Here is a 72089-nt window from a genome sequence, read left to right on the forward strand (position 1 = left end):
GCTGGAGGTTGTTTCCTGTTATGGAGTTTTTCCTTCCCACTGTAGCCAAAGCTCATGACGGGTTGTTCTCTCTTTTCTTTGCAACATAAAGTGCCATGAGGCAACTGTTGTTGTGATTTGGTGCCATATAAATAAAATTAAATTGAACTGAACAAATACTTTAAAAAAAAAGCTGAAGATCTAAAATCACACTTTCAGGTTACTGTTTATTGAAATGACAGGACTTTCTGCAGAAACACATGAATACTGAAACCTGATATATACACAGTTTAAATGTGTCCATCGGCAGCTACTTGGGTCAGTTTCTAGGACTAGAAGCCATCCACCAGGTGTTCATGTGAGCTGTTTACGGACACACTTGTTGAGTTTTAAGGCGTTTTAACGGTGCAGGGATGGAGACTGGTGCCAGTCACAGTCCACGGAGCAGATTTCCCGGCCAGTTGGTCGTCATCACACAGCATTATATTCCATATTTCTGCTTTAGCTCCTCCACCAGGCTGATGTACTCGTTCATGGCGTTCTCATTGCTCTTACCTTACAGACAAATTAAAAATGTGTTATGGAGGGAAAAAAAGACAGACAGACTAAATGAACAAGCTAGTCCTGCTTTTACTTTCAGAGACTCTTTTTCATAGTTTGTTGACATGAGGACTCAAAGCCCTGCTTGACAAACTCAACACTACAACAACTCATGCAGTCCTGAAAGGGGGCTGCATGCAGCCGAGTACAATATGCAATAATCCAATTTACTACAAAGGATGAGGAACGCACCAGCCCAACTTTTTTTTAATCAAATGAGCTGCACTCCTAACTCTGAGGAAATCATCCTCAACATCAACTTATTCAGCCTTTATGCAATAAAATGTACTGAAATTGTACTTTTAGTAAAATAATAAAGGACAACAAGAAAACAAAAAATTAACAAATTTGTAATTCATTTTTAATTAATGAATATAAATAAACTTAACATTTATTTTAGGTTTATTTATATTAGGTCATGTTTTTAGAATTACAGCTGGATATATTTCAAGTAAGCGTTCACTTTAAACATCATTTAAACACATCCATTTCCTTCCATTTATCCGGGGCCAGGTCACAGGGACCTGACCCAGACCCCCCTCTCCACAGCCACCACCTCCATTCTTACTCACCCTTCTGCTTCTCCCAGGCATCCCATTTAGCTTTCCCAGTGAAATCAAACATCCCTGGACGAGCTTCAAAGACAAACAAAGCAAATTAAACAATTTAGTGAAATCCTGTGTAATGCAGGTCAAATAAATATAGGACACATTCATTAAGGCCCAGCGTCTTCAGTACAGAGCAAAGGGCTGCATTACATTGCAACACAAAAACATAAGAAACACTACTGATAATTATCTAGAATATTTACATTTATGTGGAAATCTGAAAGTGAAACCACGATACACAGGAGCAGATCTAGCTCCTCAGAGAGTCTGTAGTACAGGTGTACGTCATGCATGTGCCAGTGGTTCTTATAGGGTGCATGTTCAGCGTAGCCAGTGTCAGACTCTTATCAACAGTTTGTGTGACAGCAGTAACAGTGCTGAGCGCAGTATCATTTGAAATTTCTCACCTGTGTTCACATCACCCACGGTGGCCTGCTTGAACAGCGAGTAGATCTGCAACATCTCCTCATCAGTCGGCTTCGCCTTCAGCTGCTTGACCTCTGCTGCTGCTTCATCAAACTTAGTCTGTAGAAGACAGGACGACAACGTTGGGACAGTGCTACGTGCAAAAGGTAGATTTTTTTCTTCCCAGCTGGAAGAGGAAGGACTTCTTAACACAGCTTTTCCACACATCCCTGTTTTACACTGGATGCTTATACTATTTTAATTTGCACACAGAAAGAAAAAACTAAATGTACCAGGGTCAAAATTATTAGACCTCTTGTGCTGAGAGACAAAGCGACTGTCCGGGCCCAGTTTGCTGCTGACTGCTTGAAATCAAATTGTCACGTCCTTCTTTCTTAATGATTCCTTCTGCCTGGAAGAGATTCTACCAGGTCCATCCCCACAGCATAAGACTGCCATCAAAGTGTTTCACTGTGGGAATGGGGTTCTTTGGGGTTGTACACCGCCCTTCTTTCATAAAACATCTCTATGACCAAAAGGGCTCTAGCTTAATCTCAAAGGATGTGTTTCCAGTACGTGCAATCTTACTCCAGATTGCCCATGGCATACTTCAGTCTGGACTGAAGGTGAAGTTTTTAATACTGCGAGTAAATAGAAGATAAAACTCTGTTTTAAAGTGGAAACACTTCATGCATGAAGGCTAATTTACCCCAGAGCCTTCCTCCTCGGCACAGTTTTCATTTATAAAGCTTTACAAAACCAAATATCACGGCTAACAGGTGGATTTTCCTGTGTCAGTGCAGCCAGCCAAACCACAAAGAACCGCTTACTGCTTAAGAGAGAGAGTGGAAGTCGACTGTATATAATTCCCCCTGACGATCAATAAAGTATTCTGATATCCTTAAATTCTGTAGACAAAACTGATTGTTACAGCTTGGGGAAATACAAAAGTGACCCCTTAGTCCCGCTGTTTTCCCTGAGTTATGGTTACACAGTTTCGAGAGCACGTGGTGCTCCATGGTGTAAATTAGCCTTTACACATGATGTGCTTTATGTCCAAGTTAACTTGATTTGAGTATTACAAAGCACATCAGTGAACACCAACGTTCAGTGCTATGGGTTAATAGAAAGGTCCGTTTTTGTGGGCTGACCTGGTCATTTTTTTTCTGAAATAATTTGTTATTGTGTTCAAAAGAAAACTGGGATGTTTATAAATGACATTTAGGAAATGCTTCACTTCCTCTGCATAAAAGTAAAATCAGGATAGAGAATCAGTCTAGTCCAACCAGACAGTGAAACACTGTTTTATAACTCGCAAGTGATCGGTGCAATAAAGAACCGTTTTACTCGAGCTTACATCACATTTGCCTTTACCCAGTTTGCTCACATGGTTGCGACATTGGAGCTGCCCCATTCTTGGCTAAGTGGGCTGAAGGGCAGACTGAAGAAGACGTTATAAATGCCCAGTGGGGTGATTTTTCTGAAGTCGTACTCCAGATCAGTCTGCTTCCTGCACAAACACTACAGACATGAAGAAAAGCTGCATCGGGACAATAGCTCCCCCGCAGCCATTGTTACACACCGACTTTTTCTGCGCCCTCGGGCTGCATGAGCTGCTCTGTAGCTGCTAACAAGTCGTTGAACAAAGACTCCGCACAGCTGTCTGGGATGCTTTCCCTTCAGGACACACGGCCTGCAGCTAAACCGCTACATCAGCTAACGGTCTTCCTTAACAGAAGGCGGCGGAATATAAACCAGTAATTTTATTCTTTTATACAGACCTGGAGCTCAGCCATGCTCGGTTAGTAGACAAACATAAGCCGGGGACTTGACTGTCAAACCATTTCCTCCTTCACGCCCTCCTTCCTATTGGCTAAACCAATAACGTACCTCGGCCGTTCACTGGATGACGTGACCGCAATTGGAACCAATCATGTACTTACAACCAGAGCAGTCGTGTCAGCGGGGTTCAGGATTCACGCTGTCACGTGATACCCGGAGACTTATGCCAAAAAGTGATCGTCCAACAACACGTGATTTCCAATGTTTGTATGATGTCTTTACTCATATTGGTAAATAGACTGCACTCAGCAGGATTTACAAAGGAGTTATATATCCAGTGTATAGCCAGTCCGGTCCTTTTGGCCACTTAAAATATGTTTACTAAACTCTTATTTTATGTGTTATCATTTCTGCTGCCCTCATGGCCAGATCTCACTTAAAAAAATGAAGTTTTAATGTCAACGAGACTTTTTTTTAACTGCTTAAATAAGGGACACTGCCAACAGCTAATTGCGACTTCTACCTTGTAACAGGAATGTTGTTTGTGGCTCAGATGGCTTGATATCATACACGAGGCATACATTACACATATGGTTCAAATATTACAGACTAACAAGTTATTTGTAGCATTTTAAATGCGAGCAATCAATCAGTTTTTGGCAGACGATCACTATTTGGTACAACACTAGCAGTGCTTTCTGGAAAAACTATTAATGCATTGATTTACAATATACAATACCATATACAATTGTGTATGTGGATGCAGCAATATATATGCACTTTAACAGTAAACTATGTGAGGATTTGCCTGAACAGTTACTGTTACAGAATTATTCTCTAATTCTGTAATATTGGATAAAACGCCAGTTATTGTCCTGCTAATGGTAACCGTGAACTGTACAGAACAAGTTCATTTTATCTGGGTGAGTTTTATTTTTAAACCTCTTATTGTCTTCAAGAGCACATCTCAGTCTTGTGTGCTGCTATATCTAGATTATATTGCTAACTTCAAGAACTATTGCAAGGCTACATAAAAACAAGGTCCATTATGGTGACTGGAGACCTGAAACACGAGACATGCATTTATCCCCGCTTGCCAGTACATGATCTCCAACACCCCCAGATGGTAAGACAGGCATTGAGATGCCACCTCAACAGTAAGCTGTAAATATATATGGCCTGCCAGATACCCAGCTGGAACAATAAGCTGGTCACAAAAGGACATAAATGCGACTTGAAAATTCTATAAAATTCATGGACTTCTCCACCCAAGGTCTAGCACCCTAAGACATATGAGCAACAGACAGAGAGAGAGTGAGGATTAGTGCGTGTCAGAGGCATGCATGAATACATCAGGAAGATGAAGCCCTGAGATGAACTGTGCCTCAGGGAGCTGAGGACAGACAGTGATAAGGAGCATGAAGAGGAACTACACTACATTACCAAAAGTATTTGCTCATCTGCCTTGTAATATTTTGGCTCACATTTTGCAGCTATAACGGCTTCAGCTCTTTTAAGAAGCTTTTCCACAACACTAAAAATAACTATTTAAATAAACATAAAGAAATAAGGAATCATTAATTCAATAATGATCCACATGATTAAATTGCTTTATTTTATTTATTTATTTTTACTCTTTATTTTGAGTCAACATAAAAGAAGGGTAACAGTTCTCAACCACTGAAGTGGCATTAAGCCCTTTATATAGTGTCCATTTCCACCAGGTCCGTTCGAAGGCATCCAGTTTGATTCGTCATAGAAACTTCAGTTTATCTCCTCCATTATTTCACTTTCAGCGACTCCTTTTCAGCCAGTTCTTGTGATAACTTTCTTCACAGCCACAGTCATTATTTTAAACATGTAGATGTTCTCTTTTTTAATCGTACCTTCTGGGATCAGACCAAGGTGTAAGACCTGTGGATCCCTGGGAAGTTCACACTGACAAAGTCCGTCTATCAGCTCGGCAACATCTGACCAGCATGGTTGTAGTTTATCACATGACCAAAAGAAGTGTAGGTGATTGGCCTTAATATGACCACATTCTCTCCAACATTGTTTTTTTTTTTTGCTTTAACGTGTTTGCTTTTAATATAAACTGTAATAAACGTACGGAATCCATAATCTTTCCGAGTTGGTCGTTGTCCCCTTTGAGGTCGGACCTCAGGTCTTTCAGAAGGTCACTCGGTGTTACGTCAGTCCAGGGTAGCCTTGGAGTTTCAGGTGGGCTAGAGTTAGCTTGCAGTGCTACTTCACTGGCTTTCGATGCTGATTTTCTTTTGATATTTTTGCATGGTTTATTTGCCTCTTGTGAATCAGTTTCCCCTTTTATACCAATAGCGAATGATGAATCAACTTGTTTACTGGAGTTGAGTCCAACTTAATTTCATTGAGTTGATTCCTACAAATGACAATTTTCCAACAAAAGAACTTAATGCTAATAGAAAGCAATTTATCAAAGTTGAAATCTGTTTCATGATTATTTTAAGTTCATGGTGTGATTAGAGTTATTCTTTGGATTGTTCAACATCAAGTCCAGAGTCTGGTTAACATAAAACTTTAATGGACTTATAACAACTTTCACATAGCTGCCACTCCATCCATCCTCTTCTGATTATCCTTATCAGGGTTGCAGGGGCGTCTGGAGCCTATCCCAGCTGTCATAGAGGCAGGGTACACCCTGGACAGGTCGCCAGTCTAACACATAGAGACAGACAACTATTCATACACACAGGCAATTTAGAATCACCAATAAACCAAACCCCACTAACAATTTAGTCTTCAGTCTTTGGACTGTGGGAGGCAGCCAGAGTACCCAGAGAAAACTTACACACACACATCATGCAAACTCCACACAGGCTTTTCCGTGTGGACAGTTAGTGGATTTGAACTCAGAAACTTCTTGGTGAAAGGAAAGAGTGCTAACCTTTAATGAGGTTTGAAATCTCGCATGATCGTGTGACATGACGAGTCCAGACAACTAACCACTCTTTCTGGATTGTATCACATCATCTCAACAAGAATAAATTTAACAAGTGTTAAGTTGTTGAATTTCATGCAGATTGTATATGATTTAATTATGTTCACCACAGAAACATATAATTATTTTGTTCAAATTCCAAGTTAGACTCTTGTAAACATAATAACCACCCAATTTCACTTTTTGAATGAAGTTTTAGTACTGCGTTTATGGGAACATTTGATCGTTCATCAGTGCATTTATGACGACAGGACATTTGTGAAGCATTGCCTCCTATAACAGTACCACACCGGAAGCTCTTGAGAGCACCCACTGTGGCCATGGAAGTGATTGGATGGGTGAGTGGATACGTTTGGTAATACAGTGTATCCACCGGCATGTTTGTATACTCGTGTCTTCAACCCAGCTGCAATGGCCGCGGCGCAACATACCAAAAAACAAGAGATGCACGTCTGACCGATGCACATAGCACCTGCGACACAAGCAATGTGTGGTCATCATAAAAATGGCCCAAGGAAGCAGACACAGGCTTCTCCTGAGTGGTGGTTTCAAATTCAGCAGGTTCAGACTGATTGGTTTAAATCCAGTCTTTAAGTCTGACGTCATTAGCCGTGTCCGGTCCCAAACTCTGGTGCAGGTCCATAAGTCAAGCGAACACTGCAACATCACTGAGAGTTGAAAAATGGTCTAAATTCTTTCATCTGTAATAAAAAGGTCAGCGTTGCTGCTCTACCAGGTGTAACAATTAAGTTTAACATCCAGGCATCCATGAAAACAGGATTTATGACATTTAACAGAGTTAGAAGTTAGCAGGGAGTTAGCTCGCTAGCTTCCATCTAAATACAATATAGCATGTCCTGACTGAGGGATTTCTGAAACAAAATAAGACGTACAGCTCTGCTATCACTTCTGACATAAATTAAGACAGAAAACTAAACAGCAGTGACGTTTGTAGGGTTACTGAAGTCGGGCTAGCTGATATGTAACGATGTGCTACGTGGTGGCTAGCTACACAGCTACATTAGCATAACATAAACACAGTGAAGCTGGAGGATGAATGCTAATTTTTTACCACTCGATAAAAGTTAACATGAGGGTTCCCGATGGTTAGGGACAAATGCAATCGCATGGCAGGATGCTGTAAACCATAGGTGTCAAACTCTGGCCCGCGGGCCAAATTTGGCCCGCAGCCTAATTACATTTGGCCCGCGAAGCCATACCAAATTACTATTAGAGCTGGCCTACTGGTATTATACAGCTAATATATATATTGTTTAGTATTAAGCTTTGCTTGTTCCATATTGAGTTTTTCAGCTAAACTTGTTTGAGTCCATAAGAAAAGATTCATTCTTATATCTGGAGGAAGATTTTTTTTTTCAATAAATATTAATGTTAGCCCGCGACTTTGTTCCATTTTGAATTTTGGCCCACTGTGTATTTGAGTTTGACATCCCTGCTGTAAACGGACCAAACTCCAGTCGGGAGAACAACAGAGATAATCCATCCACAATACGCCGTTAGTTATTAATATACTGCTGCATGGGCTGGGCTGTAGCTACATCTAAGGTTTTGAAAACTGAACTTTAAAATGATTAGGGTAATAAAAACCTTGAGAGGCAGACAGTGATCACTGACTGTTTTTAGGGGCTTGTTGAGATTAAATACACTCAACAAAAATATAAACGCAACACCTTTGTTACTGCTCCCATTCCCCATGGGATGGACATAGAGACCTAAAATTCATTCCAGATACACAATATAACCATCCCTCCCAAACAGTGGTCACAAATCAGTCCAAATGTGTGGTAGTGGGCACATCTGCTATATTGAGATAATCCATCCCACCTCACAGGTGTGCCACATCAGGATGCTGATCTGACATCATGAGTAGTGCACAGGTGTACCTCAGACTGCCCACAACAAAAGGCCACCCTGGAATGTGCAGTTTTTTGCGCTATTGGGGGTCTGGGGACCCAGAACCGGTCAGTATCTGGTGTGACCACCATTTGCCTCATGCAGTGCAACACATCGTCGCATGGAGTCTATCAGATTGTCAATTGTGGCCTGTGGAATGTTGGTCCACTCCACTTCAATGGCTGTGCGAGGTTGTTGGATATTCGTGGGAACTGGTACACGCTGTCGTATACGCCGGTCAAGCACATCCCGAACATGCTCAATGGGTGACATGTCCGGTGAGTATGCTGGCCATGCAAGAACTGGGACATTCTCAGCTGCCATCTGCCCTGAACAATGTGAACCATGATTCATCCGTGAAGCGCACACCTCTCCAACGTGCCAGACGCCATCGAATGTGAGCATTTGCCCACACAAGTCTGTTACGGCGACGAGCTGGAGTCAGGTCAAGACCCCGATGAGGACGACGGGCATGCAGTTGAGCGTCCATGAGACGGTTTCTGACAGTTTGTGCAGAAATTGTTTGGTTGTGCAAACCAATTGTTCCAGCAGCTGAATGGGTGGCTGGTCTCAGATGATCTTGGAGGTGAACCTGCTGGATGTGGAGGTCCTGGGCTGGTGTGGTTACACGAGGTCTGCGGTTGTGAGGCCGGTTGGATGTGCTGCCATATTCTCTGAAACGCCTGTGGAGACGGCTTATGGTTGAGAAATGAACATTCAATGCACGGGCGACAGATCAGGGGCCTGTTCTTCGTACCGCGCTAAGTGAGTTAGCTGGATGAGATTGTTGACGATTTCGCGTGATCCTGGATCGTTCGGTTCCCCGAAGCCCATCCGGGACTTGCTGTCATAGCAACAGAGCCGTAAGCGTAAACCTGCTGGGGAGCAGGTTTACTTTATGTAAACAGGATTAGATCGCGGCCACGCAGGTATGTCCGCGTCATTCATACGAAAGCAACAGCGATATTCCACCACTGTTTCACCATAAATAAATAACATCAATGTAACTAAAGATAATGCAGCACTTGATCCTTTTATTGATTTCACACAGATACATACAGGTCATTCCCTAAAAAAGGGAAATGTACTATTAACATTCTATTACATGTATGTGATTATTACAGATGTAATTCATATTTCAGAGTAGTAATTGTAAATTACCACGGCTATAAAAGCGAAGGTGGATTTGGGAAGTCTGTCGCAGTCATATCCTGTCCGTATACACGAGCAACCCATTGCGGAAGGTGCAAGATTGATAAGGAGAGTCCTCAGAATTCAGCGTATATTGCGGGACAGACAGGATCCTTTAGCTCAGCGCGACAGTGTGCTCATAGAGAGATATCGATTTTCCCGTGAGGGTATTATTCACTTAACCAACTTGTTGACGAGGGGGTGCAGGACCACCACCTGTCTTTTTTTTTGCTCTGCCCTTTTCTTGGTTGCTGTTATGAACAAACAAACAGAGTATTCCAGGGTCTCTTTCCAAGAGACGACAAGCAATATAAGTGATAAATATTACCATTCTGTAGAATATTCTTATATTTCACTTTTACTTGTTCCCATGTTCTAGTGGGTCCTGTTGTGGCTCTAATGTGAAAGGGGATATAATATAACATATTATAATGTAATATAATATTGGATAATATGGTGTGATATGATAAATCTACCCTACCGCCTACTGGTGTTGGCCAGAGGGGCCGATGGCGCAATGTGGCAGCCTGGCTTCTGTCAGTCTGCCCCAGGGCAGCTGTGGCTACAACCGTAGCTGCCTCCACCAGTGTGTGAATGTGAGAGTGAATGAATAGTGGCATTGTAAAGCGCTTTGGGTGCCTTGAAAAGCGCTATATAAATCCACTCCATTATTATTGTTATTATTGAATTACTTACGAGTTTGATTTGTCAGCAACTTTCTGCCAGCCCTCTCTCCTTGCTTTTGCAGCCTTTGCAGTGTTCCCTTGCGTTTTAATTAAACTCTGAAACTCCTGAAATCCCTCACTCAAGAGTTCTTGCTCTGCTGCCGAAAAATACCGAGCGCGCTCCTTCGACATTTTCGCCGACCAATCAAAGGGTTGCCGATCAATGTTTCTACTATCGATGCGTAGCCCCTGTTGGGCCACCCAGTGATCTCACATTACTTCATCCAGCTGTACTAATCGTCAACAACAGGTGTGTTCGGGGAACCGGAATAGCGAGCTCAGAGTTAGCGCGATGATTTGGTCTTGGATGTTTCATTTGATCTTGGATGTAGTAAGCGACGTACGAAGCACAGGGCCCTGGTTGACATTCCTGCTGTCAGCATGCCAATTGCACGCTCCCTCATTGCTTGTGGCATCTGTGGCATTTTGCTGTGGGCAGTCTGAGGTACACCTGTGCACTACTCATGATGTCAGATCAGCATCCTGATGTGGCACACCTGTGAGGTGGGATGGATTATCTCAATATAGCAGATGTGCCCACTACCACACATTTGGACTGATTTGTGACCACTGTTTGGGAGGGATGGTTATATTGTGTATCTGGAATGAATTTTAGGTCTCTACGTCCATCCCATGGGGAATGGGAGCAAAAACAAAAGTGTTGCGTTTATATTTTTGTTGAGTGTAGAACAAGATACAAAGCACTAAAACATGTTAAAAACACAACAGCCTTATTAAATGCAGAGTCGTTTGGACCCGAAAGCAGGATTCGTCACGTCATCACTTGTGTACTGGATACACACACACACGCAACCCACCTGTGAGAGAACGTGTGTGTTTGTCTGTGTCCATGTTTGTAAACATTGTTATAAATATGAACATGCACCTGTGTGTGTGTTTGTGTCAGAGGGGTGTTTACAAACAATCACAATCAGAAACATCCTGCTTAGAGTTTATAGAGTCACACTGAGCTGACTTCAGATCTGTGTCATTTATTTCAGCACGTCTTTTTTCAGTTTTTGGTACTGTTGCATTTTACACTCACGCTTGACATTTTGGTGATCTTATGCAAGTTCATTCAATAAGTTTAAATTTGAATATTTCAAATATTTTAGCATGTTTTGTGCTAGAGAAAAAATTAAAACTTTTTCCCAAGACCTTGGATTATTAAAATATTACTAGATTGTTTTCTATATTGTTTTATATCTTGTATGGTTTTCAAACAATGACAGTTTAAGTTTTGAAGAATTTGATTTTTCATGAATCACCCCGTCCACTGCATAATCGCCTGCTGTTGAGGTTGACAATCTAAAAAAATGACTTTTCCACGCTCAAACTTTCTGCCCTGCGAGTTTAATTTGAACTCACTTAGTCAGACTGCTTAATTGACATAGAAACACAGAGTCATACACTCTCACAACACTGTGTCACTGCCATGTGTGTCTGTATCTATACTTGTAAATGGTTTTAGGTGGGGATGTGCACGTGTGTGTGTGTGTGTGTGTGTGAGGGGCAGGGGGTTTTACAAAGTGCCACCAATCAGAGGCATGTTTTTGGTTTTATTTAGCACATTTTCAGTTTTTGGGACTCCTACTTCAAATAAAATACATTAACTCTGCTTTGACTATAACGTGATGAGTTAAGAGTGTAAAAAACCTCAGATAATCATTATGTGAAGGCAAACGTTAGAACAGAGTCTCAGACTTAAATGAGCTGTGGCCATTGCTGGCACTGTCATCTCATTGGAGGGCCACAGTTTTTTTGTGCTACTTGAACACTAAACAAACAAGAAAACAACCACAAATATTTCTGGAAACGTGGTGTTTGTTCTTTTAAAATTAAAAAAAATTGTATAAAAAGACAAAACTGCAAACGTGAAGGCAGTTTCCCCCTCACTCTTTACTAATCGAAGCCTTTCATTGAAGCAAATAAACACATTGGTCCTCTCTGCCTGTCCACACACGTGGCAGCACTTCTATCATTTTGCTCGTATTTAACAAAATAAAATTGCAGACATGAGTGTCCACATGAGTGTTTGCCTGTCACTGAACTAACACATTCGGTCATTTGGAGAATTTGTTTTAACATTGCACTCAACAAACAAATCCTCCCTAACAAACGTCACTTCAAGGGCCAAATTGCATTACATTCCATCACATCAATACACGGGCTGCAAGTAGGGGTGACGTGGGCTGCATGCGGGCCCCAGGCCACGAGTTTGAGACCCTTGTATTAGAACAATTGAGGAACTTCCCAAGAACATTATAGAGAATTCTGAGTCTGACAGACTTTATTCCATCCATTGTTGCTTCAAACGTTCCCCCCCCCAACAACAAAAATGGGAGGAGCTTCTCAGTGAAAGTGTGTCTGTGGGTGTAGACCTTTGTGTCGTTTTCAGAGTCATAGAAGGGTACAGGGTCTCTGGTACAGACAGTCATACTGTATGAGTCCTTTAAAATGTGAAACAAACTCCAAAGCTCTACGAGGTTCACTCAGTTTATACGGATGACGAGCTTCAAGAGAATCCTAAAGTTTCATGTAACTTCTTCTATTTCACATTTATTGAAACGAATGTTCCCCTGAGAACAGTCAAAGCATCTTTCTCTCCATCTGTGTTTCAAAGAGGTCTACATCGTGTTCTTGAACCGCACAACATTTTATTAGCAAAAGTATCCACTCACAATTACATTGGCAACAAAGTATGAAAAAATATAAACACTTCTGAAAACATCTCTGAATTACACTGAGAACACAAACATTTTACTCATGATCACAGAGAGCAGAGCGAATGCTGGAGATGTAATATTGTTCCTTAAAACCTTTAAAACTTTCAGCATATCTACAACATCACCAACAACAGAAAGATGTTCATAAAAGTCATATTCACATAAAATAAAAAAAATATTAATATTAAATAAAAAGGCCTGTTAGTCTGCTGGATAATAAGCTTTGACTTTAAAGGAGAAAAAAAAATCCCACAAATGAAAACAGTCCAGTAGCAACATGACAAAACTTGTTCCAGGCAGACCTGTGTATATGAACTGTCCTCTGACGCAGTCACCAGGCAGTTTGGGGGTTTGCTTTATAGAGACTGTAGTCTGCTTTCCTGAAGAAGGCCACTTCTGTCTCATGAGCTAAAGAGGACAAACATGTCAAAGTTAAAACACACCTCAGATTTTTAAACAGGTATGTTCAGAAAGTCTTCCATTTTTATGAAGTTTGAAATGGATCACAGTCAATCACAGCTCTCCTTCATATAAGTCAGAAGACAGTTATTTTTATTCATTATCCTGGCTGCATGCCAAATATCCTTGGGCAAGATACTAACCCCGTGTTTGCCTACTGGTGGTGGTCAGAGGGCCCGGTGGCGCCAGTGTCCGGCAGCCTCGCCTCTGTCAGTGCGCCCCAGGGCAGCTGTGGCTACAATGTAGCTGCCATCGCCAGTGTGTGAATGTGTGTGTGAATGGGTGGATGACTGAATGTAGTGTGAAGCGCTTTGGGGTCCTTAGGGACTAGAAAAGCGCTATACAAATGCAGGCCATTTACCATTTACCATTTATTTTTTTAATGGACAGTTGAGGTGGGATCTGAGATGTGTCTTGACTGAACTGCTACTAAATTCATAAACTGCCCGTCCCACAGCTGGTCGTGTATGTTCGAGAGAAGAACAACAAAATGTTTAAAGATTTGCCTGCTGAGTGTAACATACCCAAACTGGATTAAGGCATAAATCTACTGACAGATTAAAAAACAAGTCTAAACAATGCATCGCAGTCAAAATGATGAAGCTAGGTAAGCAGAAACCTGAGAGTCACTGTCCAGTTCCTTTATAGAGATGGAAGAACCTCACTGAAGGACAACTTTTGCCATTCAATTCTATTTATATCTTTATATTTATTTATTGAAATCATTTGTTTATTATAAGGTAAAGACGTTAAAATGATACACAGACAACTGAGCAAACCCCAAAAATCATACGGCCTCCAATCAGATATTTCAGTCTGACATGTTTTATTCATTTACAAAGGAAACTAAAATCCACTCAGTTTTGGTTGTTATGAAGAACTGTGTTTAGACTGCTCTGGAAACAGCAAACTGAACAACGATGAAATCACTGAATGCGCATCACGGGCCTTTCTCACTACATGATATTCAAACCACATGTTATTATTGTATCACTACTTCTATTTGAAATTCAATTTGAACAGGGTGAATTTTGGGGCATTGTGCAAATAGACTGAAAGGTTTGGGTTTAGAAACAATGAACTCGAGCAAAAGGCAACAGTGAATATAATCACAGGCACAAATGTAAAAAGAGATGTTTTGAGTCGCCCCTTATTTCTTTGTATTTTCTAGGAAAATGGGAAATAAGAACAGGGCAAAAACAGCTTGTACAATTCTAACGTCACTGGGGTCAACACAGCTCACAGCTGACTGTTAGCTGGGATGTTACTCAAAGTTACATTGGTCGGCTGGTGATGGTGGCTGTGCTGATGCGAATCAGGCTCATTTTGACAAATTAGATTGAAAATAATCTCTCCGTCTCTCAGACAGACATTGTTACTGATTTTGTTGCCTGTTATAATCAGGCTCTGGCTGCTGTGCTGAGGACAACACAAGTTTAGCTTTCGTGTCACTGTGTTCTTTGCTAGCTTCATGTTAGCATGTTTGTTTTGGACAGGCTTGCAAAGCGTTGATGTGTCAGCAGCATAGCGCATGAATTGAAAACAGTAAGTTGTTACATTACCACATTCATGAAAAAATGTAAAGTGAATACAGTAATGTGTTACTTTGGACCAAATTATAACCAACACTGCTCTACAGCAAACACTCAGCAATGCAAATCTTACCAACACCAGCAGCTCTGAGGGTTTGGCCTTCATGTAGAACCAGAGTTTCATCATCATCTAAACTCATCACTAACTCGTTTGTCTGAAAACAAAGGAAAAAAGATAAAAATTGCAAGTTTGAAATGCAAACTATTTCTGAAATAAGATTATATAATAACTGAAATAATATTTCTGGAATGTACGGCTAAAATTACTGAGTTGATTCTGAGATCAATCCCAAATTCTGAAAGTGGATTAAAGGGAATTAAATGATTTAGTTGTTGAAATACCAGCTGAGTGAACAGATTTTGATTTCCTTTATTTTCTCTCACAGGGATCATGCTATTACAAAAGAGGGAAGTTATATTAAAGTGGAAGACAAAATAGTCAGGTCCCTTTGAAAATGTCATTTTTTTAAAGTACTCCTTAAGGGCAGACCACAACACTCGTGTGTCCTACAAGCGGACACTCCACAGCCTTCACACAGATACCTTTGCTCCATGAGCCTGATGGATAATCTTCATCGTGTCTGTAAGGGGAAAAAGGATGGAGTCAGATTCAGAGCACAAATTTCACACCAACAAAGTTTACATAGACCTTTGGTCAAAACTTTACAGATATCATGAAGGTTGTTTTCAGTTGTTAATGGTTTTTCTTCCCCCACTGTGGAATGACTGTACAGCAGACATCTTTAATGACCAACAAACAAGAACTGGGTGCAAAAGTGTGAATTTATTTTTACATTGTCTCTAATCCACACAGGCTCGATACACAACAGTGCTGTCACTCGACTTGCAGTGACCATCAAAACGATGAAAATTTTTTTTTGCTGTAAACGGTTTATTTTGCGACACCACGAAACAAACGATAGCGTAAAATGAAACAGACGTTTTTATATCGTCATCCGATATATGTCGTTGTATCGAACAGTCCTAGTATAAACCTCTGACCACAACTGTATATAATGATCCCATGTGCATTTTCTTTTATATCCAAATGTTCATAAAGTGATTACATTTATTTATACAAATACAATTTGATTCTGACTTTAAGAGCTCTGTTAGCGGGCCCTTAAGAGCATCGCCTCACTCTATGTACATTTCTTTAAAAGTCCCGTTCAGCATGGATTTTTTTGTCTGTTTGTTTTTTTGGTTTTTGCCCTTCATCGCCGTCCTTCTTCCCCGCTGTTTTTCTTTCCCCAGTCAAGTCTGTCCCGTGTGTAGCAAGTGAAAATAAAATAAAATAAAATAAACAATAAAAGGTGAATCAAATAGGCTGGGGCGGTCCATTTAGTAAAGTAAATCCGTTGGGCATCTTTCTTTGCCTTTAGACAATAATTCTGATGGCAAAAGAACCAAACAGGACAGGCTGGGAAAAAAAGAAAAAAAAAAGGTCCCGTTCAGCCCTGAGATCCAGCAGGAACAAGAAGCACTCGGTGTGTGCAGCTTTTACACTGGGCAATCTTTACCTTTTGTATATATTCGTTTTATTGTCTTAATCAATCAGATAAGCACTTTATTAACAAGGGAAAAGTCGTTAGAGAGCAAAAAGGATTGCACAACACAATTTTATAATGCAATAATTAGCTTTAGTCATGTTTCCTGTCCTTCACAACTCTTGTGAGAGCTGTGTTCACTAGTGATGTGCAACTCCACTGATTATCTTTCTGATCTGATACCAAGTAGAATTCAGGGCGGTATCGACGATACTGATCCGATACTCTGTACAAAAACGTAATTTTTCATTGTATTTCATAATCCAATAATTAATTGTATTATGTAACTGTAATAATAATAATATTGCTTCATAATGATTACAGGACATCAGATTACTTGTTCTTATTGCTTAATAATGCAGAGTTCATCATATAGAAATAAAAAACTGAAGTTGTGGCTATTTGAACACGTTGCCTGCCTGCAGCACTGAAGGACTCCGTGAGAGACGTCTGTCTCGCCCTAGCAGCACCTGTCCCTGTCCTCCTCTTCAGTCTCAACATACGCTCGTCATATTCTGTGATATGATTTACTCTGAGGTGTTTGACGAGGTCAGTGCTGTTGCCACAACATCTCACTTTCTTGCCACATGTATCGCAAACCGTGTCGTGGCTGTTTGTGGAGATAAAATACGTCCACACATGACTCCGTTTACGCTCAGCCATTGTTGTGAGTGCGCACGCCAGCGGCTGCAACACATTTATACAGCCGTGTTTCACACATGACTATGTAGACAATCCGAATGATATAGTTTCTTTCCACTGTGTTCCTGTTAATGATAAACTACAAATTTACCCTAAATTACTAAAATATCGATGAGAATCGATTCTAGAACATAAATTACTGGTATCAGAAGAATCAATATTTCAAATTTTCAATATCGATTGTTCACACTCCAAGTCGAACTCTCTCCCATGAAGTTCTGGACCCCACCAGGCTGCCATCTGTCATATTATTTATGGACAGAAAATCCAGGTGCAGCCAGTAGGCTAGCAGCTGAGTGGGAAACGAGTCTGAGGGCATGGTTCTCAGTCAGAAGTACCCACGCTGGATTTGGAGCAAATTTAAGTATCGGACTGTCTTGCTTGCAAGTAAGAGAAAAGTGAATCACTAGAGTAACGGATTGGTGCAGCGCCTGCTGTGGCTACACCCACCTATGGTCACAAGCTGTTAGGGCTGCTCGATTATGGCAAAAATGATAATCACGATTATTTTCACTGAAATTGAGATCTCGATTATTTAACGATATTTATTTAACCCTTTAAGACCTACTATAGAACCAAGTCCGCCAGAGCTTATATTATTATTTTTTTACATGTTGTAGTGCCGTTTGTGGGAGCATTTCAAGTTGCTATGCAACTGTTATAGCCCATATTTTTTTTAAGGTGTCGCGGATAAATGAGGGAGGGGCTAATAATCGGCTCAGTCATTTTTAATGATCGTTGAAAGCCCAGATCGTAATCGTGATTAAAATTCGATTAATTGAGCAGCCCTACAAGCTGTGTGGAAATAACCTTCCCCCAAAGGGTGACTGGTGTCTTAGAAATTTGGTGAGTAGCTCAGTCACTGGGGAGAGGGTCAGAATAGAGCCGCTACTCCTCTACACTGAAAACAGCCAGCTGAGGTGGTGTGAGACACCTAGGAGAGGAGTTCGTAATCTAACTTTGCCCCGTGTTTCACTATGGGAATCGCCTTGGTATGACCAACTACGGAAGCTCCAATGACACCACGTTTGAGCTGTGCTCAGGGCTCCGCCCCCTTATTCTAACACCACCGACCAGCCTCTCCTAACTCGGGATGGCAACATCCTGGGCTTTGCTCAGAGGTGTATCAGTCCAGTTCGTGCGGTTTTATAGGCTGGATGTTGCACAGTCATCCCTGGGTCAGTCAGTCCTGGAATCTAGCGCCTCAGGTCCAACCTGAGATCCTGGAGTAGTGCTGGAGCATAGCTTTGGGCACAATCCGGTAGTGGGCCATATCTCCCGTAGTGAAACAGAGCAAAGTTAGAAAAAGAACGATGGGTCACTTCATGGATCTCTGATAACAGAGTGAGATGTTTCACCAACACTTCCGTCCTTGTTTGGGTGCGGAAAGAAAGAGTGATTACATTTCTGTTCTGGTGTTCGTGTGTTTATTTAAATCATTTTGTATCAAGTAAACACATCACTACTGATGTTTAGCTATAACTCCAGGTAACTATGTGAGTTCTATGTAACAACAACAGCAATCTAAACATGACATGTGGGTAGGATGAGAACATTGCTCTAATGACAGCAGTAAAAAATTATGAAGACAATTGAAGTAATGCATACATACCATAACCATATTTCCTGAAAGGAGGTGGAAATCCTGGCCTTGTTGCAATATCTGAAAGAAATTGTTGGATTCAATCAAGATTTTATCTTCTTATTCATGTGTGAAAACACACAAGGTCGAGAATCCTAAAAAACTCGTCTAATAAAGACTCCCCATCTGTCCCACTGGGGTTTCTCACAGCTGTTTTTGTGTCTATGTGGGACACACACAGGGTGGAGCAACAGTTTGCTAAACACAATCACAGACTTTAGAGGGGAAAGCGCAGACCTCGGCCTCTGTGTGAGGATCTAAACGTATTCTACGCTCGATTCGACACAGCGAACACCACGAGACCGACTGCCTCTCCCTCCTGCTCTCCCCAGCCTTCACCCCCCTCAGACGCAGTGCCAGGTCCACCACAAAGACCGTTACAACCTGGCCTGAAAATGCTCTCTCCAAACTACAGGCCTGCTTCACACAGACTGAGACAGATTTGAACACCAGGAGCTAGAAACAGTCACAGGATCAGTACTGGACTACATCAAGTTCTGTATCAGAAATGTGACTGTGGACAAAAGCATTCGGGTTTTCCCAAACCAAAAACCAGCCAGGTCCGCTCACTTCTCAAAGTCTGTGACGCCATCTTCAGGTCAGGTGTCAGAGCTCTGTACACGGCTGCTCGAGCCGATCTGAAAAGGGAAACTAAAAAAGTCAAAACAGACCACAAAGGAGCACAGAGTCCCACCTGTCCAGCGCCAACACACAGGAGGTGTGGGAGGGCATACGAGACAAACTACAGAGGCTGTGAAAACAGAAAGCCTGAGTGTGCCGCTGGCAGACGAGATAAATCACTTCTTTGCCCAGAAACATCTCAACAGCAGCACTCATCTGCTCCAGCCCTGCTCCCATCCTCATCCTCGCCTGGTTCCTGCACTGCTCCACTCACTGTAACAGAGGATATTCCCAGTGCCAAAGAAGTCTCCCATCACCAGCCTGAACGATGACCGCCCTGTGGCCCTCACGCCGTACTCATGAAATGCTTCGAGATACTAATGCTTCAGCACATCAAGGACCACCTTTATGTTCTAGACCAAAGACCCACAGACTCAAGAACAGTTTCTTTCCAAGAGCCTGAACTCACACATGCACTGAAGACAGTTTCACCCCAAATCCAAGGACTCCCCCCACACAGACTGCAAACTACGATCACGACTGTGCAATATTTAATTTATGTGCAATAACCCACACTGTAAATACATAACACCATTTATTTTTGCCCTATATCTGTATATTTTTCTTTTCCCACACGTTTGCACTGCAGCTCTGAATCTCACTGTACATGTGTATAGTGACAATAAAAGGCATTCTATTCTACTCTACTCTGTTCTATTCTAAACATGACATCACTGGTTTTGTTTGTTGCAGTCAACAGACTCACATTACTTTATGTTAGTTAACCACAGAGTACCGAGAACTCAGCAAAATAAGAACACAAACTAAAACCAGTCTAAGGGCGTTGCTTCTGTGCTGCCTCTGACTGTAGCAACCACTCTTAGGTTAATAATATAAACTGCCCACTTTCACTCAGTCTACTGCGCAGTAGGCGAGTCTTCGTTTTTCGGCCCTGAAACAGGAAAATGTGCCTGTTAGCTGTGATGTTGGGGTTTGTGCCGCCTGTCACGCTCTGTACTGCCGCAAGAGGGCGCCAAACATGTGCTTAAAACATTAAGGACTTGTTTCTTATATCCACCTACACAGAGAGCAGGGCTCATTGTTGTAAATTAACCTTTATATATGAAGTGTTTCATATCCAGTTAAAACCAAAGAACTCTAAGTTTTGAAGCTCTCCCGTCCAGCTGCAGTGAATCCTGGGATTTCTGCCTGCGCAGTGTTTTTAAAGGTTTGTTTCGGTGAACAGATGCTGACACGGGGTACACACCGCACGGCTCTCACCGTCTTTGACGAGCTGCATGAAGTCCTGTACGGTCTGCTCCAAGCGGACGCCGTGAAACACAACCGGCTTGAAGTTCCTGTGTTCGAAGGACCTCACCAGGCGGACGGTGACCACAGCTTCAGCAGTCATGCTGCTCTGAACCCGAACACTCGTCTGGTAACGCGTAGCTGTCCTTCTTCCCCTAAGTTTTATTGGCGATTGGCAAACAATAAAATGGTGCATTACCGCCACCAACTGGTGTGGAGTGTGTACTGCAACGTCGCTCACAAATCCTCCAAAACAATTTACCCTGTTTTAAAGCCTGATAACTTTCACTTCTTGGGTCCTTTTGCAGTTACTCAATAAGATCCAGTTTCATTTGTAGGTTTCTGAGGTTTTGGATCAGTTGCCTTCTCTCTACCTCCCCTGTGTTGGCCATTCATTCACACACTGGTGATGGCAGCTACATGTAGCCACAGCCACCCTGGGGCGCACTGACAGAGGCGAAGCTGCCGGACACTGGCGCCACCCTCTGACCACCACCAGTAGGCAACGGGTGAAGTGTCTTGCCCAAGGACACAACAACCGAGACTGTTGGAGCCGGGGCTCGAACCGGTGTTGTGCCAAAAAGTGATTGTCTGCCAAAAACTGATTTCCGGTATTTGCCAAAAAGCGATTGCTCATATTTAAAGTGCTATAAGTAACTTGTTGGGCTATAATATGTTAAACATATGTCAAATGCATCCCTTATGGATGACATAAAGTCATCTTGAGCCACAAACAACATTCGTGTAACAAGATACAAGCCGCAATCAGTTTTTGGCAGCGACTTTTATATAACCTTTATTTATGCAGTAAAAAAAATCTCATTAACATTAAAAATGTATTTTGTAAGAGTAAGTTGCCCAACAGGACAGCAGAAACGGCAGCAAATATTACAATAGTTCTGTAAAAATATTTTAAGTGGGGATAAAGGACCGGATTGGTTATAATGTAAGTACAAGTTGTAAAGATACTTAAAAAACAGATAATTTTTTAATTCTTTATGTAACCCCTTTGTATCCCCTGTTCACTGAAGTCTATTTACGAACATACGTAAAGATATTACACATAAAAAAATACACAGAAACACTGGAAATCAGTTTTTGGCAGACAATCACTTTTTGGCACAACACCGGCAACCTTCCAATTACAAGACAAACTGCCAACTCTTGAGCCACGATCACCCACATGTTCTGTTTCCTCTTCTCCACAGTAGTCACGTTTACCTGTATTATGTTTACCTGCCATGAATAAAGTCGTGTTCAAACCAGTCTGCCCAAAACTTTTCTTCATTTTTCGCCTTATGATACTCTTTATCTTTGTCTGACAGAAGTTAATAGCCAGGTCAACTAACACATTTTTGTGGCTTCCTTTGCAGCTCTGTCTGTCATTTCATGTGCTCTGACTCCAAAATAAGCTGGAATCCATAAAAAGCCAACTTTTAAGTCCCATCATGTTTATTCTGTAACACGTTTGCTGAACCTCTGTTGCTGTCCTTTTTCTTCTTGTTAAGTTTTAATGGCAGATAGCAAACATACCACAAACTGGTATGGACTGTGGATGGAAATGAAGGTTAAAACAAACAAACAAAACCCTCAAATCCTGTCAAACACTATAGTCCATCTTTAAAAATGTGTACTTCTTGAGTTGAAATAAATCAATAAGGTCTAATTTTCATGTTACTGAAGTTTTGCCGTTGTCTTTTCAGCCTCTGACAGTGCAAGCCATTCTTACTGACTTACGGTGTTTCAGATTAACTAGTGACGGTCAAACAGATGTGTGGTAGATTTGCTTTTCAAATGAAACAGTATTATGTCATTATTTTTGGCCTTCGTGCTTGAGAAATACCAAATTATGTACACAAAGTTCTGGAAATTACCACAACATTGTTCATGATTTAATTTTTTTCCCCATAACATCAAGAAATGTTCCACATTAATATCATGTTGCAACGTCACATCCTGTTACAGTAGTCTGCCTCTGTCTTTTCTCTGGAAATAAACACTTGGGGCTAAAATAGCTAATTGATCAACACAGCTGGAGAGAGCTGGAGGTTATATACAGTCTGTGTAAATGATGTGTTAACTTTGTTAATTTGACAAACATTTGTGGGTGACGCAGTAGCTGGACGAGTCTGCGACAAACATCTCAAACAGCAGGACGTTACATCCTGTGGTGTCTGTATGCGAGGCAGCTATGATGGTCATGGAGTATTTTACTTGAATAAATACAGATTCTAATGAATAGAAAACGGCCAGCTTGCTGAAGAAATTCTATTGGGGACAACAGTACAGTACTCTTTGGACCAAGAGGGGACTGCCAGCACAATCTGTCTGCTCAAACACTCAGGTATACCCCAGAAACATCTGGATATTCATTTAAAATATTTATACACATCCTCATTGTTGTGACTATTTTCAGTTACCTTTCCCAGCTATGCCGTGCCTGTGGCGAAAGAAGCTCTGCTGCAGACACTGATGAGTGGGTAAAATAACCAAATCAATACCTAAGACTGAAGCACCTTGAATGGGTCACCTCAGCATCACTGGGTGAAATGTCACTTTGATGCACCAACAGAAAACATGTGGTTGAGATAACCTGCATGCCTTTGCACTTTAAAGACACTGCAGAAGGTGATTACAGATGTTACGCATGTTAAACAATTTATCACTGTTATCTTTGGGGAACTGTCCATTGTTCCTTCAGTGGGCTGGTTTCAGTCATTATGCAAATGTACTGTTTCTAAGTTTGGGGAAACCTGCAGTCAGCTGAGACTGAAGACGTTGTCTTTGCTTAAAGACTGGTTTTAGTCTTGACAATCCGCTGTGCTGGCATCTATGAGCAGGATGTTTGTGGGTCGATTTGAATGCAGCAGGTGTAAATGCAGCCCCTCAGACAGAGCCAGGTGCAGATGTGTGTGCCATGTTAATCTGGTTGTAGGCCCTGGCCCTTTGCCACAGGTGGCAGTAGCAGACTGCTGCAGCTGCTGTGTCATATGTCAATAGATTGAGCTACAAAATAAAGATCATATGCAAGTTTTGTAAATTAAATTATGAAAATTCTTAAGTTAGAATTCAACTCACCTCAAAACTCAAAAGCACACCTGAGTCACCCATTTTCTTAAATCCACTCACTCTCACAAGCTCTTCTCACTCACACTGGCTCTGTTGTTGTAATCACTGTCTAACTGCTGTAAATGCACTGTAACTGCCATCTGCTCACACATGTTTGTTAAATTAATCAAGCTTATATAGACTGTATCTAACTACCAGCTCTCTCCCGCTGTGTACATCTATGTTACGCCCCAGTCTAGGGGTACAGGAACGCAACATAAGTTTGAAAAGATTGCCCCGCCCTGGTCCCCAAAACCATACACAGAGGGAAAACCAATCTCTTAGTGAATGGTGGTTTATTTTTCTACACTGCAAAAATGAAGCTCCGGGGTGAACAAAGGCCAAAATAACAAACAAAACAAGCTAAGTCAGGAGGAGGTGCTATCTAAAACCCTATGTGAAATCAAACATCAAACAAAAGACAAGCGCTACACCTAACTCCCTAACTGAAATAAACACCACCACTAAAGCAGTTTGTTAGGCATAAAGAAAGCTCAGACAGGACCACTTGAGCTTCAATCCGAGGAGACTTGTTTATACCTCACAGACGGACAGTTTATGGGCAGAACGTCCTCTCTGTCCAGGGTGGCCATCTGTGGAACAGTCTTCCTCAACCCATTAGAGAATGCTCGACATTCAATTTGTTTAAGGCAAAGGTTAAAAACTGGTTATGGACAAATCAAGTGTGTGATCATGTATGAGTTGTATAGTTTTAATGTTTTATTTGGGAACAGAATGGTGTGTATGTGTAAGTTTGGTGATGGAGTTTTTATTATGAATGAATGATGAATTTTTATGAATGATGTCTATTTTTTATGCTTAAGGACAACAGATGGTAATTAGCCCTTGGCTATAATCTGATATGTTTACATTCATGAAATTTTTATTTTTTACATTTATGTTCATTAACATGCACTGTCCTAAATAAAAAAATAAAAAAATAAAACAGTACAAGGAAAACAATAAGGCAGCTCACCCCTTCTGTTCCAGTGTTATTTACAATGTGCTCTTTACAATGAAAACTAATGTACACACTATATACAGAACTCAGAAAGTCGCACAAAGTCACAGGCACAAATGTCTCAGGCTTTGGAGGCCAGGGTAAGGTCTGCTGCTGCTGTCAGTGGCTGCCCCCGGGACAACTGCTGGTGGAGGGATTTTGAATGCGACCACATGATCGGCGGACCAATCGGCAGCCGTCAGCTCATCCACTCAGGGACCTGCAAAGACTTAAAGGCACAGACAAAGAAAACAACCACCAAAACAGATTATGGCCAGGGCAGGTGACTACAGTTACACAGATGTAATCTACTCAGTACTAGAGGTGGCCATGACAACCGTACTTTGTACACGAAGGATGCAAATCATTTTATAAGATAAGATAAGATAACCTTTATTAGTCCCACACGTGGGAAATTTGTTTTGTCACAGCAGGAAGTGGACAGTGCAAAAGTTGTGAGGCAAAAATTAGAATACAATAAGAATAAATACAGTACACAACTGTACAGAATAGAATAAAATAAAATACTATATACAGTAGAATAAAATAAAATAAATATACAATAAGATAAAAATAGAATACAAATACAAATACTATATACAACTGAGTAAAAATACAACGATGACAGAAAGGATTATTGCACTTAGTATTATTGCATATGTATGGATGTGTGTGCTTGATCAGTTAAAGTCTTTATTATGGAGTCTGACAGCAGTGGGGAGGAAAGACCTGCGAAATCTCTCCGTCCCACACCGTGGGTGCCGCAGTCTCCCACTGAAGGAGCTGCTCAGTGCTGTCACAGTCTGCTGCATGGGGTGGGAGATGTTGTCCATCAGGGATGACAGCTTAGCCGCCGTTCTCCTGTCACTCACCACCTCCACTGGGTCCAGAGGGCATCCTAGAACAGAGCTGGCCCTTCGGATCACCCTGTTCAGTCTCTTCCTGTCCCCAGCAGAGATGCTGCCGCCCCAGCAGACCACGCCATAAAAGATAGCAGAAGCCACCACAGAGTCATAGAAGGTCTTCAGGAGTGGGCCCTCCACCCCAAACGACCTGAGTCTCCGCAGCAGGTACAGCCTGCTCTGCCCTTTCCTGTAGAGGGCGTCTGAGTTATGAGTCCAGTCCAGTCTGTTGTTCAGATGAACACCAAGGTACCTGTAGCTGTCCACAGCCTCAATGTCCATACCTTGGATGTTCAGTGGTTGCAGTGGAGAATGCTTGTGCCTGCGGAAGTCTACCACCAGTTCCTTGGTTTTACTGGCGTTGATCTGGAGGTAGTTCAGCTGGCACCAGTCCACAAAGTCTTGGGTCAGACCTCTGTACTCCTTGTCGTCCCCATCAGTGATGAGGCCGACTATTGCAGAGTCATCAGAGAACTTCTGCAGGAAGCACTGGGTGGAATTGTGGGAGAAGTCTGCAGTGTAGATGGTGAAGAGGAACGGAGCCAGAACCGTTCCCTGTGGGGCCCCCGTACTGCAGACGACCCTGTCCGACACACAGCCCTGAGTCCTCACATACTGTGGTCGGTCGGTGAGGTAGTCCAGGATCCAGGTAGTGAGGTGATGGTCCACTCCAGAGTTCACCAGCTTGTCCTTTAGAAATCAAAGAACATGATTCTCACAGTGCTTCCAGCGGTCTCCAGGTGAGCGAGGGAACGATGTAGGAGGTGAATGACGGCATCATCCGCTCCAATGCCAGGCTGATAGGCAAACTGAAGTGGGTCCAGTGATGAGCTTGTTAGGCGCCGAAGCTGAGCCAGGACCAACCGCTCCAGGGTCTTCATCAGGTGGGATGTCAGAGCCACCGGCCTGTAGCTGTTGAGGTCCTTGGGGCGTGAAGTCTTTGGCACTGGTACAACACAGGAGGTTTTCCATAGCTGTGGGACTCTTCCCAACCTCAGGCTCAGGTTGAAGAGGTGCTCCATCACCCCACACAGTTGGTCCGCGCAGGACCTGACAACCCTCGAGCTGATGCCATCTGGACCCGCTGCCTTCTTGCCATTAATCCTCCTCAGTTCCCTCCTAACCTGGGTGGTTGAGAGAGACAGGCTGGAGCCTTGTGTTGAGTGTGTATTGGATGCTGTTGTTGGGGGTGGGGGGGAGTGAGCAGGGTGAATAGAGGAGGTGTGAAGTGTCTGAGGTGGAACAGCAGCAGTGGGGGTGGGTGAGTCTGCAGCCGATGTTGCAGACTGCCTCATGGCTGAGTCAAATCTGTTGAAGAAATGATTCAGTTCATTTGCCCATCTCACATCCCTCCCAGGCAGAGAGTTCTGCTGTTTGTGGCCCGAGATGGTTCTGAGGCCTCTCCAGACTTCACCAACGTTGTTTTGTTGTTTTGAGAAGTTAAAGAATCCATTTTCTTAACTGCCTACATATTCCTTACCTTAGATTGCAGAATCTGGACTAGTTGATTAACTCTGTTTTTTTTAGTGTATAAGTAATAAGGCTCAAATTAGCAGCATGCTTCCATGTCACATTAATCCACATTAGAATACTTACTCACCCTGACCCAACAGCAGTGGGTCAGTGGACCACAGTGTCAGAGCCCTGTTCACCTTGATAAAGACATTTGCCCATTGGGCCCTGTTTTACAATGCAGATTCATGTGAGAACACAGCTGGCTGCAGGTCCTGTTCCACTTCAGTGCACTATTTTGCAGAAGTGTTTTGTGGGAAAATAAACCAGAAAAAAGAAAAAAAAATCTGTTTAATCTCAAATATTTCAATTCAAATGACAAAGAATGTGCCGCACACTGTAGCTAGAAGCTCCGCTAAGACCTTATTATGATATATTAGTGATTATTTGTAGAATCTGGCTTTGTTTTCTGTTAATACAGCACTGTCACACCTGTGCTGTATTAACAGCCGGTGCTGCTGTGTTGGAGCGGTAGTTAACAAGAAGGTGTAAGCATTTTTTTTTAGTATACTACTGTTTTTCAAATAAACTTTTTAATACTTTAAACTTGGGGCAGGAGCTCGTCCCTGACCCGGAGTGGGCACTCCACCCTTTTCCGGCTGAGGACCACGGCCTCAGATTTGGAGGTGCTGATTTGGCTGCGAGCCGTTCCACTGTGAGCTGGAGGCCATCACCTGATGAAGCCAACGGAACCACATCAGCTGCGAAAAGCAGAGATGAGATTCTGAGACCAACCAAGTGAAAGCCTTCTGCCACTTGGCTCCGCATAGAAACTTTCAGTTCTATTTAAAACAATCTTTTCAAGGACCTTGGACAACATGCTCCATAAGGCTATAGGTCGATAATTATCCTTGCTGTTTATTTTTCCCACCTTGTGGGAATAATGGCTGCTAACATGACAGCAACAATTGATTCCAGCAGAATCCAATGAACTATGAACCAGGACAAAGTTTCCTACTAGCACATTTCAAATGTTCAGCAGATATCTTATCCGTCCCACATGCCTTACTGTCTTTTAATGTTCTAATTGCATCATACATTTCTCTTGATGACACTACAACATCTTCCTTATTATCAGTTTCATCCATGCAAAAATGGAACTTTTGACACAGTTAAATAGATCACAGTAATGTCTCGTCAGAGCCACTTACACCACCAGTCTTAGCTGGTAAAGATGTTTTAACACTATTTATTCTTTTGATTTCTTTCCAGAAATCATTTACTGAATTGACCTCCAATATCTTTGTGAGGGAGTCTGCCCTCACTGCAGCTTCATTCCTTTTAATAAAACGTGAAGCAAACTTAAACTTAACATTTGTGTGTTTCTTATGATCAAATAGAGGGCCGAAACGCTGCCGCCCTGACTCCACCCAAGCCTCCTCAGCATACAACTTCCAGCCTGGTTTAGCTTTATACAGCAATGGCAATGAACTGCTCGACACAGGTAGGGACTCTAAAATATTCTCATATAAGGAACGCAACTCAGCCCCATGTTGGTTTTTTTTACAGTTAACATCATAACATGCAGATGCATCATTTGGTAGCTCACTCTTACTCAGCAGAAGGTCAGACTGATCAAATATACCCGAAGATCCTCCTCAGTCTGGTTAGACCAAAGGTGTGCGACTGGGTGGACTTTGTAACCACCCATGATCTCAGTGTAAACCTGGACCAGTGTTTTTCCATTCTGTGTTCCCATGTGGATGTTTTTGTGGAACTTTGGTAACACAGACTTCATGTTTGTGTTGTTAAAGTCCTCCACAATGGTGAAAATATCCCTCTAGGTTGTTTGTTCTTCCGTCAGGCTCAGTTTGCTCTGACCCTGCTCTGTTATCGTTTTTCTTTTTTCCTCCATCTGTTGCCAGAAAGTAAAGTTTTGTTTCAATTTTCTTCCTGCCTCATGAGTCCTGCATTGGACTCAAATCCTGCCAACCACACGACTGTCACAAGCTTCTTGCAAAACAAAACTAAAATAAAAAATATATATATACAGGGAGTGCAGAATTATTAGGCAAGTTGTATTTTTGAGGAATAATTTTATTATTAAACAACAACCATGTTCTCAATGAACCCAAAAAACTCATTAATATCAAAGCTGAATGTTTTTGGAAGTAGTTTTTAGTTTGTTTTTAGTTTTAGCTATTTTAGGGGGATATCTGTGTGTGCAGGTGACTATTACTGTGCATAATTATTAGGCAACTTAACAAAAAACAAATATATACCCATTTCAATTACTTATTTTTACCAGTGACACCAATATAACATCTCCACATTCACAAATATACATTTCTGACATTCAAAAACAAAAACAAATCAGCGACCAATATAGCCACCTTTCTTTGCAAGGACACTCAAAAGCCTGCCATCCATGGATTCTGTCAGTGTTTTGATCTGTTCACCATCAACATTGCGTGCAGCAGCAACCACAGCCTCCCAGACACTGTTCAGAGAGGTGTACTGTTTTCCCTCCTTGTAAATCTCACATTTGATGATGGACCACAGGTTCTCAATGGGGTTCAGATCAGGTGAACAAGGAGGCCATGTCATTAGTTTTTCTTCTTTTATACCCTTTCTTGCCAGCCACGCTGTGGAGTACTTGGACGCGTGTGATGGAGCATTGTCCTGCATGAAAATCATGTTTTTCTTGAAGGATGCAGACTTCTTCCTGTACCACTGCTTGAAGAAGGTGTCTTCCAGAAACTGGCAGTAGGACTGGGAGTTGAGCTTGACTCCATCCTCAATCTGAAAAGGCCCCACAAGTTCATCTTTGATGATACCAGCCCAAACCAGTACTCCACCTCCACCTTGCTGGCGTCTGAGTGGGACTGGAGCTCTCTGCCCTTTACCAATCCAGCCACGGGCCCATCCATCTGGCCCATCAAGACTCACTCTCATTTCATCAGTCCATAAAACCTTAGAAAAACCAGTCTTGAGATATTTCTTGGCCCAGTCTTGACGTTTCAGCTTGTGTGTCTTGTTCAGTGGTGGTCGTCTTTCAGCCTTTCTTACCTTGGCCATGTCTCTGAGTATTGCACACCTTGTGCTTTTGGGCACTCCAGTGATGTTGCAGCTCTGAAATATGGCCAAACTGGTGGCAAGTGGCATCTTGGCAGCTGCACGCTTGACTTTTCTCAGTTCATGGGCAATTATTTTGCGCCTTGGTTTTTCCACACGCTTCTTGCGACCCTGTTGACTATTTTGAATGAAATGCTTGATTGTTCGATGATCACGCTTCAGAAGCTTTGCAATTTTGAGACTGCTGCATCCCTCTGCAAGATATCTCACTATTTTTGACTTTTCTGAGCCTGTCAAGTCCTTCTTTTGACCCATTTTGCCAAAGGAAAGGACGTTGCCTAATAATTGTGCACACCTGATATAGGGTGTTGGTGTCATTAGACCACACCCCTTCTCATTACAGAGATGCACATCACCTAATATGCTTAATTGGTAGTAGGCTTTCGAGCCTATACAGCTTGGAGTAAGACAACATGCATGAAGAGGATGATGTGGACAAAATACTCATTTGCCTAATAATTCTGTACTCCCTGTATATATATAAATAAAATGTAAACTGGTATCCTTTAATGCTGAGAACATTTCATTTATATAAAGTTATACTTAACATGTTATATAAACTTAAAAGGTTGTAGCTACACAACACATTCTCGTCACAGAGGTTCAGGATACACATTTGAACATGTTGGCCAAAGGGAAACAATCATAAATCAGAGAATCCTCCATTACTTGCCAATGCTATCAGTTTCTACACAAAGCACAGATGGTAATTGATCTCAGAGTAGTTAAAGCAGACCCAGCTTAATAGCATGCTGGTTTCCCATCAGTTTCTTATCAGGAATAAAGGTTTATCCACAATATGGATGCAGAAACAACCAGAAAAACAGCTGCTGGCCTCTCAGCTGGCCCACTCTTTGTTAAGGGCACGAGGACGTGCCTGTCAAAGCAGGGCTGAGAAGTGCTTATTCTTGGAGAAGTATTTAACTCTAGTCTTCACACAAACAGTGACAGGAGTAACCTGGAGAGAGAAGCTTTGTACTACAGTATAAAGAGAGGCTATTCATAACTGTAAATGCAAAACTACTCTAATGAAGTCAAATAATAAAAACACGGAACTGGAAATGAGCAGAAAAAGTATCTGTTGATAACAAAAAAATTTTATATTATCTGTAAATATTATATATAAATCTTATAAATGTAATAAAAATATAGCATAAGTACGTTTTCCTTTTTTGTTCTTTTGTTTACTGTGTGCAAATAACACAAGGTAACACAGACAGTCCAGTAACAAACTGCACAAGGCTATCAGGTCACTTAGCTAAAACAGGCAGGAACCACAGTGACAAAATACCAGGAACTGCTCAGTGAAGCCATATTATACCTTTGCTTTCCCCACACACTCACCTAATAACAAACAATATGCATTCATTTAGCTTCTTAACATCCAGCTGAAAGTGAATCTCTGCTTCTCTTCTCTTGCTTTTTTCATTAAGGATGCTCATCACCAACACGGGATGATTTTATTTGGGCTCTTTAGCTTCCTGTTTGTGTCAGTGCACTTATTTACTTATATTTACTTATTACTATTATGACTATGTTTGTGCATTTGACTTTGTTGTTCAGCATCAACACTTGATTTTGTGTGCGTGTCTGTCATCAGCAGTACAGGGGAGCTCCTGAGAATAAACATGGGTGCTTTGTTAGTTGCTAGCTTAGCCTGCTGAGACAAGGGGATATGAGGAGAGATTAAATCCCAGATCTGTGGAGATAAGGATTAGCTGATCCTGACAACAGAAGGCAAGTCGTGCCTCTGTAACAGATCAGACAAATAGGAAATAGGCACCAGCTAACTTTTAAATGGCTCCAGCTGTCATGTTCACTGGAGAGAGTGGACTCGAGAGGAGGTCTCAGGAAAATCACAGTTCACTTATTTACAATACCACAGTAATGCAACAGTGCTATATTCAATGTGAAAGGGGGAAAAGGGGCTCTAGGGATCCCAGAAAAGGCATCCAAACATTCGTTACTCTTCATCTGACTCTGCTTTTATACAACTCATGCAGACTCACCAAAGAGGGGCTCCAGGAAGGTCTGTACAGAAGGAAACACGCAGTCGGTATCTTTGAGGCAAAACTGGAGCATAAACAGAAGCAAAAGGAGTCAGGGCTTCACCAGCTACGAAGTTCAACAATTCAGCAGTGAACAGCAGCCAGCCACTACCTCAAACATGACTGCTGATGAGAAAATTGAAGACAGATGTGTAGAGCCAAGATCAGGAACCCCGAATAAGTCATGTCCAGGAGCAAAGACAACAACTAACAATCACAGGTAGGAAAGACGATAGAAACTGAAGCAGTGAAATTGAAAGAATCAAAACCTGGTGAGGACTGAGGGACCATAACACCTTCCTCCTAGCGTTATTCCCGCTCTGCAGGGTCCGCTTGTCTGCAACCCGCCGCCATTCAGCACAATCAAGGTCGTCGTTCAAGTTGGTGCGATCCTCTTCACGTCGTCTTTGATTCGGTCTATCCATCGCCTTATTGGTCTGCCCCTTGGTTGCCGGCCTTGGGGGCGGAGTCGCAGTGCTGTTCTTGCCACCAAGTTTTTGTCACTTCTGACCACGTGCCCATACCATCGCAGTTGCGCTCCTTGCATCTTCTCCGTGATCGATGCGATGCCCAGCCGCTTTCGGAAGTCGGTGTTCATGACATGGTCCCATAGTTTCAGGCCCAGGCACCATCGCAGTATCCGCATTTCCATTGTGTGAAGGGCCTGTTCGTGCTTTGCGGTGGACGGCCAACACGCTGATCCATAAAGGGCCACAGGGCGCACTATGCTTTTGTAGATCTTTGACTTGAGGTGGTCAGGTATTCGTCGGTCGCACAGGACACCAGTGACTTGGCACCACTTCATCCAGGCCGCATTAATCCTGGCTCGTACGTCTGGCAGGATGTTGCCGTCATTGCTGATCATCGATCTGAGGTACCAGAAGTGAGATACTTTTGCCAGGTCTTCCCCATCGATGCTGATGGTGCTGTCGGTTTGGGGGTCGGCTTCTAAGTACTTAGTCTTCTTGGTGTTCAACCTCAGCCCGTACTCACTCTGGCGTGTCTTCCATTGCTGCGTTTGGCGTTGCAGCTCCATTCGGGATTCATCTGCGAGGAAGACATCAATGGCATAGAGGAGTGTCCAAGGGCGGGGTGCTTGGAGGTCAGCGGTCACAGTCCATGCAGAGGATGAAGAGAAGTGGGGACAGTGCGGAGCCTTGGTGCACGCCCACGGTGATGCTGAAAGGTGGCGATGTTCCCACTGGGCTTCTGACTGTGCTGGTCACGTTTTTGTACACTTTTTGTACTCAAAAAGCATCTCTAGACCCAGCAGTCTTAGCTAATTATAGGCCAATCTCCAACCTTCCTTTATATCAAACATCCTTGAAAGAGTAGTTGTCAAACAGCTAACAGATCATCTGCAGAGGCTTATTTAAAGAGTTTCAGTCAGGTTTCAGAGCTCATCACAGCACAGAAACAGCTTTAGTGAAGGTTACAAATGATCTTCTTATGGCCTCTGACAGTGGACTCATCTCTGTGCTTGTCCTGCTAGACCTCAGTGCAGCGTTCGATACTGTCGACCATAATATCCTATTAGAGCGATTAGAACATGCTGTAGGTGTTACAGGTACTGCGCTGCAGTGGTTTGTATCATATCTATCTAATAGACTCCAGTTTGTGCATGTAAATGGAGAGTCCTCTTCACACACTGAGGTTAATTATGGAGTTCCACAGGGTTCAGTGCTAGGACCAATTCTGTTTACATTATACATGCTTCCCTTAGGCAGCATCATTAGAAGACATAACATACATTTACACTGCTATGCAGATGACACCCAGCTCTATCTGTCCATGAAGCCAGATAACACACACCAATTAGTTAAACTGCAGGAACGTCTTAAAGACATAAAGACCTGGATGGCCACTAACTTTCTGGAACCTTGGAGTCATTTTTGACCAGGACATGTCCTTCAAAGCACATATTAAACAAATATGTAAGACTGCTTTCTTCCATTTGCGCAACATCTCTAAAATTAGAAATATCCTGTCTCAGAGTGACGCTGAAAAACTAGTTCATGCATTTATTACTTCCAGGCTGGACGACTGTAATTCATTATTATCAGGAAGTCCTAAAAACTCCCTGAAAAGCCTTCAGTTAATCCAAAATGCTGCAGCAAGAGTCCTGACAGGGACTAGAAAGAGAGAGCAGATTTCTCTAAATCCAGAATTCAAAATCCTGCTGCTCACTATAAGGTCTTAAATAATCAGACCCCATCTTATCTTAATGACCTTGTAGTACCATATCACCCTATTAGAGCACTTCGCTCTCGCTCTGCAGGCCTACTTGTTGTTCCTGGAGTATTTAAAAGTAGAATGGGAGGCAGAGCCTTCAGTTTTCAGGCCCCTCTTCTGTGGAACCAGCTTCCAGTTTGGATTCAGGAGACAGACACTATCTCTACTTTCAAGATTAGGCTTCAAACTTTCCTTTTTGCTAAAGCATATAGTTAGGGCTGGACCAGGTGACCCTGAATCCTCCCTTAGTTATGCTGCAATAGACGTAGGCTGCCGGGGATTCCCATGATGCATTGAGTTTTTCCTTTCCAGTCACCTTTCTCACTCACTATGTGTTAACAGACCTCTCTGCATTGAATCATATCTGTTATTAACCTCTGTCTCTCTTCCACAGCATGTCTTTATCCTGTCTTCCTTCTCTCACCCCAACCGGTCACAGCAGATGGCCCCGCCCCTCCCTGAGCCTGGTTCTGCTGGAGGTTTCTTCCTGTTAAAAGGGAGTTTTTCCTTCCCACTGTCGCCAAAGTGCTTGCTCATAGGGGGTCATATGATTGTTGGGTTTTTCTCTGTATGTATTATTGTACGATCTACTGTACAATGTAAAGCACCTTGAGGCAACTGTTGTTGTGATTTGGCGCTATATAAATAAAAAAAAAAATTGAATTGAATAGAACTGAATTGAATATCTTCATGGTGTGGCACAGGAGTCGGATTGGCGGTAATTGGAGCAGTCGGCCACGTTGCCTTTACCTCTCCAGATGGGCACTGTGCTGCTGGTTGACCAGACTGCTGGGACAGCCCCATCTCTGATGAAGTTGTTGAACAGGTTGGTTAGGATTGAGGCATCCTGGCGGCCGAGTAGCTTCCAAACTTTGGCTGGAATGTTGTCTATTCCAGTTGCTTTGCCATTCTTCATTTTCTTGGCGGTGACTTCTACTTCCTTGATGGTAATTGACGGGATGGGTTCTGGGACGGGTTCGGTGCTGTGGATTGGCTGGTGGGGCAACTCCAAGTTGCAGATATCCGAAAAGCAGTTGCTCCAATGTTTGAAGATGATGGGTGGGTCGCAAAGGATCTGATGGTTGACATTGTTGATATGTTTGACCTGGCCGATGTCCTGCATTGCTCGATGGCATTTATTTGGCGAGACGGTAGACTTTGTTCGCTCCCCCGGGCATGTCCAGTTCTTCATAGAGTTGGTCATAGTGCAATGCCGTTGCCGCTGCTAATGCTTTTTTGGCAGTACCACCTAAGCTTCTGGCAGTGGCGTGTCTAGAAAATTTTTGTTGGGGGGGCCAGGTAGGGGCACAGATTTGGAGAAGGGTGGCAGATTTAATTGGCAGATAATGTTTAAAAAAAAAATTCTACCAACCCTTAACCATAATTCAATAATCCTATAAACCTAATAACCAAATGCACTTTTAACTCTTATTAGAATGAGATTTTAACCACTACGGTGCAAAGTTTTTAGATACTGCGTTGATAAAGTACAAGAGATACAATCAGTGCTTTGTCAGTGTTTACTCAGCAGTCAAGGACATCAATATTTACATAGTATTTTTACTGACATATAGTGCACATATGTTTTGGGCAAAAACATTTTTGAATATTAAAATACGAACATTTTTAACATACAATTGACAAATTAGCCAATGTAAAACTTTATCTGCTTATTAAAAAAGAAGATAATCTTCTCACAAACTGGTGTTTGATTTTGAAACAGGAAAAAAGTGGGGAAACAAATGAAAAGACTAACATTTGAATAAAACCTGAAAGCAAGTAAATACTTTCTATGCTGCCTTATGGTAAACTTTGGTAATATTGATAAAGAACAACACTGGCTGATGATGAAATACAGTCAGCTGGCATGGTGACACTGCCAGTATTAACCTGCAGGGCTGGACTGGGACAAAAAAATTGGGCATTTTCACTACAGACCGACCCACCAGGTATTAAAGCCATAAAGACTTTGACTGAAAACAAACCCTGTTGTGACAGTGATGTATAGTCTTGTTGGTATATGTATGATTTCTATACATTTTACGTCAGATAAAAACTTTGGTTGTAAGATTTAGATAATTATTTAATAAAAGCTAGGTATTTTAAATGAGAATAAGAAAGAAAAGTATTTCTTTGTGCCCCCCTCTCCCTGTTAATGCCCTACCTGCCCCCCTGGCAAAACTTTCCTAGACCCGCCCCTGCACAGTTACCAGCTGTCAGCTACATAAAAAAGGATCCTGGTGTTATTTGTCTCTCAGAAACAGTTCATAACTTCCCTTCAACTCATTCATGTGACCTAAAAGGTAAACCTGTTTCTCCATCACCTGTTCAGCTCTGATGGTTCAGTAAGGACATCTCCTGGTTTCATCTTCATGTTTCCCTCTCACCACATATCCAAACAGACATCATGACCAGCAGCTTTACAGCTGTGGCTCCAGCAAACAACAGCTGATACTAGAAATTAATATTAAATAAATTCTAACAACAGCTGATCAAGCTTAAACGTGCTGCTGTTGTTTAGCGCGACATCCGCTGGTTTCCTCTTTCTGGCGCAAAGTGGGCGATAAATAAACAAGAGAGAAAAGCCGATCAGCTGATCATTGATCAGTTTCATGATTGAAGTAGCAACAGGAGAGGGAGGGGGGAGAATGAAAGAAGAGGCAGCTGTGCAGCATAAAGACAGAATAAATCCAGCTTTGTGTCTTTTTTCCATTCTAGCTAAAGTTCGGGACAAACTGCGTCTCTTCTCAGCTCAATACGAAACGTGTAATATTTTCTCTGAATGAGGGACCATTACATTTTTTAAGGAGCCGTTGGCAACTCTACTAACTAACCTTATGAATAAAATAAAGTTCACTATCAGTAACATCATAGCACCCACCCAGCTGGCTAAAACGCAGTATGAGTTATTGCAACTGACAGTAAAAAGTCAGCAACATGAAAATAAACTCCACCTAAACTTGGTTTATATCTGACCCAGATAGACTGCAGGTCATAACTTCTTACCTGAAGTTCAGTTCACCTGACACTCGGACTGGCGGCTGCCTCGGGGCTCTCCTCCTGCCTCCCCTTCCCTCATCCACCTGCTGGCCTCTGTGGAAGGCCCACCATAGCCACCACCAAACAACGGAGTTATTTCTACACATCGACCAGCATCTGGCCAATCCACCACCTCTCATTGTTCATGCCATTACAAAAAAAAATAAAAAATAAGTCACTGGGGATATGTCCGGTATGCCCGATGGCCAGTCCAGCTATGTTAACCTGCAACCAAATCTGCAGCTCCATACAGCAATGTTACGACTTGGATTATATCTTATAACTCATAACTCTTATGTTAGCTCCCCTCTGTAGCATACTGTCTGAAATATTCGACGGCTGCAATAATTCTTTAAGTGTTATTTTTTCCTTGGTATTCTAATTTTACCGAAGTTTACTAAACTCAACAAACTTAATATTACTTACCGGGACATTTATTCTGTCCTCATTTTCTTTCACCGAAAAATTGTTTCCTGCAGTGACGTCTTTCTGCTTGGCTCTCCTACCTTTGCTAACGTGATGCACATACCGCAGAAGCCGATGCTGCATTCACTTACACTCGGATATCTGAGCGTCACCGTGAAAACATAATCGGACATTTGATATTTGATTGAATTTTATTATTTTGCCTTTGGGGTGGCACCTGGGGTGGCCAGTCTGGTTGGGGGGGTGGCCTGTGCCCCCCCAGGCCACCCCGCTGGACACGCCATTGGCTTCTGGATCATAAAAAAATACAGTTGACACCATTGAAGATGGTGGGTGGGTTGCCATCTTCAATGGTGCCATGGCCCAGAAGCTTAGGTGGTACTTCCATGGACATGTCTTGTTCTCCATAAGAAAACCTGGCCTTGTTAGGAGAGTTGGCATCCATCCCACTTTGGAAAGAGCAGCTCTTGTTTCTAGAAATCTGGCCAATTTTAATAAACCTTAATCATTTTAATGGATGGAGACAGAATTTCAGCCAAAAATCTAAAAGAAACATGAAATAAAAGTCATATGAGCAAAACACAATTTGGCACAGTGGTAAGATATTTGTTGTAGTAGTCACCAGGTTTGCAGAAACTCTCTAATTGCTTTGGGTTTTCTTGCTGCTGCTTGGTAACTCGAAGATTCAGCTCCTACCACCAAATCTGTTGTTGCCTTTGTGGTACGTTTTGGATCATCGTCATGCTTGAAAACACATCCACAAACCATCTTCGGTGTTCTGGCTTTGGGAGGTACGTGGCCCTGTCCACTGGTCCCTTAGTGTGTTAAACTCTGTGTTTATAGAACTTCTTGTAATTAATCATTAGTATTACTTTCTGGATCTTCTCCAGTATCATGTCATATATCATTATAGAGTGTTTAACTTCCAGTGTACAGTGATTTGAAGTTGTCTGTTGTTATTTGGCTTTGAATTGAAATAAGTCATCCTGTACCCCTAATTGGAAAAGCATAATGTTTCCATCCCCATGCTTGACTGTAGGGATGGTGTCTTTGGGTCAGACTCACCATTTCTCTTCCTCCAAATACAGCAGATCAAGTTGATGCCAAAGAGCTCGATTTTGGTTTCATAGCACTTTCTCCTAAACTTTCTCTGAATTTAGATGTTTACAGGCAAACTTAGGATGGGCTGTGTGTGTTCCTTATTGAGCAGGGGAACCTTGTGCACTGTAAGATTTCAGTCCATTATGGTGTGGTGTGTTACTGCTACACCATAGTTCTTGGTCACTGTGAGTTTAATTGCCCTCAAATCCTCAATGAGCCCCTTCTGTGTAATAGCTGATCCACCTCTCTCGTTTTCATCCGCAAACTCTTACATGAAGTTCGAGACCGAGGGTGATTGTTGTCATTGATATTTTATATTTTCTTTCACTTCCAAATAATCACATCAACAGTTGTCACCTTTTTGACAAAGTCCTTGTCGATGGTCTTGCAGCCAATTCCACGTGCAGGTTTACAGAGTTATCCCTGACATCTGTTTGCTGTTGCCTGTGGTGGCAGAGGTTGGGATGGAAGACATTCTTTCTGTGGAAAGGTGTGCTTTATACACCTAGTTCAGGATTTATTTATTATCATGTGGCACACAGCCAATCTGTGGTAACCATAACTCTGTTGCATGGATTAAATATTTATGCAAATCATAACTTTAATAGCTGGTTATAAATTATAACATTTATTCATCTAGATTTTATATTCTGTCTCTCTCTCTCCATAAAAATGAATCTACCAGGAAAAATAGACACTATTCATTTTTTTGTAAGTGAGCAAACTTACAAATTTAGCAGGACATCTAATGATTATTACACTCACTGTATACACTTGATTATGCAAAATTAAAGAAAAAGCCAGCATAGAGTGCTGTCAGAACATCTTCAGTGTATTTTACACTCTCTGGAATTCAGCTGGAGGGATGGACACCATTCTTACATTCTTACCCTTATTTGTTTTTTTAATGATGATAGTGGACAACACTGTCAACATATAGCGTATGATGATGATTCAGCTAAGCTGAGATGTGGTGACTGTGGAGGTCACAGCAAATGACTCAGATGAACGCACGTATCTTATCAGGCAGAACCGCTGATGTTTTTGAGAAGCTGGACATCCTTGAGGAGATCCCCAACACTCCGGGACTATAAATAAACTCAGCGAGACTTTTTCTATCAGCTTTTTTCCCACTTCTGTTTGATGTTAAGCTGACAGATGCACATTGTTCACCTGTTGCTTTCAATTTTATTATGGAAGCATTTCTAAAAACAAATTCCAAAAAATCTTTATTTTTAAACTACATTTTGTCATTAATATGCCTTTTTGTCCCATCTGTTTAATTATTCAAAGTAATGTTTTCACTAAAAACCACTCTCATTTTCTATTACTCAGCTGTTGCAAGCGCAGTGTTCAATTTGCTGTGGTCTGGTAGGGGAGCAGTATTGGAGCTGGTGACACCAACAGAATTAATAAGCTGCGAAGGAAGGTTCCGTCTGTGACTGGCTGTGAACTGGATACTTCTGAAGCAGTCAATTTGTTTTATTCTGTTTCACCATTAGTCAAAAAACAAATGGTCTTTTTTTCTCAAACACAGAGACTGAAGTTGTGACTACACTGAACTGTTCATCTGAAACTATTTATTCGACCCTTCTTCTCAAAGACAAAATCCATCTTTAAGGTAATTTCCTCGAATTTACGGAGAAAAAATGGGAAATGTGCCACGGTCTCCTGGGGATTCAAAGTGTCAATAATGTGTCCTGATTCCTTCCGCTGAGAATTATGCAAAGGGATTTATAATTCATAAATAAAGATGACATGATTATTGCTGCCGCCTTAACGCAACAGGCTTTGCCCTCAACTTGCTGCGTCAACAGCTCCCGACTCCCCTCTCACTTTTGGGGGGGGGACGAACAAAACCTGCTGCAAGCGTCTTCTCGCTCCGAGATGCCATCCAGCTACGCCAAAACGAATATGTCAGCTGCGCAAAGTCAAGTGACAGCGGCACCGCGCTGAACGCTGCAGGCTGAAGAGGGCTCGGGGTGGCGTTGCGTTTGCTGTCCTCTCTCCTCCCTCTCTCTTTATGTTATCGTGGGACTGAGTGACTCGTTTAGGTCCGCTTTCTTTTCAAGTGAGCTTTTACTACCTTCCATAATTACGTCCCAAAGCAAAACGGACTTTATAGCGCTTGCTTCTCGGACTCTCCAGAGGAAGAGACTCATCGCTGCTGTGGTTGGAATCGTCATGGTTTTGACTCTCCTTATCGTGATTCCCCTGTTAGTCCAAACCTCTAAGACCGATGCGCACTACGAGATGATGGGCACCTGTCGGATGATCTGTGACCCGTACAACCCCAAACCTAGCACCGCGGCTTTGGAGGTCATGCAGGACCTGAGCGCCATTCCATCCCCCAGCTTTGTTCAAGGAGCTAAGGGCGAGCCAGGTCGGTCGGGGAAACCGGGGCCGAGGGGACCACCTGGCGAACCGGGACCACCGGGTCCGAGGGGGCCACCAGGGGATAGAGGATATTTTGGAAAGCTCGGGTATTCCGGAGTAGAGGGCACAGCGCGGACTGAGACTGCCGGAGAATTGGGCACGGCTATCGGCGGGGCAAAGATAGCGTTTTATGTGGGACTGAAAAATCCTCACGAGGGATACGAAGTGCTGCGCTTCGACGACGTTGTCACGAACCTGGGGAACCACTATGACCCGACGACCGGCAAGTTTACATGCCAGGTGTCCGGGATTTATTACTTCACCTATCATGTGCTGATGCGCGGAGGGGACGGGACAAGCATGTGGGCAGACTTGTGTAAAAACGGGCAGGTAAATACCCAATTGTTTGTTAAAAACCCGTGCTTTGTAAGCACAAATGTAAACTCTTAGTGATTGTTTATTGCATGAATGGACTTCACAACGGAGCTGTGCTGCGCAATTACGCACTCTCATTTCAAGTCAAGAGTCTAGTGAGGAACTATGTTCTGTATTCTGAATGGGTTGTTCTCGCTTTAGCTTAACCTGTCATGATTTGAGTAATGCTAATTATCTCCAATTATCTTTCATGCAGGTCCGGGCCAGTGCTATAGCGCAGGATGCAGACCAGAACTACGACTATGCCAGTAACAGCGTCGTCCTACATCTTGATTCCGGGGACGAGATTTATGTAAAGCTGGACGGCGGAAAAGCGCACGGTGGAAACAACAACAAATACAGCACGTTTTCAGGTTTCCTTCTGTACCCGGACTAATTTGGGAACGTCTACCCACTCCAACAGGCCGTGCGAGAGAAAAAAGCCTCTAAACACAGCTCATCAAACTGATGAAGAAAGCTGCCACCCAACAACAAAACCCCTGTCATTGTACTCAATTTTAAAAATCTAACTTTCTTCAAAGGATATGGATTCTTCTTTTTATTTAAATTCTAGGAGTTCCCTTTTAAAACACGGGTGCTAATTATTTTTCCGTATCCTTTCCAGTGCATAGGAACCCCTTTGAAACACATTTCTGCCGGAGAAAGAAGTGAAATGAGTATAATACAAGATTCAGCAAATTATATATATATATATATATATATATATATATATATATATATATATATATATATATATATATGTGTGTGTGTGTGTGTGTGTGTGTGTGTGTGTGTGTGTGTGTGTTAGGAACAAAGACTCTGTGTGTGTGTTTATAAGTGTGTGTTTACAGTGCAGATATTTAAACAATCAAACTGTGTGGATTTTGTGCATCACCGTGTCTATGGCTCAACTGTTGATGAGCCCCCCATCCCCTATACAGAAGACATTAATGTGTGAAGCAGTGCTAATTTATGGATATATAGTCTATTCAGATGTATGTTTTTATGTATTTATCTATTCAAGAAGAAATTACTAATATAAGCTGTAATTAACTGTCCATCTGTTGTTGCACGAATGTGTCAAGATTGCTTCACATTCCAGTATAAGTGTTGGTCAGTAATTTCAATAAATGGTAAATGGCCTGTATTTATATAGCGCTTTACTATCTTTAATAAAAGATTGTTTTCTATGATGGTATGGAGGGTTGTGACTGTCAGTAATAACAGCATGTTGTAGACATAGTGGAACCCCTGTGAGCAGGTGAAAAGTAATAAATACATAAGAAAAGTAGGTATATACAAATATATCAGAAATATATTGGAAACAAGACGTTAATGGTGCGTATGATGAATTCCTTAGAACAGGGGCAGGCAACCTTTCTGATGATGAGTGCCATCTAAAATTTCCTCAGAAGTCAATGTGCTCTATATGAACAGTTACACACTATATAGAACAACTTTATAGAATTATATTTGTTCGCAGATGTTTGCAGCTGTCAGCAAATAGTTTTCAGCTATTTTGAAATAAAAACAGACTTTTTATCCATAACAGCAAATGAACTGTACAACAGAAAATACAAATGCTATTTATGGTCTCCTCACAACAATGATAAGAAAAATAAACTGAGCCAATATGGCATGTTTGTTAATACAGAGATACACATGTTAATCTGATCTCTGGGCTCCCACTCAGAGACACAGGTCTCCGAGTGTCCAGCATTCAGAGGGTTACCTGAGGACTCATGTGAGAGAAAATCTGCTCACACAGACATGTAGAGCCAAATACTGTCAATAAGGCCTCTGCAATGTTCACTTGTCAAGTAGTGACGTCCAGCAGGTGAACATGCAGCTCCATGAACACGCACAGCTGTGGATTCCAGCTGCGTCTGTAGTTCTGCAAACTTTGACCCCCACAGAGTCGAGCTTTTCAGTTCAATCAGCTGTATTTTGATGTCCTCTGTGTCCAGCCAGTTAATACGAGACAAACCAGCTGTTCATTAAAGCTTCTGGTTTGATCAGAAAAGAAAAAAATTGGTCCAAACACCTGAAAGTCACGAAAACACATTGTGAATTCTGTCTCCAGTCTCCGTGTATTTCCGTGGTGCTGATGCTGCGCTGAGCCGACAGCTGCTGAAGCATTTGAAGTGTCGGAATGTGGAAATTTCAACATCGCTTGAAAAAACTGCCAGCTAGCAACGTCCCTCTCACCAGTAGGCAAAGTTATTTTTAGCCAATTACAAGTTGAATCTGGTAGTTGGGGTTGTTAGCTAAGATACCGCCATTAAGAAGCGGCACAACTAATGTGTCTATGCGAGCTGATTTGCGATGTGCACCGCTGCCCCGCCCATTCATTTTTTTAATGCACCTGCTCAGATTAACTCACTGCGTGTGGTGCCCAGGGCTGGACTGGGACACAAAATCGGCATTTTGACAAGAGACCGGCCCACCAGGTATTATAGGAAAAGCCATAAAGCCTTTGAATGAAAACAAACGCTGTTGTGACAGTGATGTACGCTGTCTTGTTGGTATATATCTAGGATTTCTATACATTTTACGTCCGATAAAAACTTTTAAAGTCTTGCAAGTTAAAAAGTTGTAAGATTCAGAAACTTATTTATTAAAAACTAGACATTTTAAATGAGAAAAGTATTTCTTTGTGCCCCTTTGCCTGGCAAAACTTTGGTAGACCCGCCCCTGCACAGTCACTGTCACGGCCAGCGGGGACAGACCGTGTGGAGAGTGTGTTTGGTGGATCCAGGCGCGAACACAGGCGAGGAGACGGGAGTGAACCTAAACTGAAAGCGAGCCTTTATTTGGGCTGATGCAGAAGGGAGTAGACAAAACATAACAGGGACAGAGACTGCAACTAACCAAAAACCTAAACTGGAAAACACTAACCTGACTGAAAGGAATAACTATGATCACTGTGAACAGAATGCTGTGCAGATGCATGGAAACTGAACCAAGTGGCGTGACGAAACAGACATGAACATGACCTGCACGGAACCCTGAAAACCACTTAACTTGACCAGAGGGGAGGTACACAGACGACACGACAACGAACAAAGGAAGACTGAGGACTTAAATACACACATAAGGTGGGGGAAGTGCAGACACATGAGAACACAGCTGACTCCAATGAAACATAATGACAATACAGGGGAGAGTAACACTAGCTACAATGAACAAAGAACACCAGACTCTTACAAAATAAAACAGGAAACACGGAGACATGGAGATAAAACATGACATGAACTTAACCACATAGACATGAAACATGGATGCAGGAACCAGGGAGACTGAGTACAGGCGGAGATGACAGAAATAACTAAGAAATAAGGTCTGAACAGCAACCTGGGATTTAACTAGATTGAAAATGAATACAAAAAATACATAAAACTCAAACACTGGGTCACACCGTGACAGTTCCCTGCAAAAGTTAAATGTTTTAATTAAATCTAAGCAAAATGAAACATTTTTGAGATGTGCAGTTATTTAAATTTTGTTTGGGGTAAATTAAGCAATAGTTTGTTGAGCAGATTTAACAAAATTGTATGAGTGCCATGAAACATGAAGAAATCTAATAGATTTAACTGATGAAAACATTTTCATTTCAATCATTCTACACTTCCGCCCATAGTCCTTGTGCCACGTGCAGGACGCACAGGCTTCAGCAGTGGATGACCTCCACTTTGTCCGAGGTAAGATTATCTTAATTTGTTCAAAAATACGACACATTTTAAACAATAACGTATAGCAGTTAAAGCTCTAAACAGTATGATACGTCAAAAATAGATTAATAATGACCACTGTAATGACAGTATCGTATTTTTACACAAAATGGCACGAAGTGGACTGCTAGCATAAGGTCACTTTCCAAGCCTTCACAGCTGTGTTACTTCAGAGCTTTGACTAACCACGTTTTACCATATTAAAAAATATATCAATGATGTATTTGATGGGCTGTAACCTCCCTCATTTACTTTTAACATTTTATGAAAACGTTTTGCACTGAGTGGTGAGTGATGTAGTTAAAATCATTTGTGTGGGGTTTTGTCAGTCACAGTTTTTCAAAGCTTTTGTGTTTTTGTGCAGTGTTTTTCTGCTGTGGTAATGAAGCTAAAGTGGCTCAGTCCAGCGACATAACTGGTTTTCATTTTCATGCTGTTGGAGCCCCGTGACTTTAGTGCAGGCACAGCTCACATAGAGGGATGATGGAGGTTCCAGTTAAACTTGGTCGATGTATCAGTGAGACCCATGCTCAGTCACGATGTTTCTGTAGAACGATCTTCAAGACAAAGGTACATTCAGGAAGTAATATAGTAATATGTGTTTAATCTGACATAAGTCTTTCATAATTTCTATGTTTAACACCCAATGGTGTTTGGATACAGAGATGACCTTGTGTATATTAAAAGGACCTCTTTTCAAGTATGGGAAGATATATACAGTATATAAATACTGTTATTTCATGTCATGATCCGTCACCAAGTTGTTCTTTTCAGTTGTTGGAAAATCCCTCAACTTAAATTCAGCTGATCAGTATGTAGACTATGCATTTTAAACAGGTTGTGATGGATGATTGTATTAAATTAAACTACTAGTTTTGAAATTGAAGCAGCAGAAAATGACTAAGTTGACCCTACTTAATCTAACTTAACTCTGCCCTTTTACATTTTATTCTAGGTTGAACGAGACAGAGCTCCATGTAATCACTGTTGACCAAATGGAGAAGTTGGTTCTTCCATCAGGATCCCACCAACAGTAGAGGAGCTGCAAAGTGTTGTGAAGGATACCTTTGGGATTTCAAACGACTTCAGTCTTCAGTATTTTGATCCAGAATTTCAGGACGACTTCACTATTCACAGAAGTGACCAGATAAGAGACAAAGACACTGTGAAGGTTGTTGGCATCACCCTGGTCATCCTGCCAGTTTTTGGGAGCCCCTCTGATCAACTGTCAACTGACTATGACTCATCATCCAATCCAGTTGTATCCAATGCAGACTCTGCTGCAACCACATCTTCTCAGGACACCATTATTCTCAAAAGGCAGAAGTTCACAGAAAGTTGTGAGCCCTGGCCAAAGCTGTTCCCCATTCCACAGCCTGCATACGAAACTGAAATGTACCTGGAAAGAGCCACAGAGGAGTATAAAAAGAGTTGAAATCTTCTGCCCACCTCCAAAGTAAAGACATTCTCGAGAAGTTGGCTGAAACTTTATTTTCAATTATGGCCTATGGCCTATTCTTCCTATTATTTTGGGGCGAGCACTAGTGAAGAATTTCAGTGCATACAACGTAAATTAAGCAGAAAAATGTTATATTATAAATTTTGTATATGTTTTATATTCCACAATAAAAACAATTACTGCTTGAATGTTCTCTTTGTGAAATTGATTCATTTTACTCAGAAAAGAAGTTAAATTAATTTGATTTTCTCTTACTATTCAGTCATTATTTATAAAGTTTAATTGGAACATTATTGAATCCAATTTGAGTTTTACTTAAAAACAATTTTTTTTTCTTTGTAATGGATATTTTAGTCATTTTTAACTAAACATTTGCCAGATTGTTAGTAAATTCAAAGTAATTTTTCTCAGAGATTAATTTCAAATGAATTAATTTTTTGTTACAATTAGGCAATTTTAACCTCCAATTTGGGATTTTATCCCTAAATCCAACACATATTTACAATTGAATTTTATTAATATCTACTTTTGTTTTTTGTTGAAATTTAATTAACACTTTATATACATTTTACATAAATCACTTGAAATTAGAATCTACTTAAGTAAATTAAGTGTCACTTTGTTGCCATAGGTTTTTAAAGTAACCTCTAGTCACAGTTTTTGCAGTGCAGGGTTGCCGACCCCTGCCTTAGAATATTTACACTATTGGATAATACAAAGTGTCCAATAAAGCAATATAGTGGGAAACAAATATAATGACTGTCCATGGATAACAAAAGGTCTGCAAAATGCATGTAAAAAGAAAAATGCAATATACATAGATTTCTTAAAGAGAACTGAAGATGCTGAAATTAGATAAATATACTAAGATATAGTAAAAAGGAATACTATAAGAAGCAATTAGATAATAATAGAAAAAATATTAAAAGATTATGGGAAATACTGAACAGTGTTAAAAATGTGGGGCTGGACTAAACACTATCCCAAGCATTTCACTGATAATGACCATGAAGAATAACTACACACCGAGAGTCAGTACGGGTTCAGATCAAGCACATCAACATCACTGGCACTATTAGATTCAACACATCACAAATTCTATAGAGAAAAAGCTTTATGTAGCTGGATTATTCATAGGCTTGAGAGATCATAATATATTAATAAGAAAACTGGAACGTTATGGTGTCAGAGGGCTAACTTTAAATCGAAGCTAGCCCTCTGACACTAAGCTAGTCCAGGACAGTTTGTGAAATTAAATGTTTTTGCTCCTTATGTATGCAGATTGCTTGTGGTGTACCCCAAGGGTCAGTTTTGGGCCCCAAATTCTTCAACTTGTACATTAATGACATTTGTAAAGTGTCCAAACTATTAAAAATGGTTCTCTTTGCTGACGATGCAAAGATTTTTTGCAGCATTTATTAGATGAGATGACAAATGAAATAAGTTAAGTGAAGTTCTGGTTTGATAAAAACTAATTATCATTAAATTTGAATAAAACTAAAATGATGTTATTTGGAAATAGTAATTTAAATATTCAAATAAATGGTGCTGATATTGAAAGAGTCAGTGAAATAAATATATTTCTGGGGGTAATAAGATGAAAAACTATATATTCAGAATCAAAAAGCACTGCAGTCCTAAACAAGGCAAAGCGGGTATTAGACAAGACATCACTTCCTATTCTACTGTTCACTGGTTTCACCTTACTTAAGCTATTGTGCAGACGTGTGGGGCAATAACTATAAAATTACATTACATTCACTTTTTACTCTTCAAAAAAAAGCCGCTCGAATCATCCACAATGCAGCTTACTGACTAAACTCACTATGTTACCGAATGAAATATTAAAATTTGCCGATCTAGTGAAATTCCAAACAGCACAAATTCCTTTTTGCTTTGAGAGAAAAGAAGTTATGATTTTCTCTTCTTTCTTTGCTAAATGAACTTTGATTATTGTTTACATGATTGAAATAAATTAACAACAGTACAGTAACATTAACAGAGTACCCGTGTCAGTCTTGATACTTACATGTCCTGCATCATCCTTCAGTCAAAAACAATCTCCAAACATGTTACGTGATTCTAAATACTGATGCACCTGTCAGGCATAACATTATGATCACTGATAAATGAAGTGAAAAACTCTTCATCAGGGCACCTGCTTGTGGGTGGGATATTATCAGGATTATTAGGAAGTAGGTGAACCTTTTGTCCTCAAAGTTGATGTTTTAGAAGCAGGAAAAATGTTTATTTTAATGCTCTGTGCCATTAACCACCAGGTTAATGATTAAACTTCATCTCTTTTCCTTTTACAGCAGTGTCGCATTTGACTATTATTTTCTGTTTTTAGATTTTATAATGTCTCTGTGTGTCATAGGGATCACTTTCTGCCAAAGAAGAGTCATATAAGATGCCCCTTTTAGATTGGTCAGAGTTCTGCCTTCGTGTGATTGGTTATCTTGATTGACAGCGTTAGGGTAAGTCAATCCAGATAATGGAGAGGTATCCTGGGTCTGCTGAACAAGCTTCATAGTGTAGAACAGAGCATGAAGTAGATGCAACGCTCTGGCAGCGACTCTTTTTAGTCTTAAGAAGGCTGCAGATAATGGCTGCTTGCAAAACAGGTGAGTTAATCAGCAGAACGTTTCCAGGTGTGCGTGACCAGTAGGAGGAGGAACAAACTTGCAGGGTAACAATACACACACTCTCACACTGAATGGAGAAAGAATGAGAGGGTGCAAAAAAAAGAGACAGCTAGAAAAGGCAGGTCAGCACCTGGGGACCAAGTGAAGCAGAGGGCGGAGAGCATTATTAATGATCCATGACTTTTGTTCAACATCTTCCTTCATACAGGGTCTCAGGATCTTTGACCAGCCACCTAAGTGTTCATATGAATTTCACCCAATGTATTTTTTGGAACAGTCCAACAGTTCCTCAAGGATACCAAAACCAAATGGTAAATGGCCTGTATTTATATAGCGCTTTACTAGTCCCTAAGGACCCCAAAGCGCTTTACATATCCAGTCATCCACCCATTCACACACACATTCACACACTGGTGATGGCAAGGTCCAAGGTCCTGGAGGGCCCGCACAGAACCCAGACCTTAATCCTATTGAGAATCTGTGGCGAGTGCTCAAAGTGACTCTTCCTGCTCGGAAACTGTGCAATTTGGACAAGCTAGAACAAGTTGCAATGGAGGAATGTCCCAAATCCCTCAGGAGACCTGTGCCAACCTGGTAAAGACCTACTCTAAGAGACTGTTGTCAGTTGTGGCTCAGAAAGGGTGAAGTATTGACTATTAATGGCCATGGGGCTAATCATTTTGGATGTCTCATTTTTGCCCTTTCTTGTTCCAACTTGGTGTATCAATAAAATATCCTAATTAAACTTAGTGGACATTGTTATTTTGGAAACAGATATTCATACTGAAATCAATTTCATAAGTGTTAAAAATTTTGGCCTCAACTGTGAGTACGACTACAGCAGACTACAAGGTAAGTGTCTTACATGGATAAAATCTAATGTTAACATCAAAAAAATAACCATGTGATAGTTGCACTGGCTAATGAATACTTAACATGGTGGTGTCCAGCTCCTTTAACAATCTAATATTAACACAATGAAAAATAAATGGGCAACATATAAGCTGCTTTCTGTATTATCTCAGAAGCTATGACAAATCAAGCTATGATGTTCTTACAGAATGAGGAAAAAAGTCACAAAACATTTCAACTGCCAAACATACAAAGAGCTGGAAACCGGAACGCTGGTGTCATATTTCTGCTTTGTTTAGCGCGGACCTTTGAATTCCTGTGACGTGACAATGGTATTCATTAAAGAGTAAATTATTTATCAAAACCCTGGTTTTAGTTGGCCTATCAATACAATATAAAAACTGGTATATAGCTTGAAGTCCACACTTTGAAGACAAGTTGAAACAGAGACTTGACACAGCTGCATGCTACGCTACATCTTAAGGCCGTGTGATTTGGACACACCGGCACGACTCCAGAGGGTTAAAGTACATGACCAAGTCTTCAAACAGCTGAGACCTGAGTAACTCCTGCACAAGCTCTTCGTGCCTCGTGGTTATTGCTTGATTGTTTCACAGCTCTTGATTAGCATGACCTTCTTTTCTTCCTTCTGAATGAAAATTAGAATGACAAATTTCCAACATATTCCTGTAGCATGCGCCGACCACATCTTTTTCCTCACTTTTTTGTAGTGAAATCTGTCCCCGAAGCTTTCTATTCACTCTATAGTCCCTTTATTTTCTCTCTGAGATAAACCTATTTTAAACTGTTGCCTCTTGTCAGAAAAAGTTAGCGTGCAATGGCCAATGCTCGCCAGCAGCACCATCCACCTCCCCTGTTTGTTTCTCAGTGACAAACACTGACAGCGAGCGTCTTCTTGTTTTATTAGTGCCGGTGCAGAGGGAATGGAGCATCTATGTCAGAGCCCCTGCTCAGGTGTCAATCAGACACATAAAGCACACACCTGCCTGCACCCAAGCTCTTCTGAAGCAGCCTAAATGAGAAAGGCAGAAAAGGAACAAATCGAGTGTTTTATACCAGCTACTGTGGTGCACCGTTTGTAAATTTTTGTGCATAGCTATAAAAACCTGTTGCCTCTCATTTAGCAGAAGGTCTTGTGAGACAGAAATGGGGGTGATGGGAAACCAGTATATCTTATGAAATGTGACAGCTGTCAACAGGCAGAGACCTTCTGCCACAGTGGCTCACGCAGGGTTTACTTTGGATTCAGAGCTCTGATTTGTACGAATTGTGAAACATTTACCATAAAAAGCCATTTACCTCACAGAGTGAAGTGCCTCTTAAAGGGAAAACATTTCACCCATTAAGATGAGCCTTATTTGTTTTCACCAGTCTTCTTTTCTAGATAGTCTGCAGCTATACAGTCACATCATTTTTAATAATATAACATAGAAAGACGGTGGCACGGTGGTTAGCACTGTTGCCGCACAGCAAGAAGGTCCTGAGTTTAATTCCACCATCAGGCCGGGGTCTTTCTGTGTGGAGTTTGCATGTTCTCCCCGTGTTTGCGTGGGTTCCCTCCGGGTACTCCGGCTTGCTCCCACCGTCCAAAGACATGCAGCTTGTGGGGATAGGTTAATTGGATAATCCAAATTGCCACTAGGTGTGAATGTGAGTGTGAATGGTTGTCTGTCCCTGTGTGTTGGCCCTGTGACAGACTGGTGATTTGTCCAGGGTGTACCCCGCCTCTCGCCCTATGACAGCTGGGATAGGCTCCAACGCCCCCCGCGACCCTGAAAAGGAGAAGCAGAAGCGAATGGATGGATGGATGGAACATACAAAGAGCAGAGTGGGCTATGATTGCTCTTCGATATGTTCTGTGAAATCTGAAATTCTATAAAAAAAGGAGATTTCTTGTTATAATAATTGACCATGAATACAAATGAGTAAAAAAAAAAAGAAACTGTCTAAATATCATGTCAAATAAACTGAAAGAAAAAATGTCAGTAGCTGATAAGACCTGACTGACCAACCCGTGCATCACCTGGAATGCAGAACTCTACAAGATCAAAATGACCCTATGAGCATTCATCAGAAATCAGGTGGGGATGTGGAGAACAACACTAGAGGCCAACTTCAAGCCAAAGTGCACAAGTAACCGTCAAGTGCAAGATTTACCAAAGAGATGCTCTGTCCCCACTGCTGTTCTGCATATGCATCCTCTCAGCTAGATCATCAACAAGACTGGCTACGATTAATGATTACAGAATAGAGCAAATGTCAGCCTCCTCCTGCAAATGGATGACATCAAGCTGTATGACAGGAGTGGATCAGACACTGGGACCTACACCACTGACATCAGAACTTAATTTGCAATAGAGAAGTATAGTTGGTTGGTATCTAAGAGAGGGAAGGTGGTCAGAACTGAGAGGAAGGCAGCACAGATCATTCCCTCACCTGATCTGTTCATTAACTTGACCGACCATCGACTCTATAAAACTCTGAGGAACAAACTGAAAGATAAGGTTGCAACCTAATAAAATACCTTTTAAAGGCACAATTCAAATAACTAAGCACAAGGTGTTTTATTTTATTTTGTAAAGGCCCAGGTTGTAATCTCTGTTATGAAGCGGTTACCTGTTGAAAACTAAAGTCACAGTTTACTGAAACTCCTGTGTGTTATGATTATTCGCACTCATATCCAGCTCCTGCCGAACCGAGAGTGAGGTGTACTTACCCAGGAGAGGGTTACACCTCCAACCTTGTCTACCACAGACACAGGGTTGAGGTTGGAGCTGAGAAGACGATGTTCTGGGTAGGCTGCTAACCTCTCCACAGGATCCTCAACCTGAGTCTACAATTTGGGGTGGGTGCTGGCGGGTGATGTACTTGAGGCTGAGTGATGATGGGATTGTAAAAATAAGATCGTTAGGCTGTGTCTCCTTACACAAAAGTAACTTTAACATTAGCTGGCAAACAACAGTTACTTCATGAGATTAAAGTCATCTCACTTTGGTCAAATAATGTAAATACAATATGACCAACATTAAATTTATTGGATTATTATGAAAGAAATTTCATTCAAAAATTACAGCAGTGAAATTTAACTCAGTTTCAGTAAAAAATTCAAGGAGCTCTGAGTTCGTATCACTTTCCCATCTCAAACAAAGGCAGGAAAATAACCTTGCTAACATTAACATTAGCGTAATGAATGGGAGGGCAGACCTCGAAGGATACATCTGACCCATCTATCAAATCCGGGGAAAAGGAGGCCACATTTGGAAGACGCTTCAAATTAGAACACCCTTCGGCACTTTGCTGTAACCTAACTGACCTTAAAATATGGCCTTCGAAGGATGCAGACGCGGAAAATGGACCCAACGGTGAAGTCCACTTTGAATCGAATAAAAACACATTTTATTGTCACTGTGCATATACACTGAAATTGTAGGTGCTCCACAGTAACTGTGCATGGTGTAATAATATAAATAGTACGACAGCAAGAATAAGTAATAGAAAAGAGGAGTGTATACAACAGGAGAAATACATACAAAACAGGAGGAAGGCATATAATAGAAAGACACACAGAGGAAAGGTTGCAAAGTGCTTGAAAGTAGTGCAAGTATTTGTTTGGGGGGTCCTAAAGTCTACCGTCATCTCCACAGTCAGTGATCCACTGAGGTGGGCACAGTGAGCTGGGTAAGCTTCTGGTGGAGGAAGTCTAGTATTAGTGTTGAAGGGCGAGCTGAAGTCCACAAACAAGATCCTGGCATACGTTGGTCAAGGTGATGCAGGGTGTAGTGCAGTCCTGTGTTCACTGCATCCTTGGCCGACCTGTTTGCAAACTGTAAGCTGCAGACTGCAGGGGGTTCAGCAGGGGCTCTGTGATGTTCTTCAGGTGGCTCAGTACTAGTCTTTCATGACATTCAGACATGCCTGTAGTCATTTAATTATGTGATGGTGGACTTTAGGACCGGGAGGTCCTGGAGCGCTTCAAGCAGGAGGGCACTTCACACAGCTCAGAGGGAGAATCTGGCCATCTGTTCATGACCTCAAGCTGAAGTGCAGAACGGTTCTGCAGCAGGACAATGGTCCAAAACGCATCAGCATGTCCACCTCTGAATTGCTTAAGATAAAATAGGGACCTGAATCTGATTGGGATGCTGTGGCAAGACCTTAAAAAAGTGGTTCATCCTCAAATTATGGCTGAATTCTACAAAGACGCGTAAAATTACTAGTTATCGCAAACACTTGATTGCAGTTGTTGTTTGACACCACTCTATGACCTCAGATTTCACATTGCCCCCAGCAATAATAAATAATAATGAACCATAATAAAATAAATACCTTTAAAAGGAAAGGAGGGCTGAGCAACAATGGTGAAAAACCTGCAGATTAGCTTGGAGCTGATGTACTCTGGATATAAGGGAGCTAGAATATATCCCATTTTCACTCCTTGGACCAAGATGCTAGCACTGCAAGAAGAAACCCAGTCACACACTCTGCCCTGGCTCAGCATTGCATTTATGACCAATTTAGCCCAGCAGTAATTATTCAGAATGTATTCACCAGTATTTCTCAGAGTTTAAATTGATCGCCCACCCTCCAGATTCGCAATTAGAGACACAGCACCTTCAAAGATAAACACTTTAAAACAAGGCTGTAGCTCACCATCTTGAGACTTTTCCCCACATAGCACACAGGTCTGGGCCAGACCTGGTATCAAGCTGGCACTGCTGGCTGACTTCTGGCGTGATAAGACGTATGTCATCCAGATATGGGCCAGGCCTTTCATAGATGGCACTGTCTATGCGATGGCATGCCACATCTGGCCCAATTGTGGTTTGGTGTATGTGGCCCAGGCTCATAGAAAACAGGTCTTCCCTGGATCCGGCATCAAGCTGGCACTTCTGACTGACCGTTGTCATGGCAGGGTGTGTGTCAACCAGATGTGGGCCAGGTCTGGCAATAACGGCACTATTTATGTTCCTATTTTCCTATTTTAGTTAGAAGACCCAAATGCCATGTTGCAATGCTATACTGCTATGGTAGCCAACATTTCAAATGCAGGTTTGACAGGTTTGTGAGTTTACACTATATCTAAAACCTAGTGACAGTTTATTCATACTGTAGTGGCTGTAGCTCAGGTGGTAGAGCAGGTCACCTACTGATTGGAAGATTAGTGGTTCGATCCCTCGCTCCTCCAGTTTGCATGTCAAGAGTATGAATGTAGTTAGGAAGCACTCAGTTTAGAGAAAATGGGTGTATGTGGCACTTTGAGTAACCTGGGAGAGTAGAAAAGCGCTACATAAGATTCAGTCCATTCACTGTCTGAACAGGGTTTTGTCATGTTACTTTTGCACTATCATATTCTGGCACATGATGTTATTACATGGCTTGATTAAGGTACACATTAGGCTGACATCTGGGGCCAGAGCTGAAACTGTTCTGGGCCAGCACAGGGCCAGCAGTGTGTCTGCAACTGGAGGTTCACACAGCTGCATTCTCACCTGAAAATATCTTAAAAGTTTATTTTGTGACCCAGAAAGAGAAATAAGAGTGATATTAAAGCTAAGTAGTAGTCGCCATTGTTAGAAACTGGAATTGGCTAGGCCATGCTATGAATTCTGGGCCATCAGTTCCATGAAGGACAGTGTCATCCACACCATGCAACATGCAGGGCAAATGGGCTGCATTGGAGTACATTTGCAATTGGTGAAAAACTGTCTCCATACACTTACCAAGGGGAATCTACACAAATCAACACATCTATAGCATGAGTCACTGCCATGCTGCATAAGGGGAGCTAAGAGTTCTGTGGTGCTGTGTCATCTGCACAGTTACTCCAGCTCCATCTCTAACAACATTCAAATTCATAAGCAAAGACTAGTATAGTGATACTTGAGCTTGAATAAAATGTCATCACTTTCTACTTTAGATTACAAGATATTTAACTTGCCTTCCCATCTGTGGTGACTTCTATCCTCACAGTTTGCCATAAAAAGTGGGATGTCTGTAAGAGCTGCAGTAATAGCTGCTGTTGTTAGATTGGCATGTCACAGATAAAGGCATTTTCTTCTCAAGGCACTGCAGCTGAGCCCACAACAGCCATCTGTAGACCTCAGGATAAATTTATATTTAAACACTGCAGATGCTGATAGTGTGCACCAGCTGATATCACACCATTGTCATCCTCAGTGTTACTCTTACCCACCCTCACCCAGTTTTTACAAAAGAACTTCACATATCAAAATCATATGCTCATCTACTTCCTCATTATTCAACAATCCAACACATGTCAAGAACAAAACAAAGCAATACTAAGAATCCGTTTAACATTTTACACGTGTATGGTAAGCATCATCATCAAACGTAACTGTATCGTTTTAGCTAGTCCTCTTTTTTCCTCGTACCAACAACTTTCATTGAAATCAACCGGAGCAAATATCCAGCTCACTGGACTGACTGTGCCACGGTCCCTCAGGCCTTCTGAGCTGCCTGCTCCAGGCTTTGGTTCCTCTCTGTCTCCCGCTCCTTTCTCTATTCTTGTGTGTCTGTGTCTATGTTCATGGGTGGAACTCATCACGGGTTCCCGGCTCTGGCTGAACACACCTGCAGCAATCACCCACCTGCTCCAGATCTCATCAGCAGGCCAATGCTGAGCCAGATTATTTGAAACTGTGAACAGAAGTAAAGTTTTCTGGTTGTCAGTCCAGCTGTTTCTTTTTCAGCCTGGATCAAAGTGGTGGATGACTGACAACCAGTGTTAGATTTAAGCGTTCCAAACTAACATGTTAACAAAGTAAAACATTACTGCAATACTGTAAAATATGATATTTCACAGTATTATAATTTGGGGAATGTTTTACACGTTTATTTCTTAGAATTTCTTAGTATGTATACGCTGCTGGGCCCTCTGTAAGGGCATTGTCATTGTCTTGCCACTTGTCGTTGACTCTTGGTGAGATGGCTTGCCCCCACTTTAAGATAATCAGTTGCTGTTGGTTTAAATTCAACCAGAAGGCGACAAAATGCTCACTGTCCTCTTGTTTTGTGTTAACACATGTTTACATTCAGGCCCATGATCAGCGCATGAGCACTGCACTGTGGTGGTGATGCTGTTGTCCAGACTGTTCACTCATTCTTCAAAAAAACAAACAACAAAAAGAAAAACTTTGGTTTCCTAATCCGGTGACATGAGAGGACATTCATGTCAAAGCAGTTGCTGTGGAAGTGCCTTGTGTGGGCTGGTAGAGGCCGGTTGATGTTGAAGCTTGTTTTTCATGGTCAGAGTTGGGTGGTGGTGAAGGTGGAGTGTCTTGATGTCATCTCAATCATCCCGATAAGTATTTCTGGGGACTGATTGGGGAAACCTGCAGTCAGCTGAGACTGAAGAAGTCCCCCGGGTGAGTGACGAAACGTTTCTCCCACTGAAAAACAGAATCAGCTTTTGGTGAAGGTAGTCTTTGGCTCCTGGATATGCAGTGCTGTGCAAAAGTTTTAGGCAGGTGTGAAAAAAATGCTGTAAACAAAGAATGCTTTCAGAAATATAAATGATGGTTTATTGGCCCCAAATGTATTCTGCAGCAGGACAAAACATACAGCCAAAGTCTTTAAAAACTATCTTCAGCGTGAAGAAGAACAAGAAGTACTGGAAGTGATGGTATGGCTCCCACAGAGGCCATACCATCAACATCATTGAGTGTGTCTGGGATTAGAGACAGAAGGATGTGAGGAAGCCTACAACCACAGAAGATCTGTGATTAGTTCTCCAAGATGTTTGGAACGACCTACCAGCCGCGTTCCTTCAAATACTGTGTGCAAGCGTACGTAGAAGGATTGCTGCTGTTTTGAAGGCAAAGGGTGCCTTCATTCACTGCATTTTGTTGATTGGTGTAAATTGTAATTGTTTTGTTATGCTACTACTTGTTTGACTCTTATAAGTAATACTTACTTTGAGCTGGCTTTATGTTTAGGTATTAGAGCTCTCCATATTAGCTCCTAGTGCTATCCACTCGTCATCTCACAGAGCCAATCTCTAGATTCTCAATGATTCAGTGAATTCAGCACTTATGTAACCCACACTGCTGTTAACCCGCGTCTGCCTGTGGCCATCAGCCCAAACCCATTGTGCTTACAGAACCTTCCTCTGAATGACCCTGTAGTGTTTTCAACGAGGATGTTGGTGACACCGAGTTAAACCACAAATGAAGACCCTGGAGTTTAGTTGCAGCTTGTTTAATTGTCTCCATGAACATGTGGTGAAAACTGAAATGACAGAAAATAAACTCCATCTCAACAGGCAGAAGCATGTTTACATCAATAAAGTGCATTACTCTCACTAAAACATTCATGTTAGCAAATACACATTAATATCCAAAGTTATCTGTACAAACTGTCATATAAAGTAACTTACGGCGTTCCGGCCTGATAATTCGGAGTAGATGGCATTTGATTACATCTCCATACTGCCTTTAACATGAGGAGCCTGTTTCTCAGCAAAACCGAGCGCTTGACCAAAACCGGAAGTGCTTTACCGGAACCGGAAGTGCCCCGCCAGAACGGGAAATACATTTTAGCGATATTTTCCTTTTAACTAAAACGTATATACAACATGAATTATTCATTTTAACAACACATATTAATTTTTAATGGCAAATCTTTTTAGAATTATTTATTTCAAATTTATGAACCTATTTATTCAGAGAAACGCCTTAAGGGCAACACAGACCCTCTTACCACACACAAAATAATTTCAAATTTCTTAAACCAAATAACTCTCATATACAGTGGGGCAAAAAAGTATTTAGTCAGCCACCGATTGTGCAAGTTCCCCCACTTAAAATGATGACAGAGGTCAGTAATTTGCACCAGAGGTACACTTCAACTGTGAGAGACAGAATGTGAAAAAAAAATCCATGAATCCACATGGTAGGATTTGTAAAGAATTTATTGGTAAATCAGGGTGGAAAATAAGTATTTGGTCAATAACAAAAATACAACTCAATACTTTGTAACATAACCTTTGTTGGCAATAACAGAGGTCAAACGTTTACTATAGGTCTTTACCAGGTTTGCACACACAGTAGCTGGTATTTTGGCCCATTCCTCCATGCAGATCTTCTCGAGAGCAGTGATGTTTTGGGGCTGTCGCCGAGCAACACGGACTTTCAACTCCCGCCACAGATTTTCTATGGGGTTGAGGTCTGGAGACTGGCTAGGCCACTCCAGGACTTTCAAATGCTTCTTACGGAGCCACTCCTTTGTTGCCCGGGCGGTGTGTTTTGGATCATTGTCATGTTGGAAGACCCAGCCTCGTTTCATCTTCAAAGTTCTCACTGATGGAAGGAGGTTTTGGCTCAAAATCTCACGATACATGGCCCCATTCATTCTGTCCTTAACACGGATCAGTCGTCCTGTCCCCTTGGCAGAAAAACAGCCCCATAGCATGATGTTTCCACCCCCATGCTTCACAGTAGGTATGGTGTTCTTGGGATGCAACTCAGTATTCTTCTTCCTCCAAACACGACGAGTTGAGTTTATACCAAAAAGTTCTACTTTGGTTTCATCTGACCACATGACATTCTCCCAATCCTCTGCTGTATCATCCATGTGCTCTCTGGCAAACTTCAGACGGGCCTGGACATGCACTGGCTTCAGCAGCGGAACACGTCTGGCACTGCGGGATTTGATTCCCTGCCGTTGTAGTGTGTTACTGATGGTGACCTTTGTTACTTTGGTCCCAGCTCTCTGCAGGTCATTCACCAGGTCCCCCCGTGTGGTTCTGGGATCTTTGCTCACCGTTCTCATGATCATTTTGACCCCACGGGATGAGATCTTGCGTGGAGCCCCAGATCGAGGGAGATTATCAGTGGTCTTGTATGTCTTCCATTTTCTGATGATTGCTCCCACAGTTGATTTTTTCACACCAAGCTGCTTGCCTATTGTAGATTCACTCTTCCCAGTCTGGTGCAGGTCTACAATACTTTTCCTGGTGTCCTTCGAAAGCTCTTTGGTCTTGGCCATGGCGGAGTTTGGAGTCTGACTGTTTGAGGCTGTGGACAGGTGTCTTTTATACAGATGATGAGTTCAAACAGGTGCCATTCATACAGGTAACGAGTGGGGGACAGAAAAGCTTCTTACAGAAGATGTTACAGGTCTGTGAGAGCCAGAGATTTTCCATGTTTGAGGTGACCAAATACTTATTTTCCACCCTGATTTACGAATAAATTCTTTACAAATCCTACCATGTGGATTCATGGATTTTTTTTTTCACATTCTGTCTCTCACAGTTGAAGTGTACCTCTGGTGCAAATTACTGACCTCTGTCATCATTTTAAGTGGGGGAACTTGCACAATCGGTGGCTGACTAAATACTTTTTTGCCCCACTGTAAATACGATACAGTCAGAAGTTCAAGTTGATCTCAGCTGCTCTCCAGTCTGCATATCTGGATACTTTCAGCAGTGACTTTGTCTGCTCTCAGTTGTCAGCCGTTTGTCTCCTCAATCAGCTACTCTGAGGAAATTGATCTTTCAGACTCACTGAGTCTACCTGCAGTTTTTTCTAAATCAACATAAAAGCAGAGAAGAAATCATCCGTGTTACTAAGATTGCTGTGGAAAAATACATTGAGCATACTTTAAGTTGCTTTCCCATATGTTTCACAGCACGGCATGAACAACAGCTTCCCATTTTACTGACACACTAGCTCATCTATCTATATTCTGTTATTTAAACTTTAAGTGTACATATTGGATATTTTTCAACTTTTGTCTACCCAGACACGACCTACAATAGTTCCAGATTGTTCTCAGTCTCATTCAAGTTCACAGACACTTTCAATGACAATTATTTTCTTCCTACCTTTTAAATGAGTCAGCAGATCCCTCCGCATCATCCAGTCAGTGGTTCTGGCCTTACGAATATCCAGACCACGCTGTCTTACAGTGGTGGGGTTGAAGGCTTTGTTTTTACAGTCCCTGTGCATGTTCCTCATTTCTGAGAAAAAAGGAAAGTGCTGGGATGTAGGATCCACAGGACCAAAATGTCGGATATATCCAAAGCTGACACTACTTTAATAAAAAACAATGACACTTTTTTTTATATTTTTGCAAGAAGGAAGCTCAGGGGCAGTCCCATCAGCCATCCTGATCTCTACTGTGGGTTTCTTAGTACTTTCAAACACATGGCTTAGATACAAGGTCACATAGAGTTCAGTGATATTTTTCTCCAGAGCAGTCATGATCCTTTTGTCTTCTCTCGTGTCCTATTACACGTTGTTCCTCTTTCTTGAGAGGGTGTGATAACTAAAACAGAGACACTTAAACAATGGTTTACAAGTACACATATTTCTCAAAACCTTCTTAACATACGCTCTTCGAGTTGCTTGGAATAGTCCAGTGGACCGCCTACCGCTACGCTAATGGCTGCTGGTTGAACCTCTGCAGGATTAAGTCAGCTGCAGGCATCATCACTGACCAGAGCAAAGAGCTAGAACGGCTGGGTGAAACACTACCTAGATCAGTATGCTACCCAGAACGTGGTGGCCAATGCTTAAATCTGGGACTCTCCACCATTTGACCTTAGAACTGAAGAAGCTTCTTGGATCAGAGGTGAAATGTCTTCAAACAACTTAAAGAAGTCCAGACGCTTTTCTTTGCAAGCTCCTTTGTCTATTTCCTGCATTATTTACTTACTTATTGTACTTTCATGCTTATTACTCACCAGTCGACTGTTGTGTTCAGTGCTTTCGTCCTCCGACAAGAAAGCCTCATTTCTGCTGTTCAGTACTGAAGAAATGTAAACTTTTACAAAAGATGCCAAAATGCAAAACACTCAGCTGTGTCTGTAATCAAACCTCTGTAACTTTGCTCTGCTTCACTTCAGCAGCATCAGTAATGTTCATATGATGATTCATGGTTTTCTTCAGTTTTTGTTCTACTGCTGAATATTTTTAAGGTTATCTTTTATAAAAAGCCAGGCCAGAAAAAATCGCCTTTATGTTTTTCTGTTTGATCCTCAGTTACTCCAGTCTTTGAAGAACCAAATCCAAGTTTGTGTAGAACTGCAAGTAAAAATCTCCAGTTTACCTGGTTTCTAATGTGTTGATGGAGCAATAATCTCTTATTAGTCTGCATGTATTACTGCTGGATGTCGGCCTATGATAAAACCTGTCGGTCAGGATGTATTATGAATTGAGTGGGTTTTTTTTATCGTCTGGCAAGCTATCGATCATCATTAGCCCACTTCTTAAGCCAGGCAAAGCTCCAACTCTTCCACTCGGCTACTGCCCAGTTTCACTTACAAATGAAAGCAGAGTACATGATAAGTGTGTGACCGTTCTGAAAAAAGGAGGTGCTAATGTAGGACAAACTTCTTTGTAAAACTGCTTGGTCACCTTTTGGACCTGAGCCTTTGGTTGGGAGACGCTGTAGGGCTTTGTGAAATTCAGACATTGGAAGAGATGAATCCAGAACCACAATCTGTTCATCATTTAGTTTGGGTAAATTTATATAGTTAAAAAATATTCAATGACAGCATCAGATGGAAATCTGTGGCATGTATAAAGGTTTATAAAACTTTTTAAAATATTTATTTATTTGTTGTGGATCATGAGTAACGTTTTCAGTCGAATCCTTAATAGAATAAACAGTTGATTTTTTTTTTTTAATTTTCTTTCTTTCAGATTTGTTGCCATGGTTAAAGTTCTCCAAGTGCATTCTCTGCACCAGAAATGTTGTTTTCTATTTTTAATAATAATAATAATAATAATAATAATAATAATTATTATTATTATTATTAAATATTTATTTTATTTATTTTATTTATTTTTCTCATGAGAACAATCTCCTCCTATTATAAACGTGGCATCAGAGTGAAGAATGCAGGAAAAGGAGGGGTCAAAATCACCTGATCCTTATATACGAGAAAGACTCTGACCCATATTTTAAATACTTAAATAAAGTATTATAAATCAACCTGCTGGATCTGTAGTAGTGTTGTTAGCGGTGAAATTAATTTTTCTGTTAGTTAACATGGTTACGCCTCTTTGTTTTTAGTTGGAACAGGCTGAGAACGTGTGAGTGTGTTTCGGACATCTGAGTCTCTTGTCTACCTTTGACTGTGTTGGTGTGTGGGACTGTAGCCCCAGGTTTATACTGGTACATGGTCATTATAAACCAGCGTGTTTCAGGTCATTTTATAGAGTAAGAGGAAAGTAATGTTATGAGAAGTGTAATGAATAATTTTCTCCACTGACTAATTAAGTAATGCACTGCATTACATTTAATGAATGTGTAATGTTTATGTGAGTAATACATTACTTTTCTTTGAGTAATGGCCCAACACTGATCACAACAAAGAGAGGAAACACATCCAAGATGCACAAACATTTGACCACACAACAAGCAGTTCATTTGTAGAACTGTAATGTCTTTGATACGCTGATTAGTGATGGTGGTAACTCTCGTGTGAAGCCGGTGTGAACACAATGAGCATCAGTAAGAGAACTGATAAGGAATTGAATCGATAAATAATATTAATAATGGAATCGACATCACTCCCATCCCGAGCTATGAAGAAACCGCAAAAGGTGATGGTGCCACCACTATGTTTTACCCTGATGCACCATAAGTCCAATATAGATTTATATGCAAATATAAAAAATAATGTCGACTGTTGGTGCTTTTTACTGCAATAACAGTTACAGCTGCAGGACCAAGATTATTAAATGATTGACTACTTTCTAGTGTCAATTCTCATGTTTTCTCATGGTTAAGGATTCAGTAGATGGCTGACTTTTATCCTACAACAGGATATGTAAAGTTGCATGTGCCAGATATGACTTATTAGATCTGAATAAAAAACCCTGCTGTATGTGTAAAAGCCAGTTGTACACTGCCTTTTAAAACTGGATAAATATCAATGTTGTGACTCATTTTTAGTCAGTGGTTGGCATTGTCTTCACTTGGTTGTTTGCTGGTCATCCAATGCTTACCTGGATACAGGATCCTTCAAGGAGCAAAGCACAAATTTCCTGGATCCATAGATCAGCTGTAGCCTCTACTTTAATGATCATCCCACATATCCTGTGGTTCACTGCCGCTCACACTAGAGTGAATAAGGGATCTGATTCAGCCGGCATATAAAAGAGGCTATTTCATTCAGTGACCATATACAATAACTTCTCTTTTATCCCCTTCCCTTCCCTGCCGACCTCCCAATGCATGTCACCATTGTAGGCCCGGGCAGACATTGTGGCTGAGTTATGTCCACGTTCCCCCGCTTCCTTTAGGTTGATTTAAAGACCAGGTCTTCTGAATCAGACATAATGCATGACAACTGTTTCTCAGATGTGTCACATCTATATTCATGGGAGCAATTTGTAATGAGACAGCAGGGGAGACCTGAGAATCTATCACATAGTATGGCTGCCCTGAGGGCTGGAAATTAAAGTGGACTGCAGACAGTCTACTGCTCACATCAGGAGTTCACCATTATTCTTCAAGAGCGGGTTGCTTACGGCACGCCGCTGCCACTAGGTGATGCCAGCTAATCACTATGCTAAATGGCTGCTGTGAGCTGCTGTCATTCACTGACACTGACAAACTACAGTATCATCACACAGCCTCCCAGCCAAGCCACTCAACATTTAAACAACACTACAGTCTATTTTAAAAGACCATAATATCCTTTAACGTGTCTCAGCCTATTTACTACTCGAAGGTTTTGCATCATTGATTTGCGTTCAACAGTAATGTAACTGTTTGAGCAGAAGAGAGGCTTACAGCTTACAGACATCAAACAGAAGAATTAAGTTTCAAAAAACTAAACTATGGGGTCACGGTCCGAGGTCCTGAGTTTCTGAACTTTTAAATGCTGGTAGATGTTAGCTCTCCTATTTACAGTTGGATTATAAGTTTTCTCCCAGTTTGAACTGATCTGAATGGTATTGAGAGGTCTGGCAGGAGAAGATATGAGGCCTTGTCCCACATGTACAGTAATGAGCAGCTATTAGACATCTTTATCTGTCTATGTTGGTATTTTATCCACAGACAGTTTAGTGTCCCTGAAAATGTTCAGTGTGGATATATACAACCCCAACTCATAAGAAGATATGTTGTATAAAATGTAATTACGAACACAACACAGTTATTTGCAAATCTCATAACCCCGTATTTTATTCACAACAGAACAGAGAAGACAAAATAAATACGATTTTACTATTTCATGAATAAAATATGTTCATTTTGAGTTTAGCTTCAGCATGTCTCAAAAATTTGGGAAGGGGCACCAAAAGGCTGGAAAAGTTAGTAGTACTAAATAAGCTGGACTATAGTAATTTGTTATTATTAGATTTTATTTTAGGTCTTATAGTTGATCCAAAATGCTGCATCTATAAAACAGCATGGCCATAAGGCCACTCTCCTACTTTATAGTAGGAGAGTCCAAAATGCTGTACTGACAAGGATTAGAAACAGAGAGCAGATTTCTCCTATACTGACTTCGCTTCATTGGCTCCTGCTTAAATCCAGAAGGGAATTTAAAATCCTGCTCCTCACATCTGAATCTGGTCTTGAATAATCAGGCGCCATCTTATTGTAATGACCTCACAGGACCGTATCACCCGTTAGATCATCAGACTGCAGGCTTAGGATCAGGTGACGCTGAATACTCACTTACCCTGCATTAAGTCTGGGCTTGTGGTTCCCATGAGTCCCACGATGCATCGAGTCCTATGTGTTTATAAACCATCTGCATTCACGTATTAGTCATTATTAACTAACTGGCTCTCTTCCACAGTATGTCTTTGTCTTTTATCCAGATTGCCGCCCCTCCCTAGCCTGGTTCTGCTGGAGGTTTCTTCCAGGTGAAAGGGAGAGCCCACTGTTGCCTAAGCGTTTGCTCAGGGGATCATGATTGTTGGAGATTTCTCTGTTTTCTTTGTAGTAATGTAGGGTCTTTCCCTTGCAATAAAAAAAGTTTGCTTAAAAAAGTGCCTTGACCCAACTCTTGATGTGATTTGGTTCTGTATAAAAACATTAACTGAAGTGGTCAGCAGCTCGACTGGGTGTAAAAGATTATCTTAGAGAGGAAGAGTTTCTCTCTAAGAAAAGAAAGAGTTTTCTTTTCAGCATGTTTGAACAAGACTGCAAAAACTCAAAATCTTACCAAGTATATTTGTCTCATTTCTTGTCAAAACATGTTGCTGGTGCTGTTTATCTATCAACTGTTACCGCCCTGACCTTTATTTCTCTCTCGGACACAAAGAAGGTAAAAACAATTTTATTTATTTGGGCATTTTCTATGAGTGTATAGTGACATGATTTGTATAAATATTTGTTTCATGGAAATGAGAGTAAAAAAGGGAGATGAAAAAGGAGCAGCCCTGGTGAAGTCCAACACGCACTGAGAATGAGTTGGACTGGTTATGGTTACGCAGGGATCAAATGTCTCGTAGCAACAAGCCAGACACCCTCAGTAGTTGGCGCACAGGTGAATCACTTTGGTTCCCCTGCTTAAAGATGAGTGTCACCACCTTAGTCTGCCAGCACAGAGGCACCATCCGAGATCACCACAGAATGTTGTAGAGGCATGCCAACCATTACAGCTCTACAACATCTAGGGCAGGGGTGGGCAATTCCAGGCCTCGAGGGCCGGTGTCCTGCAGGGTTTAGATCTCACCTTGGGTCAACACACCTGAATCACATGATTAGTTCGTTACCAGGCCTCTGGAGAACTGCAGGAGCTAATTTAGCCATTTAAATCAGCTGTGTTGGTTCAAGGACACGTCTAAAACCTGCAGGGACACCGGCCCTCAAGACCTGGAGTTGCCCACCCCTGATCTAAGGCCTTCAGGAATTCAGGGCAAATCTCCTCTAACCCAGAGGCCCAACCACCAAGGAGCTGTTCAACTGCCTCAGTGACCTCGGCCCCAGTGTTGGGCTACTCTGCTTTTTCTATAGAAGACATGTCAGCTGCTTTTACCGCCTTGTTATGTCCTCCTGTCACGGTTCTGGGTCAGTTTTGGCCCAGTATTTTTAGTTCTTATGTTTTGGTTTATTTTTGCATCATGAGTTGCTTTTTGATGCTCTTGTGCTTTGTTGATTATTAAAAGGATTCTATGTTTCTGTTTATTCGTGTTTAAGGATTTGTTGCCTCATGTATAGTTTGAGTTCCATGTGTTATTTTCTGTCTGCCTCTCAGTGATGGTTTCTTGTTTCCTGTTTTATTGTGAAAGTCCGTGTCTTATGTGAGTGTTTTCATTTTGCCTCCCTTGTCTCCGCACGTTAATTACTTCCAGCTGTGTCCCCCACCTGTGTGTAATCTCCCTGTGTTTCTCTGAGTGTATTTAAGTCTTCTGTTGTTGTAGTCGCTGGTCCATCTGTGTGTCCACCGTGCTTCGTCTGTGTGTTCTCCCTGCTGTCCGTCGTCATTTACCTCTGCCCTTCCTCCTTCATGTTTGAGTTCTGGTTCGTGTTTTGTAGTTTAGTTGTTCTCAGTTTAGACCGTCTGCAGTCCCGTTTGCCGTTTTTCTATTTTGTACTTTGTGTTCAATAAACCACCTTCACGCCTTTACAAGTGGCTGCGATTGGATCCTCCTTCATCATCTCCACACGGCTCATCTCACTCGGCCACCTCCGTTGACATCAGCAGCACTCCACCCTCGTATACACTGAGTTCATTGACTGTTGGCGAGAATCTCATTGAGGCAGACTAAAAGTCTTTTTCCACAGCCTCACCAAACTCATCTCATAGAGGAGTTTTTGCTCTGGCTACCACCCAATAAGATTACAAAATTAATTGTAATTAATCGATCTGAGTCCGAGGGCATAGTGCCAACTCCTTATGTTTGTACAATCAGTTGGTGTGGACAAATTGATATTTGCACAGAATTCCAATAAGAAAACACGGCTTGGATCCAGATCAGGCAGGCCATTTTTTCCAGTTACTGCCCTCCAGGTCTTGCTGTGCCCACGTGAGTTTTGAAGTCTCCCAGTAGGATGACTGAGTCACCAGTTGGAGCACCATGTGACTCCAAGAAGGCCAAGTACTGTAACTAGTGCATAAGTGCAAAAGACATTCAGGACCCATTTGCCCACCCAAAGGAACAGGGGAAAAAACCCTCTTGCCCGTTGGCAAAACCCCTAATGATTGTGAAGTCAAAATCAGATAAGGGAAGCATGAGAGATATTTACTTTGATTACACAAATATTATGGAGGAGTAGTAATGGCTTATAAATAACTGGATGTGAATAACTTGCAGTTATTACATATAATACTATACTACAGTGAATTTTTAACTAAGAGGCTCCTTTACTCTCACAACAATACTTATGTATTGGAGTCATTGTTTAAACCCAAACAACCATCTCCTTCATGCGGCTGCCCAAGGCTGACACTGGCTAGAAGAACAATTCTCCTTGATAACAGGACTGTGTTTGGACCATCTGCTCCTTCAAGGTCACCTACATCAGCTGGAGGAATGCTGACTTTTGCTCAACCGGGTGAAAGGACATTCTCTCTCAAGATGAACACAGGAAAACACACCCACGCAAATCTCGTGTGTACACTGACACAGACACGCACTCACCCCCCTCCCTCCTCCCAACGCCTCCCAACGCTTACACCCACCCGACGTATGCAGGCGGATGTAAGATGTGAAGATTTATGTGCTTTCTGTGCTGAGGTGTTTTTTTCTGTTCTCGACTGCTCTCCCCTAGGAGCTCAGTCTGGGAGGAGTTTTTTTTCTCCTCCTCTTTTCTCATGTAATGTGTATTTGCATAGTTTTTTCGTACCTCTCTGTCTTCCCAATGATATGTTTGTGTATTCTACGTATGGTAGGAAGGGGTGCTCATGATGGCATCGTATTCTCTGGCAGCCTTTAAAACAATTTCCCTCGAGATATCAATCAATCAATCAATTACCACACAGACAAGGGTCCTCAATCATGAGGGATGCTCTCTGCAACATCTGGACATAGCCAGTGGCTGTTTTACGGCCCCCACATAGAAAACACCTCAGGTGGGATCTGTTTGTCATGCTGGTAACGTTGGAAACCATCAGGACCATCAAGTTACATTTCATCTCATCAGAGAATAAAACTTTCTTCCACCTTTCAGTGTCCCATGTTTGGTGCTCTCTTGCAAAGTCCAAATGGTCAGTCTTGTGGCGTTCAAGGAGACGCGGCCTTTGAAGACATTTTTTTTAAGCTCTTCAGTCTCAGATGCCGTCTGATGGTTATGGGGCTGCAGTCGGTACAGGTAACAGCCTTAATTTGGGTCGAGGATTGCCCAGTATCTTGACGGACAGCCAACTGGATCCTCCGGCTCAATACTGGTAAAAATTTTTTGACCATTTCTGCTGTCACAGAGTAATTCCAGCACATATTTAAGTAGGTATGACGGTGTGCCACTTAACTTTGCCCGTCACAGTATGCTTGTAGCTCATATTCATAAAGCCAGGACGGTTTGCCACTTCATTTTACCCGTTAAAGTATGCTTGTAGGTAACATTCAAAAAGGTAGCCTGGTTTGGCACTTAATTTTACCTGTCAGAGTATGTTTCTAGCTCTTATTAACAAAGGCAGGATGATTTGCCACTTAAATTTAGCTGAAAAAGTATGCTTGTAGGTCACATTCACAAAGGTAGGATGGTTTGGCACTTAATTTTACCTGTCAGAGTATTTTCTAGCTAATATTCACAAAGGTAGGACAGTTCGCCATTTAATTTCGTGTTGTGCGCATGTGCAGAAACATCGGGTAGGATGGTTTGTCAGGTAGGATGGATTCCCAGAACACCTGGCAAGAACAGGGGACTCCCGGCAAGTCCAGACTCGCCGAGAACGCGAGTACGGACTCGCGTACTGATGCAAGTGCTGCAAAGTTAAAAACAGTCCCTCTGTCCAATGACACTGTCGCCAGACGTATAAAGGACATTGCTAACATTAGATAAACTCAAAGACAAACGTTTTGCCTTACAATTTGATGACGCAATTGACAGCAACAAAGACTGTTTGTTTATTACTTATGTACGATTTGACATGACTAACCCTGTGTCAGGACCTGCTTTTTTGTAAAAAGGTCAGAGACAGAGCCACAGCTGAAGGATGATTCAAAATGCTGGACTGCTTCCTGGCTGAGAATGGGCTAAAGTGGGAGAACTGCATTGGTATTTGCAGTGATGGTGCACAAAACATGGCAGGGGTGAGAAAAGGACTCACCTAAAACTGAGTGGACACACTGTATTATACACACAGAAGCACTGGCATCAACCTCTGAATTAAGTGAAGTTATGACTGAAATTATAGGTGTAGACAATTTTATAAAGACCAGACCAATAAAAACAAGCGTGTTCTCTGCTGTCTGTGAGGAGATGGGAGCCGAACATCAAGCTGTGCTGTTTCACAGTGAAGCAAGGCAGCTGTCACCAGGAAAAGTCTTGTCCCGACTTTTTGAGCTCAGAGAGCAGATAAGAATGTTTTTGGAGCAGGAGCACAAGTGCAAAGTTGCAGAAAAATTTAGTGATGAGACCTTCTTGGCAAAACTGGCTGGCCTGAGTGGAAAGTTAAATGAACTAAATCTACAGCTTCAAGGGAAAGATAAAAACCTCCAAGGGACAAGATCAACTCTTTCACTCGAAAGCTTGCAACGCGAGGCAGGCAAGTTGATGAAGGAAACACAGATTCATTGAGAACCTGCATGAATTTGTTGAAACTACTGACTATGATGCCGCCTCAGTCACTCCATATATTAAGCAGCATATTCCATCATTGATGGGATACTTTAAAGAGTACTTCCATGAAAACAGTTCCCAGTATGACTGGGCGAGAGATCCTTTCAAAGCACCAGCTTCAACTGGTTTCAGCTTTGCAGAGGAGAACCAGTTCATTGACATGACATCTGACTCCACACTGAGACTGCAGTTCACATCACAGACACTGAGTGAATTCTGGTAGAGAAGCAGTATCCACTCTGAGGGCAGAAGGCTGTGGGCGTTCTTCTTACTTTTGCAACGTCTTTGTGAGACTGGCTTCTCTGCTGTTGCTGCACTGAAGACAGGTCCCAGCTAAACACTGAGCAGGAGGTGAGAGCTGCAGGATCCTGCTTCAAACCCGCTTAGAAAAGATGTGCACTGCAAAACCTGCTCATTGTAGCCATTAATCCTGACTTTTGTTTTATTCATTTTTGTTTTTTGTAGGTTAAAGTGTTTAATATATTGTGCTCCTGATTTAATGTTGCTGATCAGTTTGAATTCATTATTATTATTATTATTTATTGAGTTTGATCAATTTTATTTTTCAAGTCGGTCAAAAAATGTTCAAAGTTTAAGTAAGGATTTAATTTCTTTTTTTATTTCAGGCAAATTGTTGCAATTTTTTCTCTTACAGACT

General features: G+C 41.7%; 3 protein-coding genes and 1 long non-coding RNA gene across 4 annotated transcripts; 1 reads left to right on the plus strand and 3 right to left on the minus strand.

The window, feature by feature from the left end:
- Positions 1-186: 186 nt before the first annotated feature.
- LOC146556113 (acyl-CoA-binding protein-like) lies at positions 187-3521 on the minus strand. The gene is made up of 4 exons (XM_085249908.1): positions 3374-3521; positions 1595-1712; positions 1152-1214; positions 187-534 (listed from the first exon to the last, which is right to left on the minus strand). The coding sequence occupies exons 1-4, from the start codon at positions 3386-3388 to the stop codon at positions 461-463; spliced, it is 270 nt and encodes an 89-aa protein (XP_085106034.1). The 5' UTR covers positions 3389-3521; the 3' UTR covers positions 187-460.
- Positions 3522-12818: 9297 nt separating this feature from the next.
- lg16h2orf76 (linkage group 16 C2orf76 homolog) lies at positions 12819-20933 on the minus strand. The gene is made up of 5 exons (XM_085250046.1): positions 20752-20933; positions 18820-18870; positions 15502-15539; positions 15032-15113; positions 12819-13315 (listed from the first exon to the last, which is right to left on the minus strand). Exons 1-5 carry the CDS (start codon positions 20879-20881, stop codon positions 13239-13241), a joined length of 378 nt encoding a protein of 125 aa, XP_085106172.1. The 5' UTR covers positions 20882-20933; the 3' UTR covers positions 12819-13238.
- A 20189-nt stretch (positions 20934-41122) lies between these two features.
- On the plus strand, positions 41123-42694 carry c1ql2 (complement component 1, q subcomponent-like 2). Its single transcript, XM_085248954.1, has 2 exons — positions 41123-41987; positions 42229-42694. Exons 1-2 carry the CDS (start codon positions 41406-41408, stop codon positions 42406-42408), a joined length of 762 nt encoding a protein of 253 aa, XP_085105080.1. The 5' UTR covers positions 41123-41405; the 3' UTR covers positions 42409-42694.
- A 13406-nt stretch (positions 42695-56100) lies between these two features.
- LOC146556116 (uncharacterized) lies at positions 56101-59348 on the minus strand. Its single transcript, XR_014888952.1, has 3 exons — positions 59115-59348; positions 58653-58966; positions 56101-58128 (listed from the first exon to the last, which is right to left on the minus strand). It is a non-coding gene; the product is annotated as an uncharacterized LOC146556116 (long non-coding RNA).
- Between the last annotated feature and the right edge of the window lie 12741 nt (positions 59349-72089).

Source organism: Mchenga conophoros, linkage group LG16 (genome assembly GCF_057382185.1).
Source record: "Mchenga conophoros isolate Kocher_MC1m ecotype Shallow Benthic linkage group LG16, M_conophoros_male_GT1.1, whole genome shotgun sequence".
In the NCBI taxonomy this organism is placed as follows: Eukaryota; Metazoa; Chordata; class Actinopteri; order Cichliformes; family Cichlidae; genus Mchenga; species Mchenga conophoros.

What these genes read in the sequence shown, in the direction of transcription:
- LOC146556113 (XM_085249908.1), bottom strand. An exon ending in CGTGGGTGATGTGAACACAG is followed by an intron (nt 1,215 to 1,594) that starts GTGAGAAATTTC and finishes TTGTCTTTGAAG; the next exon opens with CTCGTCCAGGGATGTTTGAT. An exon ending in TGCCTGGGAGAAGCAGAAGG is followed by an intron (nt 535 to 1,151) that starts GTGAGTAAGAAT and finishes TTTGTCTGTAAG; the next exon opens with GTAAGAGCAATGAGAACGCC.
- lg16h2orf76 (XM_085250046.1), bottom strand. Translation starts at nt 20,881, where the DNA reads ATGACTGCTGAAGCTGTGGTCACCGTCCGCCTGGTGAGGTCCTTCGAA. An exon ending in ATCAGGCTCATGGAGCAAAG is followed by an intron (nt 15,114 to 15,501) that starts GTATCTGTGTGA and finishes CTTTGTTTTCAG; the next exon opens with ACAAACGAGTTAGTGATGAG. An exon ending in CCTCAGAGCTGCTGGTGTTG is followed by an intron (nt 13,316 to 15,031) that starts GTAAGATTTGCA and finishes TGTCCTCTTTAG; the next exon opens with CTCATGAGACAGAAGTGGCC.
- c1ql2 (XM_085248954.1), top strand. Translation starts at nt 41,406, where the DNA reads ATGGTTTTGACTCTCCTTATCGTGATTCCCCTGTTAGTCCAAACCTCT. An exon ending in ACTTGTGTAAAAACGGGCAG is followed by an intron (nt 41,988 to 42,228) that starts GTAAATACCCAA and finishes TCTTTCATGCAG; the next exon opens with GTCCGGGCCAGTGCTATAGC.